The sequence below is a fragment of the Arvicola amphibius genome, chromosome X (assembly GCF_903992535.2).
Source record: "Arvicola amphibius chromosome X, mArvAmp1.2, whole genome shotgun sequence".
Taxonomy (NCBI): Eukaryota; Metazoa; Chordata; class Mammalia; order Rodentia; family Cricetidae; genus Arvicola; species Arvicola amphibius.
In genome coordinates this window covers 61,239,961-61,312,049 of record NC_052065.1, presented here as the reverse complement: position 1 = coordinate 61,312,049, position 72,089 = coordinate 61,239,961, and the positions used below count along the sequence as shown (strand labels likewise).

The window sequence follows — 72,089 nt, the reverse complement described above, 5'->3', positions numbered from 1 at the left end:
AGGGAATAGTCTAGTTCTCGACAAAGGCTCTTGTGGGATTGACTTTAATAGAAAATATTTTGCTTTGGTTGCAACTTTGAAGATATGGATCTTGCCAAATTGGATTTGGGCATTTCAGAAAGAGATGGTGAACACATAGGTCTTCCTCCTGTCTACACCTGGTTTTGGACAAGTCCGTATTCTCTCAATGAAGTTTTATATGAATGCAGGTTGGCGAGTAGCCAGGCAGAACGTATAGGCGGGACAACCAGACAGGAACTGGAGTTGGTGCAAGGAGAAGAGGAGATTTCTGGGAAGGAGAATGCTCATTCCTCCCCAGTCCTGTCCAGACACCAAAGAAGCAGGATGTGACCTTCCCTGCTGTAAAAGGAACTGAGCCATGAGGCTAACATAGATAGAATAATGGGTTAATATAAGTTATAAGAGCTAATACAAAGCCTGAGCTAATAGGCGAATCAGTTTATATCTAATGTAGACTCTCTGTGTGACTTTCTTTGGGACTTACCGGTTGTGGGAATTGGGCAGGACAGGAACCCCAACAAACAAGCCCTCATGTTACATACACCAAAAAGTTGGTTTGTAGAACATGAAATATGCATCCCTCTTTATTAAGTGTCACCACTAACATACTTCCTGAGATATGCAACTGACCTGTCTTAATTGTACAGAACAGCTTACTTGAACATCTAAGCATACTTAAATTGTAAGGACTCTTTTAAATCTACCAGTGTTTTAAAGGACTTTTGTAAATGTAAACCTACAGGAATTTGATCCAGGGTCACTAGCCTAATTAACCTCTGAGGGTAAAACCTAACACTACTGGTCTATAAAAAGTATGAGTAACATGACTCCTAAAGATATTCTGCTGTACTCATAGACCAGTGGCTTTTCATCAGAGAGGCTTCCTCAGGCAGCATGTGGGAACAGATGCAGAGACCCACAGCCAGACATTACATGGAGGGAGAGAGTCAACACGGGAGGTCTCCATCTTGTCCCTCCCCTCAGAGCTCAGAGAATCCCACTGAAGAGGAGTCAGAAGGAATGGATGGAGGATATCTGAAAGATGAGTTTCTCTGAATCGACTGAGTCCCTTGCATCTGAGCACGCAGAGAGACTGAAGCAGCAAGCACCAGGCCAACATGGGTCTGCACTGGGTCCTCTGGCATATATATTGTAGCTTATAGCTTAGGGTTGTTGCCTTTTCTTATATTCTAGCTCCACATTGTGTGCCAAAATGTATTTTTTAATCCTTTCTCTTTTTTCTTTTGGGTACGCACCATCCAGATCCCAAAAAAATAACACAGCTGGATGGTGTGGGAACTGCTTCTGTATATGTGTTGCCTCTATTGGTTAATGAATAAAGAATCTGCCCTGGCCTGTGATAGGGTAGAGCAGAGCTAGGCAGAGAAAAATAAACTGAATGCTGGGAGAAAGGCAGAGTCAGAGAGAACTCATGGAGCCGCCAGAGGGGAAAGACATGAGCTTCCTTCCTTCCTTCCTTCCTTCCTTCCTTCCTTCCTTCCTTCCTTACCTCCTTCCTTTCTTTCTTTCGTTTTGGGGGGTTTCAAGAAAGCGTTTCTCTATAACTTTAGAGCTTGTCTTGGAACTAGATCTTAGAGACCAGACTGGACTTGAAATCACAGAGATCTGACTACTTCTGCCTTCTGATGGATGGATTTAATGGCATGTACCACTACTGCACAGCTAGTCAGCTTTTCTTAAGGTATTCCATCTATCATTTGCCCCTTGGCTTTTTACCTTTCTCTATTTCTGCATATCTTTTCTTTCCTTCTTATTCCATGTCTGGCTGTGTGGCTGGGTGGTTGGCCCCTAGCATCTTCTCCTTATTATCTTGTTCCTTCTTCTTCCTCCCAAATGTCTCCTCCTCTTTATTCTCTCAGCCTGACAGCCTTGCCTATCCTGTCTCCTGCCTTGATATTCGCTGTTTAGTTCTTTATTAGACCATAAGGAGTTTTAGACAGGCAAAGTAACACAGCTTTACAGAATGAAGCAAATGTAACATAAAAGAATGCAACACATATTTGTGTCACTGAACAGTTGTTCCACAGCATAAATGAATGCAGCACTGTAGAAAGAAGCGGCAGGGCTGCGTCCCGCCACCCGGCCACCGGCTAGCTTTACACCCGAAATAATTACACGGAAACTGTATTCTTTTAATCACTGCCTGGCCCATTATCTGTACCCTCTTATTGGTTAATTCTCACATCTTCCTTTAACCCATATTTAGTAATCCGTGTAGCACCACGAGGTGTGGCTTACCAGGAGAGATCTTAACCTGCGTCCATCTCAGAGAGGAGAATCATGGCGACTCACTATGGTGACTGCCTGAAGCGTCTCCCCACTCCTGCTACCCAGCATTCTGTTCTGTCTACTCCGCCTACCTAATTTTCTGTTCTCTTAAAGGGCCAAGGCAGTTTTCTTTATTAATTAACCAATGAAAGTAACATAGACAGATAACTCTCCTCCATCACAGCACAATTAATAAGAACCAGAGACAGATATAGAGGGTCAACCTCAAGGTCAGAAATGCAAAATAGCCAGCCTCTCTACCTCAGTCTGAAATTGTGATCCTCCAGGAATCCTCAGAAGGAGACAGTGTCTAAGAGCTGTCTCCTCCCATCTTATATTCCTCTCTAGGGCTGGGATTAAAGGTGTGCACCACTACTTTCTGGTTTCTATGGCAAACTAGTGTGGCTACTGTTGTTAAAAGTGGGTGTAACCGCCCTGTCCTTTCCCAGCTTACACCCAGAATCCTCCCCCCCTCCCCCTTCCTCATCCTCCCGTCTTTGGGGCCACAAAATCCCATAGCTCAGCCTGTTTGGGCTCTGGGGACCCGGAATTGAGTGCACCCAGGCCTGTAGGAGGTCCCCTCCTTCAGTTGACTGCCTGGGGCAAGGTAGGCCTTTGTCTGAGAGCTGCTTGGCCTGCAAGGGGACCTGACAGTCGGCAGGAGGATCCATCATTCTTTGGGGTGAGTGAGGAGTGAGTGCCCGAACCGCGGCAGCTGCCCGGAGAGGGACCTCCGACTCTCCACAACTCCCCCTGCCACCAGCACACTTCCTGCTCTTCCTGCAGGGGTTATTCTCCCCGGATACCGCCTCTCTCTCCCTGTCCCTTCCCAGCTTGCACCCAGAATCCTCCCCCCCTCCCCCTTCCTCATCCTCCCGTCTTTGGGGCCACAAAATCCCACAGCTCAGCCTGTTTGGGCTCTGGGGACCCGGAATTGAGTGCACCCAGGCCTGTGGGAGGTCCCCTCCTTCAGTTGACTGCCTGGGGCAAGGTAGGCCTTTGTCTGAGAGCTGCTTGGCCTGCAAGGGGACCTGACAGTCGGCAGGAGGATCCATCATTCTTTGGGGAGGATCCACCATTCTTTGGGGACACCAAACACCTCCGCGCTCCTTTTGAAGGAAGAGATGGGCAGGCGCCAATGCAGGAGCTCCTCCAACAACATGAAAGGCAACATGACAAAACCACAATCCAGACATCCCGAAACAACAAGAATTGAACACCCTACCCCAGAAGATATAGAAGAAACCGACATTAAACAGTACTTTATGAAAATAATAGAGGACCTTAAACAGGAGGTAAAAAACTGCCATAAAGAAATGGAGATGACAAACAAAAAGGTAGACGAAATAAATAAATCTCTCAAAGATACCCAAGAAAAACAAGAAAAACAAGAAAAAGCAATCAAACAGGTAAGGGAAACAGTACAAGACCTGATAAATGAAATGGAGGTATTGAAGAAAACACAATCTGAGGGACGACTGGAAATGGAAACTCTGAGTAAACGAACAGAAACTTCAGAGACAAGTATTTCCAACCGAATACAAGAGATGGAAGAAAGAATCTCGGACTCTGAAGATACTATAGAGGAAATAAACTCACAGATTAAAGAACTAAACAAATCTAACAAATTCTTAACACAAAACATTCAGGAAATCTGGGACACCATGAAAAGACCAAACCTAAGAATAATTGGGGTAGAAGAAGGAGAAGAATTACAACTCAAAGGCCCAGAAAACATATTCAACAAAATTATAGAAGAAAACTTCCCCAACCTAAAGAAGGATGTTCCTATGAAGGTACAAGAAGCCTACAGAACACCAAATAGACTGGATCAAAAGAAAGCATCCCCACGCCATATAATAATCAAAACACAAAACATACAGAATAAAGAACAGATATTAAGAGCTGCAAAGGAAAAAGGTCAAGTAACATATAAAGGGAAACCTATCAGAATTACACCTGATTTCTCAATGGAAACCATGAAAGCCAGAAGAGCTTGGATAGATGTGCTACAGACACTTAGGGAACATGGATGCAAGCCTAGACTATTATACCCAGCAAAGCTTGCATTCACCATTGATGGAGAAAACAAGATATTCCAGGACAAAAACAGATTTAAACAATACGCAGCCACAAATCCAGCCTTGCAGAAAGTAATAGAAGGAAAATCACAAACCAAGGAGTCCAACAACGCCGACAATAACTCAGGCATCTAGCGACCCTTCACCAGCACAACTAGAAGAAGGGAAACACACAAACTCTACTACTAAAGATGACTGAAGTTAACAACCACTGGTCATTAATATCACTTAATATCAATGGACTCAATTCACCTATAAAAAGGCACAGGCTAAGAGACTGGATACGAAAACAGAATCCAACATTTTGCTGTTTACAAGAAACACACCTCAACCACAAAGACAGACATCTACTCAGAGTAAAGGGTTGGGAAAAGGTTTATCAAGCAAATGGCCCTAAGAAACAAGCGGGTGTGGCCATACTAATTTCCAACAAAGTTGACTTCAAACTAAAATCAATCAGAAGAGATGGAAAGGGACACTTTATACTCATAACAGGAAAAATCCATCAGAAGGAAGTCTCAATCCTGAATATCTATGCCCCTAATATAAAAGCTCCCACTTATGTAAAAGAAACACTTCTAGAACTCAAGGCAGCCATCGAACCACACACACTAATAGTTGGAGACTTCAACACTCCTCTCTCACCAATGGACAGGTCAATCAGACAGAAACCTAACAGAGAATTGAAAGACTTAATGGAGGTAATGAACCTAATGGACTTAACAGACATCTATAGAACATTCCACCCAAATAGGAAAGAATATACCTTCTTCTCTGCGGCTCATGGAATCTTTTCGAAAATTGACCATATACTTGGTAACAAAGCAAACTTCCACAGTTACAAAAAAATATTAGTAACCACCTGTGTCTTATCGGATCACCATGGATTAAAATTAGAATTCAACAACAATGCTACCCCCAGAAAACCCACAAACTCATGGAAACTGAACAGTCAACTACTGAACCACACCTGGGTCAAGGAAGAAATAAAGAAAGAAATTAAAGTCTTTCTTGAATTTAATGAAAACAAAGACACAACATACTCAAACCTATGGGACACAATGAAAGCAGTGCTAAGAGGAAAGTTCATAGCACTAGGTGCCCACTTAAAGAAAACGGAGAAAGCGCTCATTGGTGACTTAACAGCACACCTGAAAGCTCTGGAAAAAAAAAGAAGCAGACTCACCTAGGAGAAGTAGAAGACTGGAAATAATCAAATTGAGGGCAGAAATCAACAAAATAGAAACACAGAAAACAATCCAAAGAATCAATGAAATAGGAAGCTGGTTCTTGGAGAAAATCAACAAGATTGACAAACCCTTAGCCAAACTAATCAAACGGCAGAGGGAGAACACGCAAATTAACGAGATCAGAAATGAAAAGGGGGACATAACCACAGACACAGAGGAAATTCAGAAAATCATTAGATCTTACTACAAAAGCCTGTATGCCACAAAATTGGAAAATGTAAAAGAAATGGACAGTTTTTTAGATAAATACCATATACCAAAGTTAAACCAGGACCAGGTAAATGCTCTAAATCGTCCTGTTAGTCGCGAAGAATTAGAAACTGTTATCAGAAACCTCCCTACCAAAAAGAGCCCAGGACCAGATGGTTTCAATGCGGAATTCTACCAGAACTTCCAAGAAGACCTAATACCTATACTCCTTAAGGTATTTCATAATATAGAAACACAAGAGTCACTGCCAAATTCCTTCTATGAAGCTACAGTTACCCTGATACCTAAACCACACAAAGACTCAACCAAGAAAGAGAATTACAGGCCAATCTCACTCATGAACATTAACGCAAAAATTCTCAATAAAATACTGGCAAACCGAATCCAAGAACACATTAGAAAAATTATCCATTACGATCAAGTAGGCTTCATCCCAGAGATGCAGGGCTGGTTCAACATACGAAAATCTATTAATGTAATCCATCATATAAACAAACTGAAGGAAAAAAACCATATGGTCATCTCATTAGATGCTGAAAAAGCATTTGACAAAATTTAGCACCCTTTTATGATAAAGGTCTTGGAGAGATTAGGGATACAAGGGTCATTCCTAAATATAATAAAAGCTATTTACAGCAAGCCGACAGCTAACATCAAATTAAACGGAGAGAAACTCAAGGCTATCCCACTAAATTCAGGAACACGACAAGGCTGTCCACTCTCTCCTTATCTCTTCAATATAGTGCTTGAAGTTCTAGCAATAGCAATAAGACAACATAAGGGAATCAAGGGGATTCAATTTGGAAAGGAAGAAGTTAAACTTTCATTATTTGCAGATGATATGATAGTATACATAAGCGACCCCAAAAACTCCACCAAAGAACTCCTACAGCTGATAAACTCCTTCAGTAACGTGGCAGGATACAAGATCAACTCCAAAAAATCAGTCGCCCTCCTATACACAAAGGATAAGGAAGCAGAGAGGGAAATCAGAGAAGTATCACCTTTCACAATAGCCACAAATAGCATAAGATATCTGGGAGTATCGCTAACCAAGGAAGTGAAGGATTTATTTGACAAGAACTTTAAGTCTTTGAAGAAAGAAATTGAAGAGGATACCAGAAAATGGAAGGATCTCCCCTGCTCGTGGATTGGGAGGATCAACATAGTAAAAATGGCAATTCTACCAAAAGCAATCTATAGATTCAATGCAATCCCAATCAAGGTCCCATTAAAATTCTTCACAGAGATTGAGAGGACAATAATCAACTTTATATGGAAAAACAAGAAACCCAGGATAGCCAAAAAAATCTTATACAATAAAGGTTCTTCTGGAGGCATTACCATCCCTGACTTCAAACTCTATTACAAAGCTACAGTATTGAAAACGGCTTGGTATTGGCATAAGAACAGAGAAGTTGACCAATGGAATCGTATAGAAGACCCGGATCTTAAACCACAAACCTATGAACACCTGATTTTTGATAAAGGAGCCAAAAGTACACAATGGAAGAAAGAGGGCATCTTCAACAAATGGTGCTGGCATAACTGGATGTCAACCTGTAGAAGAATGAAAGTAGATCCATATCTATCACCATGCACAAAACTCAAGTCCAAATGGATTAAAGACCTCAATATTAATTTGAACACATTGAGCTTGATAGAGGAGAAAGTGGGAAGTACTCTACAACAAATGGGCACAGGGAACCATTTCCTATGCATAACCCCAGCTGCACAGACTTTAAGGGCAACATTGAATAAATGGGACCTCCTGAAGTTGAGCAGCTTCTGTAAAGCAAAGGACACTGTCACTAAGACACAAAGGCAGCCTACTGACTGGGAAAAGATCTTCACCAACCCTGCAACTGACAAAGGTCTGATCTCTAAAATATATAAGGAACTCAAGAGACTAGACGGTAAAAAGCCAATTAACCCAATTAAAAAATGGGGTGCTGAACTGAACAGAGAATTCTCAACAGAAGAAGTTCGAATGGCCAAAAGACACTTAAGGTCATGCTCAACCTCCCTAGCTATCAGGGAAATGCAAATCAAAACAACTTTGAGATATCATCTTACACCTGTCAGATTGGCTAAAATCCAAAACACCAATAATAACCTTTGCTGGAGAGGTTGTGGGGTAAGGGGCACACTCATCCATTGCTGGTGGGAATGCAAACTTGTGCAACCACTTTGGAAAGCAGTGTGGCGGTTTCTCAGGAAATTCGGGATCAACCTACCCCAGGACCCAGCAATTCCACTATTGGGAATCTACCCAAGAGATGCCCAATCATACAACAAAAGCATATGCTCATCTATGTTCATAGCAGCATTATTTGTAATAGCCAGATCCTGGAGACAGCCTAGATGCCCTTCAGTGGAAGAATGGATGAAGAAACTGTGGAATATATACATGCTAGAATACTACTCAGCGGTAAAAAACAATGACATCTTGAATTTTGCAGGCAAATGGATGGAAATAGAAAACACTATTCTGAGTGAGGTAACCCAGACCCATAAAGATGAATATGGGATGTACTCACTCATATTCGGTTTATAGCCATAATTAAAGGACATCGAGCCTATAAATTTGGGATCCTTGAGAAGATAATAAGAAGGTGAACTCCCAAAAAAAGATATAGTAATCCTCCTGGATATTGGAAGTAGACACGATCGCCAGGCAAAATTGGGAACTTGAGGGTTGGGCAAGACTGGGCCAAGGGAAGATGGGGAGAGAAAAGTGTGAAGGGGAGAGCGGGGGGGAGCTCGGAGGAATGGGGTGCTTGGGATATAGGAAGGGTGGATATGAGAGCAGGGAAGCATATATCTTAATTTAAGGAGCTACCTGAGGGTTGTCAAGAGACTTGACCCTAGGGGGTTCCCAGGTTTCCAGGGAGACGCCCCCAGTTAGTTCCTTGGGCAGCTGAGGAGAGGGAGCCTGAAAAGGCCAGTTCCTATAGCCATACTGATGGATTTCTTGCATATCACCATAGAACCTCCACCTGATGATAGACGAAGAAAATGACAGAGCCCCACCTTGGAGCACCGGACTGAGCTCCCAAGGTTCTGATGAGGAGCAGAAGGAGAGAGAACATGAGAAAGAAAGTCAGGACCGTGAGGGAACCTCCAGCTGGCGACAGATGGGGAAGGTGACTGAGCCCCACATTGGAGCACTGGACTGAGCTCCCAAGGTCCCGTTGAGGAGCAGAAGGAGCGAGAACATGAGGGAGAAAGTCAGGAACGAGAGGGGTGCGTTCACTCATGGAAACGGTGGGACAGAACTAATGGGAGATCACCAACTCCAGTTGGAATGGGACTGATGGATCATGCGACCAAACCCGGCTCTCTGACTGTGGCCAACAGCGGAGGCTGACTGAGAAGCAAAGGACAATGGCGCTGGGCTCTGATTGTTCTTCATGGACGGGCTCTGTGGGAGCCTTCTCAGCTTGGTCGATCACCTTCCTGGTCCTGGGGGGAGTTGGGAGGACCTTGGTCTTAGCATAGAGTGGGGAACCCTGATGGCTCCTTGGCCTTGAGAGGGAGGGAGGGGAGTTATGGGTGGAGGGGAGGGGAGGGAAGGGGGAGAAGGAGGGGAGGGAAGGGGGAGGAGGAGGGGAGGGAGGGGGGAGGAGGAGGGAAGGAGATGGAAATTTTTAAATATAAAAAAAAATAAACCATGAGAGAAAAAAAAAAAAAGAAAAGTGGGTGTAACCACTGCCTGTTCTGCAAGGCTGACCAGGGCAGCTGTTTTACACTCTGATCTACAAGCAACCCTTATTTATTAAAATACAAATGAAATATCACTTGAAACACATTTCATACATCATAATATAATGTTCTACACTTCTTTCTCCTTTTGTCTACATAAAGAAGATTTTTAACTTTGGCTTAGTCAACTATACACAATCGAAACTACAAAAAACTGAAATTCTAATTGTTTATTCTTTTAACTCCATCAAAGACTCCAGAAGGAATTAATATTACCTGACAACAGAGACATGTGCCTGGACAGGCATCCAAAGTTCCTCTGCAATGTTGGGGCATCCATCTTCAGCCACCGGTCTAGAGTGTCTGGCAGACTTTGCAGTGAAGCTGGAAATAGTAAGGCAAAGTTCATCAGTCGATTCCCTCTGTGTCCTGAACAAGGTCTGGCGGACTCTTCTGTGGAGAATGAACCCTGAAGGACAGTCCCACCTTAATTTAGCAGAGTTCAGCAGTCACTTTCCGGTGGGTCCTACATGTCTGCTTTATACAGCACACAGTCAAGCAGTTGAGGCAAAAGCATTGCGGCTAGCTTTGCCACAATGAAAACAAAGTACTGTTGAGTTTATTTGATGCCTATCATTTTCTCTAAAGATCTTGTACTGCCAGGAGCAGGTGTGTCTGATTGTCATGAAAAGCCCTAAGTTAGCAAAACATTTTAAAGCCATATTCTACAGGTCTTTGATGTGATTGAAGTCCATTTAGCTAGCTAAAAATATACGTATTTAACCTTGAAAACCTACCTAATGTGACTTGAAGTTTAATTGTTATACGTTAACAGCTAACCTCATTTCTTAATAATGCATTCCATTTTGAAGTGAGTGACATAATCACAATACCCCAAACAAGAGGATATATATATATGTATATATGTATGTATATATGTATATATGTCTATATATATCTATATATGTATATATATACACAGTGTAACAAAATTAAATTTGTGTCACTATATTAAAAATCCAGGGCAATAAATATATCTGATGTTACAAATTGTCTTTTCATCCTATAATATGACTATATTCCCCTAAATTATAACAAATATACACAACCCAGCAAACATCCAAAATGAACCCCCACACCCCTTCTCTTTCTTGGGAATGTGGGCATCATATTTTTTCTAGATTTCTTCCTGCTCTCTGTGAGCAAAGGCATTTTAAAGGGTCCTTGAGAAAATCTGAGATAATGGCCAAGTCCTAGGAAGACCATCTTTAACCTATCTTGATATATATCACCTGTCACATTTCAGGAGGTTTTCCTAATCAAGCCTTATCCATATCTTTCCTGAAGGAATCCATAGCCTCTCTTCTCCTGTGGGAACAAAACTCCAAAGCATTTTTGATTTCCATTTAACATTTATTAACTTCTTGTTAGGTTAAGATAGCTCTATAGTATCTAGGTAGTCTCAACCCTGCAATCCTGCTCACAATCCCGTGTCTCCTAGCACCTGTTTCTTGCCTATCAACAATCAAATATTCAAAATCAAGACAGTACTATACAGGATCCAGAATCCCCAAATTTATGTGACTTTGTCTTTCATATTAATTTTACTATCTCTAAAGACTTTATATTTTAACTACTTATTTCTTTCTGTGACTGTCTGTACCCATTTGCTTTTCTTTCTTATGCCTACACACATTGTAAAACACACTGGAACCCGTTTACAGGTTTTTCCTTCTGGATCTTGTTCACTGCATCCCCTTTGGACTTTATTTTTCCACATGAGCAAAAAACTGCCAAGCTGTGAGGCTAGAACATCTGCACAGCATTGGTGGCTTGCTCAGGCTACTTCTCAGGTCGGGAAAGTCAAGTGCAAAGCTCACAGCGTGGTCAGAGGTTTGTGAACAAGAACGGCATTATTCCATTCTAAGTATGGATGTTGGTAACTAAGTTGGCACAAGCAGCTTTTAGTTAGCTTGCTGCTTCTCTTTTTTGTTTACTGCTGCTGGCCAAAAGGCAGTGCCTCTTAGAGGAGCCATCCCTTTTCTTTCTTTCTTTCTTTCTTTCTTTCTTTCTTTCTTTCTTTCTTTCTTTCCTTCTTTCTTTCTTTTTTTTTTTTGGTCCTATTTTCTTAGGCCCTACATGGAAATTTGTCCAATGTTGGGCACCGAAAAATTGTTAGCTTTTCTTTTACTCTACTCCCACATTGGGCACCCAAATGTTGTTTGTTGTATTTTTTAGTCTTTGCTCTTTGTTCTTTTGGGGGACTGCCACCCAGATCCCAAATAAATCAGACAAAAAGAGGTGTATTATTACTTATAAAGTTATTTTTAAAATATGCTGTGTCTCATTTAGAGGTCGTTTATGTCTGAAACTGTCCTGTTGTGCATCTGTAATTCTTTTCTGACCAGGACCACTTCTTAAAATGCTAAGTGGTCTGGCTGGGACTAAGGTTGCTTTGCCTTTTGGCTCTGCCCAGTCTAACATGATAGAGAGGTCTGTTCACTGCCTCTGAGACTGTCGGGGGGGAGGGAGCCGTCCTCACTACCTCAACTCTGGCAACCAGTTGGCCCATGCTGCCACCATGTAACTTGGAACATGCTGCCCACATGAGTATGGTGTCTAGGTAGGGGAGGAGGTAAGGCTTGCTTTGGAAATGGAAATACCCTGTTCTGGAGAATACACAGGGCAATTCAGTGGCCATGGCAGTACAGTGGTGATTCAGCTCTCCACCCCCAGAAGCATGGAACAAAAAGACAAAGTGGGTGTCTGATTCTGGCCCCACAACTCGAAATGTAGCATGGAGAACAAGACTGGAACCCCAATGGCCATTGGTCCTGGCCTCAGAGGACCTGCAAACCACCGTGGCAGAGGCCACAGAAGTGCCAACAGGACCCAGGCCAAGTGAGTAACCCGCCTCCTCGTGAATATGTGTCTAGGCTGGGGAGAGAGTCAGGTTCACTCTGCACTCGGGGATACACAGCATGGGGGATACTCATGGGCATACAGGGGCCATGGAGCTCTACTGGGTTTTCTGCTTTCCACCCCAGAACCATGGAACCAAAACCCAAAGTGGGTGTCCGCTTCTGGCCCTCCAACTTATAATGTAACATAGGGAATGAGACTGGAGCCCCACTGGTCATTGAACCTGGCCTCAGAGGAGGTGCAAGCTGCCTAGGCAGAGGTACCAATTGTGGCACCAGACCCAGACCAGGCGAGTAACCCTCCTCCCCGTGAGTATGGTGTCTAGACTGAGGAGAGGGTCATGGTCCCTCTGCACATGGGGATACAGTGACGGGGGCATGGGGAGTGTATACATGGGCATACAGGTTCCATGGGAGTACAGATACATTTCTACTCTTCACCCCAGAACCATGGATCAAAGCAACCAAGTGAATGTCCACTTCTGGCACTCCAACGTGGAATATAACACGGGGAATGAGACTGGAGCCCCACTGGGAATTGAACCTGACCTCAGAGGACTTGCAAACCACCCTGGCAGAGGCCACGGTTGTGTCACCAGGACCCAAGCCAGGTGAGAATTCCGTCTCTCACACTCTCAAGTCTTTGAGTGTCTCAGGTGTGCTGCCTCCTTTTTGGTATCCTGTGTGAGTTGGGAGAGCAGTCAGGCCCCCTTTGTATAATACAAACAGGAGTCCTCCATACCCCTACTATAGGGAGCACATCGAGGCCCTGCCTGCTCTGGGTTCTGAGAAAAGGGTGCATGGTGCTCTGATAGAGAGAAGACAGATTCGACTACCAAGGACGACTAGGGCTGTAGCCGGCAAACCCTTCTGTCCAGGCAAGAAGTCCTCTGCCAAAGCAAGAGGTCACAGTGAGTGTAGTTGGCTGGGGAGGGAGTCTGGGTTTGATTGGAGGGAAGTGCAGCATGAGTAACTATGTAGCCAGCCCTGTCTGTCTGAGGACTGCTGTGTGACCCTGAGCCAGTGCACCCTGGACCTCAGTGCCCCAGGTAGAAGACATGGTATCAATGATAACAGCACGAGTTTACAGGAAGCAGAGATTTGGGGTGGGCTCTTTGAGCAGGTCCATTGTGAGGAGTTCTCAGAATGGGGGTGGGTATCTGTGGGAGAGGCTGGCAGGCAGCCAGCGGGGAGGAATTGGTGGTCTTTTACAGCTGACAATGAGAACACTGCATGCCAGCCTCAAGTCCTGCCCCTCACAAGCCCCCAGGAGGTAAGGAGAATCTGTTGCTAGAGTGGGCTGCTCCTGCCTTTCACTGTCAAGTCCCTTGCAGCTGTGTCTTAAAGTCAGGGCTTCCACCTCTACCACTTGGTCAGCACACAGCCTTGTGTGTGACCCTGGGAAAGGGCACTTCCCCTTGGGCCTCAGTCTCCTCAGTGCCAGTAGACCATGCTGAGATTGGAGGGGGGTTCTGCAGGCTCTTCAGAGCCCTGACATTCTGGCTTCCTGTCCTCAGCCTAAAATTTGCCCAGCCCTCTTTTTCCTGGCTGGCCTGGAACCCAATCCCTGTGGACCCTGTCTATGCAGGGGAGCTCCCAAGGGCCTCCGTTCCTCTGCTGGTCCCCAGCATTTTCACCTACACCCTACATGACAACGACCTTGTGCCAGCAATTGAGTGCTTTGCCTTCCGTGGTGCTCCATGAGGCTTTTGGCTTGTTCATCCTGTGAGGCATCCTGTGGTGCCTGCTGTGTCTCCTGTCTGTGTGTGCCCAGCCCCAGGATTGCTGCAGTAGGAGAAGCAGGAAGGGGATGATTGTGGGAAGGAGAAGGCTGCGTGTGTGTCAGACCGTGGGGGCAAGGACAGGGTCCTCTCCTGATTTGACAGCTCCTACTCCAGAGACTTGGTACAAGTGGCTTTATTTTCCAAGCATCCATTTCCTAGTGGGCATTTTGTCAAAAGCATCCTACACCTCTCGCACTGAAGAAAGCACCAGCACAAGGCATGCCAAGCAGTGGGCCTTCAACACGTGGGCACTGTTTCTCTATATGGCTACAGATGGGTGAGACAGAAGGTCCTGGTGAAAACTAGGGTCATGGTGGCAAGAGACACAGAGGCCCAGGGGAAAGTCCAGAGGCCAGCAAGTAAGCCTCCTGGAAGTGCTGTGGGCTTCGTCATCGGTGATGGCTGGGCAAAATTCTGGCAAGAACCAGTCCCTGAATATAGGAGGCCACCATATCTCTGCAGGGACTTTGTAGATTATGATGCAAAAACTGGTGGATCCCTGATGTCTTCCTCAATGTGTATCTCGGAGAGAATTAAAAAGGGCTTGTGACAATTAATGTCTCAGGGAAAACTTGTCAGACGGGGTGTGTAAAGGAAAACAGGCTGTGCAGGACAAAGGACATGCCCAAGCCATGGGGTCTAAGGTATCCACAGTACTTTAGACTCCTACCTTCTGGGACTGCAGAAACCTTGTCAATCTCAATGGATCGGTGCTGCCCACCCATCCAAGTGTTTAATCCCCTCACCTCTTATTTCCAGATGCACGGATCTGACACCCCTGCCGTGTTCCTCCATGAAATATCATCCACAGAGACACAGGTCCCTGCAGAGAAGTTTGGGCTCCAGAATGTTGGGCAGGAGGAGCTAAGTGGATGTGTCGAGGAGACAGCCTTGCAGCTGGGAGCAGCTGGGAAGTGAAAGGGCATTTGTACTTCTGAGAAGAGGTGGTAAATGCCCATCTCTTGTTCTCCTCACACCTGTTTCTTTACAGGGCCCCGTTGCCTCTGACCAGGCCTTGGTTTCTGCCACCTTCGAGTGTGAGGAGATACTGGAGGTTGCCGCAGCCCTGAGGACTCTGAAGAACTCTTCTTGGACCTGGCACCAGATCCACAGCTAACCAGGTAGCTGGCTTCTTAATCAGGACCATGATGTGGAGATGGGTGGGAGATGGGAGGCTCTGTGGCAAGTTGGTCATAGCTGGGCACATGCTGGTTAGTTGGTAGTTTGAATGACTTGGGGCTTGTTACCCCAGACTTCTGGAACAGACTTTAGAGAGGGCACTTGAGGCTTGCTCAGAGAATGCTCAGCTCCTCTAGGTTTGTGCTCAGCAGCAAACGGCTGGTGTCATGATGTCAAGAGAGAAAAGGAGATGGAGGCTCTTGAGGGTTGCAGGCACTTGCCCCAGGGCAGGCCTCATGTTACCTGGAAGAAATAGCATGAGCCAGGATCCTGTGTCCTCACCCAGGCCCCATGTTCCCACTGTGCTGCACACCAGTGGTCTGTAGAAGACATACATGGAAGGAGATATAGTCTCTGGTCTCCAGGGGAATCTCAGTCCAGATGGGCAGCCTGGGATTCTCCTCAAGGTGTATTTTGCCACCAAATCTCAAATGGCCCACCCAGAGGGCAAGGGCCTCATAAGCTGAGAAGCCCATTAAACATCTAATGTCTCTGGAAACCAAGGTTGGACACTGTCGAGCACAGAGGCAAATGGGGCCTAAGGAGTGTAGGAGGAAGCCACCCTGGACAGACCTGTTGGAATGGAAGGGTCAGGATGAAGCTAGAAAAGTGGCTGGCTGATCACAGGACCCTGGCAAGGGTGGGAGAGGAATCCTTGGCGAGGGCTTCTTGAAGCTTCCTGTCTGGAAACCCCTTTCTTTCTTTCTTCTTTTTTTAAAGATTTATTTATTTATTATGTATACAATGTTCTGCCTGCACATATGTTTGCCGGCCAGAAGAGGGCACTAGATCTCATTACAGATGGTTGTGAACCACCATGTGGTTGCTGGGAATTGAACTCAGAACCTCTGGAAGAACAGCCAATGCTCTTAACCTCTGAGCTATGTCTCCAGCCCCATGGAAACCCCTTTCCAACTGCAGAAATGTTTACAGGACCCACGTATATAGGCACTAAGGGTAGACATACAAACCAAACATTCACAGACAATAAATTATAAAGAAATTTAATTCTATAATAATCCTTGGTGTACATGTAATTTCCCATTTATTAAAGATAAATGTGAACGCCAAGGAAGTGGACATTCTTGTTTAATTTTGCTCAAAGAGTTAAATCTTAACTCATAATTGTGGGGCACAAAGTATTTTCCACATTTTTAAGATTAGATTGGTAATTTTAATTTATAATTGTCACTGCTGAGGAAGCTGCTTCACAAAGATATGGAGTGAAAAAATGGCAGAAGTATGTTTAGGGCCTCTTCTCAAGTGTCAGGAGTAGCGCCTTAATCCCAAGCTAAAACTCATCTGAGAGTTTTTCACAGGCTTCAAGTCAGCACCTCAAACAGCAGTTTTAAAGTCAAGCATCCTAAAACATGGTGAGGAAACACAGAAGGAAAATATTTAGAGGCTTTTGTTTGCCTCATTTAAACCACCATGTTTCCGTTAGAGCCCTCAAACAGGTCTCAAAGCAACCTTGAAACAGGAAGAGAAAGAAGGACACCCCAGGCCATCCTCTGACTCTCCCATACCAGGGCTTACTAATAAACATCAGTGTGTGTTCCCCTCCTCTCTGTCTCTGTCTCTTTTACTCTCCCTCTCTCTGTCTTACACACACCCACCCCCCCACACACGTACACACACACTCACACACACACATGCCTGAGCATGCACATCTAGGCCAGGGGGACTGGGTAATGAAAATCCAAAGAGCGTTCCTGACATCAGGAAGGTTATATTTAGAGACCATGGGCTTGACTGGAGTAGGTTGGTGGCCTGTGATGGAGGAGTTAGGGAATGTGAGGCTGGAGGTGGGGAATCCAGGCAGGAATATGTCTGTCCACTTGTGTCAGTGACAAATCTTCAGTTGTGGTAGACAAAAAAGAAAGGGGTGCGAGTCAGGAAAGGGATTCGGGGATTTGTGATCCTTAGGTGGTCCTCATCCCATCATTTCTCCCTTCAGATCTTACATGAGTTGGAGCAGTGAAGCTTCCCAGCCCATCCTTGTGACTGGGATCCAAGGCAGGCGACCTCTTGCTTCCTACTGGGAATCTGGACTCCACTTCCCTCTTGATCTTAAGGGCCCAGAGTTAAGGGGGTGCGGGTTTGTTCAAGAACTGAGTAGTTGGTAAATTACACGATTCCTGTCTGAAATGCTTAAATGTGCTTTATAAGTCTTCGGGCATTTCATAAGCTTTCAGACTCTTTTCATAATGTAGATCCTTGGCTTACATAGTATGTTTTTGTACCTCCATCCATTGTTCCTTTGGAGGCTAGCACTATTTGAGTTATGTCCTGTAGGTAACATGATAATACAGCCTGTCCATTGTTGAGGTTCTGCGTGAGTTTGTATGCCAGTGTTTGCATTTGTTTTGTGATGGTGTATGTGCCTGGGCACTCCTGTACTTAATATCTGCATTGTGGACACACGAGATGTTTCAGTTTGTGTCTAGGCCTGTGTATGTGAATAAATAATTAAACATTGGTGAGAAGCACTACTCAGGTCTTCACTGTAACTGGCTGTACCTTCCCCAATGATCTCTCTTCTGGGACTCTGACCCTACCACATGTTTGTAGCCTTAGCCACTCTGCATACCTGTCAATGTCTTCAAAACATGTACCACACCAAATAGAGACTCTTTCACCTTACCAAGCAGGGCTGTAGCATGCAGTTTTGCCTTGGCGCCCTCTGGATTGTTTGGGTTAAGGCTTCAACCCAGCCCCTGGCATCCATATATCCAAAGAGTCTGGCATGTTTAGGCAAACGTTTCATTCCCAATTCCCTCCCTTGTGAGTTGTCTCAGTCCCGACTCCACCCCCAAAAAAGCCTGCCAAATGGTAAACCCTCCTCAGAGATGCTCAAAACCACTCCCACATGGTATTGAAACAGCAATCCAGAGAACAAATTGTGGTTTTCTGGTTTTCTTTCCCCTAACTACCTGGGAGCCTTGGTATCCATTAAACATGGGATTTTTCTAATTCGGATTTTTTTTTGGTGTGATTTGGATTATTGTATTGTTGGTGAGATTTATTGGGCTGCAAAAACATTACATTTGGAGCTCCCACCGATGGTGTTGCTTTTCTCACTGGCCCAGGGTCACATGTTGTGTAAACACCCTCCCCTCCGCACCTGCCAGTCTAAGGTTGGCTTTGTCTGGGTACATTCTGAATTCCAAGTCAATGCCTTTAGAGGCCCAGAGAGTCATACAATTCTGGCTGTCCTACAAATATGCAGCCTTCCAGGGTCCCAATGAGACCAGGATAAGGCCCTGCCTTATCTTTTCTTTCTGGGGCTTCTTTATCAAGAGTCATCCTGTTAAGGAATTTCTTACACCCATCTGTTTTTTGTTCCCCAAAGTATATCATGGTGGATTCATTGTGCTAAACTTAGAGTCTCAAGTCTAGGGATGTACTAGAAATGGCCTACAATTTGATGCCTGATCTCCAAATGCCCTTGGGCTGCTTTGTACAAAATCTTTTTCAGTTGGGGATATCTGTCCCTTAATGCCTAAAATATATTTTGGTGACACAAAACAAACAAGCCACCCATAAGCCCAAGATTTCTGGATGCTATGTTCCTGCTCTCCCTCTCCAACCTCACTCCTGCTTTTCTAGTTTTTTTGCTGTTGGTCTCATGCTGGCATTCTCTCTACAAGGATATGTTCCCCCTCTCCTTCCACTCTAAAACATCAGCAGAGATCCCACCTACAGTAGGACCACAGACTCAGACATGACCCCAGTGACTGTCATGATCTTTAGCCTGCTATGGCCTTGGTTGCAGTTCAGGCCACACACCTTAGTTTGGCCCCTGGCAGCCGCATGGACCATGGAAATCAACATGGTCAGGCTGCAGTGCAGACCATAGATATCTGAGTGGCCTTCAGAGGTAACAAGAGCTATGGACATCAACACAGGTCTGAGTCGCAACAGGGCATCAGGCAAAGACATGTCCCTGAGCAACAGCCCAGATATCCTCATGGCCTCAGATGGCAGCCCAGACAAAGGACATGCATATGGCCTTTCATGTTAACTCTGGCCAGGGACATAATAGGTTTTTTGCACCCCAATAATAAGTTTCTTTACCAGTGCAGTAGGCCAGATGAATCTGAATTGAGAAACTAAAAGACCACGTTTCTTTTGACCAAACAACTCTCTCGTGAGATCTGCAGGCCCTCAGAGATCAAGGCAGGAGAAATCACATGGTCAAAACGAAGCATGACACTTATTTACCGTGCAGTTAAGGGGTGATGATGTATCTACCACAAGCTGAGTTTGTGCCCAGTTATAATGCATTAGGAAGGGATTGAACAGCTGGCAACTTCAGGGGAAGAGTCACTGAATTCTACAAGAATGTGGAACTGGCTTTTGATGGCTTTTTTGTTGTAAATTCTCTGAAAGGGCAGGGTTTGGAGAGGGAGAAATGAGACATTCTGTGTTCAGGAGGAGCTGAGGTGATGCGGGAATCCCCTCTGTGTGCTGTGATTACCATTAATGAATAAAGAGACAGCCTCGGACCTATAGCATGGCAGACTGTAGGTTGGCAGGGAAAGCTAGGGTGTATGCTGAGAGGAAGAAAGGTCAAGTCAGAGAGACAACATGGAACCGCCAAAGTGAGACATGTCAAAACATTGCCTGTAAGCAACTGCCATTTGGCGATATGCTGATTAATAGAAATGGGCTAAATTAAGATATAAGAGTTAGCCATGACCCCCTCTCCCAACCATGCTAGATTATTGACTGACTTGATGGTCTACAGCTTATGTGCTATAAGTTCAAAAGTAAGTGATTCTGTGATAAGCAGAAGACACTGTTAGTCCTTGTTTTCCCTGACTTTGAGTCTCATACTATCCTTGCCTTCTCTTTACAAAGTTCCCTGAATCTTGGTGGAGTAGGGGTGGCATAGAGCAGAGTGGAGAGGTGTAGAGGGAAAGGGGATCATATGATACAGATATCTCATTTACGGCTGGACACTCTACAGTCAATGTTTTCTGCATTTTGTCCAATTATGAACTGTTTAGTTTATTTCATTCCATTAAACAAAAAAACACCTCTAGATTATCTTCCTTTAAAAGGTGGATATGGGAACAAGGAATTATATATCTTAGTTAAGGGAGCCATTCTAGGGTTGGCAGAGACTTGACTCTAGAGGGGTTCCCAGGTGTCCAGGAAGACGCCCCCAGCTAGTTCCTTGGGCAGCTGAGGAGAGGGTGCCAGAAATGTCCAGATCCTATTGCCATACTCATGAATATCTTGCATATCACCATAGAACCTTCACCTGGCATTGGATGGAGAAAATGACAGAGCCCCACATAGGAGCACCAGACTGAGCTCTCAAGGTCCTGATGAGCAAAAGGAGGGAGATCATGAGGAAGAAAGCCAGGACCGTGAGGAGTGCTTTTACCCATTGAGATGGTGGGACAGATCTAACGGGAGACCACCAAGTCCAGTCAGAGTGGGACTGGGACTGATGGAACAGGGGACCAAACCGGACTCTCTGAATGTGGCTGACGGTGGAGGAGGACTGAGAAACCAAGGACAATGGCAATGAACATGAACTCTACAGCATGGACGGGCTCACTGTGAGCCTTGTTAGTTTGGTTGCTCACCTTCCTGGACTTAGGGGGAGCTGGGAGGACCTTGGACTGAACATGGTGAAGGGAACCCTGATGGCTCTTTGTCTTTGGAGAGGGGTGGAGTAGGGGTGTGGGTGGAGGGGAGGGGAGGGAGGGGGGAGGAGAAGGAGAGGAGATGGAAATCTTGAATAAAAAATGAGAAAAAAAAGAGTTAGCCAATAAGAAGTTAGAGCTATTGTCCAAGCAGTGTCTTAATATATTTTCTGTGTGATTATTTTGGTTTTGGGCAGGCTGGATGAACAACCAGCCTCCTTGCAACAAATTGGTACCCATGTATCTAACTAAACCCAGGTAAATCCTGAGAGGGCTCAAAAAAATTCTTGAAAAAAACCCTAGAGTTTAACACACCTTCCATCTGTTTGCTGGCAGCTTGCTGCAGCTCCTTTGAGAGAGATCTTCCTGTTTCTCCTGAAGCAGGAAAAAAGCCGCAGTCATTTAAAAATGTTCTTTCTGGGCTATGCTGTCAGTATAAATTCTTGCTGTTTTGGGATACAAAGCATTTCAATGGGGTTTGTGAGCAGCATCCTGCAACTTGCTTGATGCCAACATGGACCAGCTTTGTGCCTGGAACTGGCACTGTGTGCAAGGCTCAGAGGTGCAAGGGGCTCCTCCATGTTGGATTATGCTGAGCGAGTGGCAGTACCACATATATCATAGTAATGGCACAGTTTAATTTTAAAAAGTGCTCATAGACATTAAAGAATTACAGATATTCAAAAAAGACAAATTCAGATGAGTCATAGTGTTGGATAAATGTATGTAGGCTTGGAAGAGAAAAGAAAAAGAGCATAGAGAGTCATAAAATAAAGTTAATGTATTTAAAAAGGGTAAAGTCTTTAAAGAGACAGACTACACATAGTCAAACATACATTATAAGGAGTAAAGAAAAATAAGCCATGTAAAAATGGAAAATTAAAAGAGAGTCAGGATTATGTAAATGATTGTGTTACCTTTAAATTTTTTTGACTGTGAATGAGGTAAGTACAGAAAGATATTTCATTGTATGGGCTACTTAGCTAAACCAGCATGGTTATTTTAAAAATATCATGACTTCCAAACTTGAGTCTAAGTATATGTTGTTTTAGAAATGAGGTACTTCTTTTGCTTTTACAGAAAATGAGAACCTGTGGATTGCTTCTAGATCAATGGGGTTTGATGGATAACTTCTCCTTGAAAGGTTGCCCTGAACACCCTCAAAAAACTACTTTGCCCAAGTACTGACTGAGTTGAATCTAGCACACAGGATACACCATTAAATACCTGATTAACAGTGCCCCCAATCAGCAGGAAACAAAATAGAAAATACTATGCCCATATTTCCAAATATTGTCTATAAATGTTTATTTGCATTAAAGGGGATATGCTATAGAGATGGATTCTTTGCATTGGGATGGATCTTGGTTTATTGATACATATTTAAGGTCAAGCTTGTTATAAGTTATATCTTCTCTTGTTTAAGGTTTTGTATTTGTATATTTCATTTAAAAATATAATGTTTAATTAAGAAATATAGGTTAATAGATAGCAATCTACAATAGTCAAGCTTGTAGTCGTTACTTAGAATTTTTAAATGTAGAGATATATTTCAGTGAGATAGTTATTCTTCAAATCTTTCAGAGTCCTTCAGAATATGGCATTTAAAGTGTTTTAAGGACATAGGACTTTCCATGGCAGTGACACACTCCTTGTCTTCTTCAAGAGGAAGATGGGCATTGAAGAGGCTCTTTATGGAGTTTGTGAGATGAACTGGACATGCAGGATCCACAGAGAAATGACTGCTGAAACTCGCCTAATTGAGAGAAGATCATTCAGGGTTGCTGCTTCATGAGCGTCTGCTAGACATTCTGAATGATAAAGAAGACCAGGTAGTGTTTGTAAATGCCTATAAGATGTTGAGAAAAGTTGGTATTGACCAATAATGCTGCTAAGTATGGTACTGACCTGATGTTATTAGGAAAATTTGGTATTGACCAATAATTCTGAGAAGTGTGGTATTCACCTAATGATATTTGTAATGCTGAAGAAAGTTTGACATTGCCCATAACTGTTGGGATTTATAGCATATGTTAAAGATTTTTAGCTTTTGATAGAATGTAAAAGATTTAAGAGGTTCTCATGTTAAAGGAGTCTCCTATGGTGGGATTGATTTATATGAATGAGTGATTACAGTCTGTGTGAAATTTCACTAATGCATGTACTCACAAGCAGAGCAGAAGCAGTAAGTATCCTCATATCTGTAGTGCTGTGGGAAGAAAGAAGAGGATGGCAGGGGAATTGGGAAAAAATAGGAAAACAAACAGGAATGGAAAGGGTGGGCAGAAGACAGGTTTCCAGGGGGAAAGAGAGAAACACTTGCTCTCTGCATCAGCATCGTGGCCTCATTCTGCTTTTGATAAGGTTCTCCAACGACCCAGAATTGCTTACAAATGTATCCAATCTGATCTTCCCCCTTTCCGGAGAACAATTGCTTTTGTGCTATGTGCTGGGAAGATCCTTGGCCTGCAGCTAATTGAAAGCATCACAGACCCAGAAAGCAAATGAAAGTCCTTGTACGGAAAGGGTAGGTGTAGAGGGAACTGTAAGTGCCAAGGCCCCTAGGGAGACAAGAATTGGAAGATCTCTGTGTCCATTGAAGGCAAACTAGAGACCCTTGTGTAGAATCCCAAGGATGGATTGATGGTGTGTGGAGTGAGAGGTAAAGTCTCTTATAGAATCCTTTCATTTGTAAATGCGTGATGGACAGAGAGAGGCCTCCACAAGCTGGTTAGGAATGTATCCAGCTGTGTAGATGTTGGGCTTTCTTAATGAACCATCTCTAGGTCATGACAGAAAGGCTAAATCAATGCACACCTGAGGGGCTGCCCAAGTGGCAGTGCACAGATCATATCGTCTGTGGCCTGGGGGAGTCTGAAGGAGCCATATAATCATGACATTGATAGTACTTAATCCATTCACCAGGTGGCCTCAGAAAAGGGCAGAGTTCCTAGGTGATATGGAAATCACAAGAAGCAGAATTATGCTGTCAGGTCCCCGAGACAGGAAGTCGAGGAGAACAGTGAGATTTCAGGGGGGAATGAAAGGGAGGATATGGGGGAGGTAAGGGGCTTAGAGGATGAGGAAGGGCATGTCTGGTTTCCTGTCCAAGCCATAGGTCCTCAGTCTGTATTCTGATAAGGCTCCCTTTCTCTTCCTCAGAGCAGAATTGCTGAGAGATGTATCCTGTTTGATCGGCTTCCGTTCAAGGAGAACAAAGGCTCTTGTGCTACCTCCTGGAGTTATCATTACCTACAGTTACTTTTTATGCACCACGGGCTTCCTGATTCAGTAGGAGATCACCTGAGAGGTGGACAGTGGGTACCAGGTCACCGACCTTATCAATGGAGCCTACTATTTTCTTAGTGCCAAGAAGATCCCACATCCATCCTTAGATAGTTGAGTTGTGTGGACTTCAACCAGTCTTGCAAGGTGGTGTCATTCAAGTTCATGGAAGAACTGACCCAGTCCAGGGCATCACATAAACTGTTCAAAGTCACAGAGATGACTCATACCAAACCTGGGACTTGACCCTGAGTCTGACTGAGAGGTGTGCACATCCTGTGTCCTCTGAGCCACATGAAACTCTCCCAGTCTGACTCAGGCCCTCTGTCACTTGCCCACAGTCCCAGCCCTCAGGTAGTCCTGTTATCTTCAGCATTGGTGACTGACATGTAGTATACCTCACCAAATATACCAGCATTATAGAATAGTTATTCTCCCAGAGTTTCTTGGATCAGGGATTCTGCATGACTTGTCTAGGTCCTCCACTTTTCTCCCTTTCTGACACCTACTTGTAATCAAGGTGTCAGATGTTCAAGGATTGTGATCTCATAGGTTGACTGAAGGTGAGCCAGGGGTTGACAGGATCCAGTTCCTAATGGCTGCAACATGAGGGCCTTAGCCTGTTTCTGTCTGTTAGATGTATGACTGTACCAACACATTGTAAGCTGTTCATCTCCACAGGGACATGTGCAGTTAGTACTGGAGGGAGGAAGTTTGCATGTTAGGGGAGGCTTAGTCTTGTGACAGCCTGCCTTTTGGCAGCAATGACTTACTACTATAGTTTCCAAATGCTGTTGGCTACAAGCATGGCATTGGGTTAGGCCCATTGCATTAGGACACAAGTGCCTGGAAGGAGGTTGTCACTGAGGGCTGTGCTAGAAGTGTGCTTACCACAAATTTCTGCACTGTTTGGAATATGCAGTAATGAAACGTGGTAGGGGGACCTGTTCAAAGAAGGAGGAAGGGATTAAATGTATATTTGAGAACACTGAATGCATTCCTAATACTTAGGGGACAATTTCAGGGAAAGCAGCAGCATTTAGAGCAACACAAAATTAGGTAACCAGTGAGGTTCCCATGTTATTTTCTGTGTTTCTTTCTGAGGAGTTGAGGTGTTGCCCTGAAATGTATTCTAAAAATGGAAACCACAAGACCAAGTGGAGGTCCCATGGCCACTGCACACTTCATTATACAGCCTAGTGCATCATTGTGAGGGCCTTGTTGAACTAAAGGCAATCCCATCAGCCCAACACATTCATTTAGTATGATTCCCAGTACCCAGTGCACCAGAATCGCTAATCAGAACCTTCGCCAAGATCTAACCAGTTTTTGTGCCAGTAGTGTGGATGCTGCGGATTTTCTCATCACTCGGGCACAGAAGGAGCTCACGCTGTGTTGTAATTTTACTGAATTCTCTTCCAAAGCAGATATAGACAGGGTGACACATTGTGACATAAACAACCAGATGTGATGAATGATGGAACTCTGTTGGGTGATGTCATTGTTCTCAGAATATGAGTTACCACTCCCCTCTAAACCCTAAATATGGTTTCTAGGACATTGTGGCTCCTTTTGACCCAGTTACACAGCCTTCAGCCCACAGCCCTCTTGTTCAGCACTAGAAATACTCAGTCGCTGACATAGATGACTATTCTAGATAAAATATTTGATATTTGGTTTCCTTTACGTCTCAGAGTCACTTACTGTCACCTTCACCAAATTACACAAACCATATACTGAGGAGATGATAGGAGGACCAAAAATATTATAAAGCCAAATCACAGAAGTTATTAAAATATTATAAAGCTTAAAAGTTGGGCAACTTGGAAAGTAAGGACTGGAGGAGCAGACAGAACTTGGTCATCATCTGGGAGTCATGTCTGTGGCACTATTGACCTTTGAGATTCTGTTTGTGTCTGTTGGGAAGGAGAAAAGAGGGACAGTTGGTTCTTGAGAACCTTGAGAAATTGACACATGGGCTATGGTTCTCTTGGGACATAAGTGGAGATAGTTAGGCTTGTTGCTATGAGAGAGGCAGAGACTATGGACACATATATCTATAATCCTAGGACTCAGAAGGTGGTGGTGGAGGTTCAGAATCTCAAGGACATGATAGTGATGTCTTTGGCTGCATGGGCTCAAGGCCTTGTCTTGAAACAAGATAAGGAGAGGAAAGGAATTCCTCTGAAAAGGGAGACTACAATGGTTAATAGAAAATCCAGTGTTTTAAGCAGCATCAATCCTCTTCAGGAGAGCCATCAAAGCCTGCTCTGACATTTGCTGCCTTTCACCAAGTGCTGATTGGGAGGTTTATGTGGGTACAGTGGGTCCAGGGCTGTATTCATGATCCCTGGGAATCAGTGACTTCAAAATATCCTACTGATATGGGCCATCACAGCCAGCCCATATCTATATGCATTTCATAGAGCAGTGCCATCCAGAGACCTGGGTCACTAGTCTTTTGTGGGCAGTGGTCAATCACACTGGAGGGAAAAGAGACTCCACATGTTTTTGAGTTTGCTTATCATGGGGAAGAAAGGGCAATCTAGCTACCTTCACTGTCAAGCTAGGACCCCACCCTTTCCCCTGCAGGGAAGGTCTCCAGACAGCCACAGTTTTCCTCATACAGGAAGGTCCTTTCTCAGCCACAGCAGGTAGAGACATTCAGATTTTTCCAGAAGTGTGCTGTGCATTTGGTGTAGGAAAGGAGTTAGTGTCACAGGAATGCAATCCCCTTAATCCTGTTGTGTTTATGAAGGCTGAGATCTGGTCCTTTCTGTGAATTCCATCCCTGTGTCCCTGTCCCAGTTTCCCACCACCCTTTCTGCAGATAAGTACATGATGGCCAAGCACTTGATACATTTCCCTCACTCCTTTGAACCTTGGGATGCCTCACTGACTTGTATATCTGTTTCTAGTCCTGTCCTCCCTTCTCCCCCAAGTCCATTCTAATCAAGCATACTACAACAAGGCCAATGGTGAAATCACTTATTGAAAGCAGTTTTCCCTACCATTTAGAGTCCTCTAACAATGATTATCTAAGGCTTAAGACTTGGCAGAAGGGTGAGTTTCTGTTTGTTAACATCACATTTACCAAAAGAAAAATACAGTCACTTGTCAGTCACATCTTTCTAGTTTCCAGCTCCATCCACATGTTGACTATTTTAGCAAACAAATAGGGAGACTCTTCCTGTATCTTAAATGGCCCATAAGCTCTCTGAGACAAAAGCCCAAGGCCCACCAAGGATCTCTAATCAGACTCGAGGTTTCTCTTCCATGATTGGTGCCAGCCAAGAGGCTCCAGATGGAAGCAAAGAGGTAGGAAGTGTATCACGTGACCCTGAAGCCTGGAGCTGAAAATCTTTTTCTCTTTGATGTACTCAACATGCTGTCACACCTTTTCTTTAGTAACTGGTGTTTATTGGTTGTACATAGAACTGAGTTTTATGCTGAGAGTGTCATTTAAGTATAGGAGGAAGCTTGCCTCCACAACCCCTACTCATCCTTCTATTCTCCTCCAACTTATGGCAGGCACCTCAATTTCTACTAAACTGTTTCACTGATTCCTTGATGTCATTTAGACATATATGATTTTATGTGTATATATACATATATACATATGTATATATACATATAAAGCTTAGGATTCTCAAGTGTGAGAAAACCTGCAAGATTTATCTGTCTGACTTACTTAACTTAAAATGCTATACACCAAATGCAGAAGAATAAGGCTAGATCCCCACTTCTCTGTGGAGAAATCCATAGCAAGTGAATGACTAGGTTTACTGTAAGACTTGAAACCCTGATAAAGGGAGATAGCATCACAGACAAGGATTTTCTGAAAAGACCTGTGATTGTTTAGCAAATGAGGCCAGCAGCAAAGGGAGCAGTTAATCCACTGAAGAGACATCATGAAGAATGGGGGAAAATCTTCACTAACCACACCTGGTAGAAGAGAACTACCTAGCTGTTGAGGCTTGAAAAGGGGCAGCATGCCTGAGGATGTCTCCATGGTTCTGATCTTTTTTTTAAAGATTTATTTATTTATTATGTATACAATATTCCTTCCATGTATGCTTTAATGCCAGGGATCCAGATCTCACTCTAAATGGCTGTGAGCCACTATGTGGTTGCTGGGAATTGAACTCAGGACCTCTGGAAGAGAAGCCAGTGCTCTTAACCTCTGAGCCACCTCTCCAGCCCCATGGTCCTGATCTTGAGGATGCTCTGGCCTAGCATGTAGCAGAGCTGGAGAAAAGCTTGCTAGAACATGCTTGGCCTTGAGACCATGACATTTCAGATCCAGAACAATGATGTCTGTCAGAAGCAGCTCTTTCTCTTGCTGTAACTCTTGTGAAGAGTGCCTCCCTCTCTAACCCAGGCTGGCCTTGAACTCAGAATCCTTCTGTCTCAGCCTCCCTATGCTGAGGATAGAGGCATGCACCAACACAATCAATGTAATGTATGGTTCTGATCTGCAGTAGGAGGAGAAAGAATTTGAAGGTGCACCATGTGCAAACATTTCAAAATAGAGGTATCCTTGCTAGCTGCTGTTTCCAAGAGCATCTGAACTAGTACCTGCCTACAGTGTATGTTACCAGCTGGAATTCTTACAGTTTGTAGTGTTTCTCAGTTTACAGCAGGATACAGGCAGCTGATTTCTATTCTGTTTCCATTCTGACTCGTGACATGGTATGCTTACTCCTTTTGAGATGGCCATTTCATTTCTATATCTGCCATTCTCAAATCGTTGGCGTTCTCCTCCATTGTAGCTTATTCCTTTTGTTCATTTGTTTGTTCATTTCTTCACTTTTGCCATCAGAGTTCTCAGTGTGCTCCCATGTGTTTCTTCTGCATGGTTGAAATGAAGACTGTGTTGCTCTCAGGCTCATTTTTCTGTTTGCTATCTATTTCTTCAAATTCTTTGGATGATTTCCTATTCACTGGCATAGTGGCAGTTTCTTTCATGCTCATAATAACCTCATGAGGCTGACAAGATTTATCTGGATGTTCTGCTGGAAATAAAGCATCCATGAGGCTTCAGGGATTTCCCCTCCAGAATCTAACAGGTATCTCAATGTGTGTATGCCGGCCCTAATGCTATACAAGTACCTGGGGCCATGACAGACTGTTCCCCATCAGTACTTCTGCTCCACACCTACTTGCTCTCTGGTGTAGACAGAAGAAATCACACAGAATTATAGATTGACATAAACTGGTGTTTGGGCACATACCTGCCACGTTGTTACGGAAGAATGAATCTGGAGTTTTCTAAGTTTGAAGACAGCATGGGATACATAGTGAGTTTAAGATCTTAGTCACTTCTCTATTGTTGTGAGGAGACATCATAACCAAAGCAACTTATGAGAGAAAGAAACATTTTGTTTGGTGTTTGTTTTCAGTTTCATAGGTAAAGTCCTCAGCATCATGGCAGGGATCCTGGTCACAGGCAGGTAGACATGGTTCTGAGCAGATAACACGCAGGCGGCCATGGTGCTGGAGCAGTAGCTGCAAACTTACATGTTGAGACAACAACCAGAATGGTGAGAGAGCCAGAGCTGGCCCTATGGTGTGGTGTGGACTTTTGAAACCTCCAAGCCCACTCCTAGGGACACAGCTACTCCACCAAGGCCATATCTCCTCAACCATCGCAAACGGTCCCACCAACTGAAACCAAATATTCAAACAGATGAGCCTGCCGGGCGGTGGTGGCACACGCCTTTAATCCCAGCACTCGGGAGGCAGAGGCAGGCGGATCTCTGTGAATTCGAGACCAGCCTGGTCTACAAGAGCTAGTTCCAGGACAGGCTCTAAAGCTGCAAAGAAACCCTGTCTCGAAAAACAAAAACAAAAACAAACAAACAAACAGATGAGCCTGTGGAGGTCATAGGCATTCACAACATCACAGCTACAGTGCTGGGTATAGTGAGAATGTATCTAAAATACACTCTTGAATTTCCTGAGAAACCGCCACACTGCTTTCCAAAGTGGTTGCACAAGTTTACATTCCCACCAGCAATGGATGAGTGTACCCCTTACTCCACAACCTCTCCAGCAAAGGCTATCATTGGTGTTTTTTATTTTAGCCAATCTGACAGGTGTAAGATGGTATCTCAACGTTGTTTTGATTTGCTTTTCCCTGGTTGCTAAGGAAGTTGAGCATGCCCTTAAGTGTCTTTTGGCCATTCGAACTTCTTCTGTTGGGAATTCTCTGTTCAGTTCAGTGCCCCATTTTGTAATTGGGTTAATTAGCATTTTAAAGTCTATTCTCTTGAGTTCTTTATATATTTTGGAGATCAGACCTTTGTCTGTTGCGGGGTTGGTGAAGATCTTTTCCCAGTCAGTAGGCTGCCTTTTTGTCTTAGTGACAGTGTCCTTTGCTTTACAGAAGCTGCTCAGCTTCAGGAGGTCCCATTTATTCAATGTTGCCCTTAATGTCTGTGCTGCTGGTGCTATACGTAGGAAGCAGTCTCCTGTGCCCAAATGTTGTAGGGTACTTCCCACTTTCTCCTCTAACAGGTTGAGTGTGTCCAGATTGATATTGAGGTCCTTAATCCATTTGGACTTGGGTTTTGTGCATGGTGATAGATATGGATCTACTTTCATTCTTCTACAGGTTGACATCCAGTTATGCCAGCACCATTTGTTGAAGGGCCAGATTTGCCACTGACTGTGACTGTTATTTAGACCGTTACTTCGCTGCCTCTCAAGGCCTGTTTCACTAAATAAAGTTTTCAGTGCAGCAGCAAGTGTTGATGGCTGGAGAATCGTGTGAGTTTAGCTGAGGTGAAAAGGCTGTGCTATCCCCAAGGCAACCATTTAGCCAGCACACATTCCTCCTCTCTGCCCTCTAGGTTCTGTGAATTATATCAGGACTTCATGTAGGCATAAAGGAGCAATAAATATCCTAAAATATAAGAAAGACACAGAACTCAATAGCAAAGGAAACCTACAGATATCTCTGTTTGAAAATTGACTGAGGACCTGTGTAGACATTGTTGAAGGGAGATGTACAAATGGCCAACAGATAGGGACAAAGGTGCTTGGCAATAATCATCAGGAGAATGGGAATCAAATTTGCAGTGAGAGATCATCTCACCTTTTGTGCTGGGCTTAGCATCAGAGATGGGAATTAGAGCCAACAAGGAGCAGAGTTACCCCTCGTACAAGATTGTTAAAGTGTGAATTGGTACAGCAGCTATTGAAAACACCGTGCATATGTCTCCAGACATTAACGTTAGGACTACTATGCATTTTAGCTATACCTGTACTGGGGGTATATCCCAAAGCCCTAAAGTCAGTGTTCCAAAAATAAATGAATTCCCACGCTGACTGAGGCATGACCTACAGGACCCGTCCTAGGGACATAACCTAAATGTCTGTTAGTGGATAAATACATCAAGTATGTAGCTGGATCTGGGGGCAAAACCTGCAATTACAGGTACTTGGAAGGCTGTGGCAGAAGGATAATAAGTTGATGACTTGCCTGGGCTACAGAATGAGCTAAAGTACAAATGTTGTGCAAATTAGTGAGATACAGTTGCATTTCCTTCAGTTTTAAAATGGACTGGGAATTTAGCCAATTGAGAGAGTATTTAGTTGCCAAGTGCAAAGACTACATTCAATCCACAGGCTCTGTAAAAACTACTCATCCTCTCTATGCACACAGACGTATTAACACACGAAATAAAACATTGTTTGAACAGAGACAGAAATCTTGGCAGGCCCAAGGGTTGACTGTTGTTTACAACAACATGGGTACAGGGAGAAAAAAGAAAAAAACCCACAAATAATCTGTTAGCTGCTTTCCAAAGAGAACGAAAGTATACAATAGTGGTTGCCAGTGACCTGGGGGGGGGGGGAATAGAGATCACAATGCAAGGGTAGAGGTGGAAACGACAGCCAAACGGCACAAACTTATTTTTATTTTAAGTATATAACATATACTATACCTTGGTATCCTGCTTTGAAGTATGTATAGATTTAGGTTGTAAATGTGATCTCTAAGTTCATGATAAATAGTCTGGGCTAGCTCTATGGAAATATGAATGGTGAAAGATCTTAAATGCTTTCTCCACAGAAGAATAATGGTGGCTCTGGAGGGTAATTGATGGGATTTAGCTTGATGGTGGTAGTCATGTCACAATGGTTCACATAGTTGGAAACCTTACTTGCATATAATTTTTATTTTGAGATTTTTTATTTTTGAGAATGCTGGGGGGGGGGCAAACATCGACACAGCTGTGAGAACCCAGGGCTCAAACTCCACAAGTGCTGAGCCCTAAGAAGTGGCAACACTTGCACTGCCCATGCCCTAGTTCACAGGCTAGGAGAAGAGAGTGTTCTTGGAGAGAGTACAGAGAGTCCCTTGTGACTAGGGGTGGGCAGTGGCAAGTATCTTCTCCTGGGAAGTCGGGACTCTGTAGTTGTGTAGAGTGGGAGGCAGGACACAGGGCCACCAAAGCGTAGAACTGTGTGTTTCAACCTTCCTTATGTTGTAATACCTTAGCACAGTTCCTCATCTGGTGGTGATCCCAACCATAAAATTATTTTCTAGTTCATAACTCCAAGTTTGCTGCTGTTATGGATCATAATGTAAATATGTGGTATGTAGAATATTTGCTATGCAACCTCAAAGGAGTCGAGATGTACAGGTTGAGGATTGCTGAACTAAAAGAACCATGATAGGTGATTGTGGCAAGAGCTGAGATCAGCAGCAGAGGTACATCATTTAGAAAACAAAATGTAGTGCTGCATACCCCAGTGAACCCTGTGTCGGCAGTGGGCAGCTAGTTCTATGGCCATGGTTAGAGTCAGCTTGGGAGGTGTTGGACAGGACGGGTCTGTGTCTGGTAGGAGGGGCCGATGTGAAGGCTTCTTCTGCATCTGTCCAGCTGCCTTTATTCCACCTCTGCTTCTGCCCGAGAAAACCATAAAGGCTTGGTAGCAAGCAGCCTTTTCTATGGCCTCTGGTTCAGTTCCTGCCTAGAGTTTCTGTTTGTCTTCAATCAATTCTAGTACCCTAAAACAATGGTTGAAACAGGCCCCTTCTCCCAAACTTTTTTTAAGTGTATGGGGTTAATGGAAACCAATATCACAGGACCAAAATCAGTAGACAGAGGACTTTGTGGGGAGAGATGATGCTCAGCCCATCACACCTGCCACAGAAAGATCACTTCTAAGTCGTTAATCACACTGGGAGTAGCTACTTGGTGATGGTTAGTCAGCACCTTTGATGGGACTGGATTTGGAATAAACTGGGAGACACATCTCCGGCCATGTCTAAGAGGATGTTTCCAGAAATGTTTATCTGTGGAGAGAAGGACTTCTCATGAGTGTGGACTGCATCGTTACATGGACAAGGTTCCAGGGTTGAATAAAAATGAAAAAGCAATTGCCAGTGTCCCCTCCTGCATGCATTCTGTTTTTCCCAGTTGTGGAGTCTCGGCTGCCTGCTCCTGCCACTTTGAACACTGCCACATTCCCCTTCAGCCTGGATTATACCCTTTTAATATGTGAGCTCAAGTATACTTTTTTCTGTGAGCTATTTTTGAAAGCAACGAAAAACATAACTAATACAAATGCCAACTATTCTCTATCTGTGGGTCCCACCCTGACTGTCGTACAGAAGTGGAGAAGAGGGGCTTGAGACTTGAAATTCTGTTGTCTCCCTGTACAGTTTCTGGTCTCTGAGAAGCCCCTCCTTCTCTCATCAAGGAAGGACTCACCCTTCTCAGCAAGGAATGACAATGGTCTCTCACAGCTGGTCCTGTCAAGCATTTTTTCACTCCATTAGTTTGAAGCATACAGGAGACTGTCATTTGAAAGGGGAGGGGTATTTGTGTTTTTCTGTGTCCTATTTATGTCCTCCTGTAGCGAAAATGCATTTTATAAGTCAGTAAAACTGCCTAAGGGTAAAGATGAGTTATATTTCATCCTCACTTGCAGCCTTGCCCTGGGATAAATGTTTCAGTACCTTTCAGGGTCTCCCTAGGAAGACAAGAAACCCTCATAACGTGGAGAGTGACCTTGTGTAGTAGAGACAAACAAGGCTGTTTTTTGGCCCCTGTCTTGTTCTGAGGAGCTGTGGGTGCTTGGGTAGTGTTTGTGAGCACAATGTCTAAAGCCCTTTTAAAGGCTCCACAGATTCTTTGTGTATGCGTCCCTCCCCCATAATCTCTGCTCAAGACCTCTCAGCTATGAAGTCTACAGAGACTACAAGGGGAGAGGCCTGCAAGACACCCCTCCTGGATATATGGAAGTATGTGGGTCAGAGCTGCCAGCTGTGAAAAAGAAACAGTTGTGAGTGAGACTGCTTTGCAACAAAGATGGGAGCAAGTATCTTTGCCTCAGAGGGGAATGTGATGTCCTTGGAGAACTCAGAAATACACTTGCTTTCCCCTCCAAGATATCCCACCCCCATCACCAAGACATCATCCCCAGCACATCTTAAGTTAATGTCAGTACTAACTATGAATAAAACATCACAAAGCCAAAACATTGGAAAGCATGCAGGCCTTTATTTCAACCGCACTGAACAAGATTCTCAGGAAGGCAAGGGCCTGGGCAGCAGAAGGCCATGGCCCCGAGTCTCAGACTCCAGTGGATTCAGCCTATTTTTGTTTTGTGTCCTCTCCTGAGAAGGAATCAGATAGACAAGTGAACCCTCAGACGCCCTATGGGAATGGAGGGGGCTGGTGTGCTCTGTAGGGGAGAGGGAGGGAGTGATTGCAGCTTGAGTGGTGAGAGGCAGGCTGGCTCAGAGCCCTCACCTGAAGGACTTGGACACACATGCCAGGGCTCTCTGGAACTGACCCTTCCAGGGCCTTCTCGGAGGAGCAGCCTTCCTGGTTCCTCTTGGGCCATTGGATGAATTCTCCATATTGTGAGCAAAGACAGTACCTTCCTGGAAGTATTATTGTGGGTTTCTCACAGTCTGAAGAAGAGAGTTGAGACCTCATGTTTGCGGTCCCCCATGACTGCTGTCAGTTACCCCATGTGGGTACTGTGATATGTATCTGCACTACTGATTGAGGTGATGAGGATGGAGAAGTTGGGAGCCCTGGCCTGACCAAACCCCAATACCCCTAGAGGATGTTCCAGAGCACGTGAATGTGAAACTCACCTGCCCAGGAGGTGGGAAGAAGGGAAAGAATATCATCTTCCTAGAGAGTGACACCCCACTCAGGACATTTATCCACAGTTCTGCTGAGGTCCCCACTGTGCTGGCTGTGGAACTGAGACCTGTCCCCTGCATAGCCCTAATCCCTGCCCCTCCATGGCACCAAGCCCTATTGCTCCTGCCCATGGTCCCTCCCTGCTTCAATTCAGTACATTGTGCTCAACCAGTAGATACATTTCTGCTGCATGGCCTGAGTCCTACATCCCTCCCCCAGAACATTCTGTTCTTTCCTCTGCATTTCACCTTCACTCTGGCCAGCTCAGCAGCCTGAATGAAGTTCTGCACGCTGAACTGAAAATGCAGAGGTCTTCGGGTACACGGTGAGTTCCCCGTTTGTGGGGTCTCCATGGACAAAAGTGCTCACGAGCGCTGTCTGTGGTCCTCCCGTTTACTTAGGACAGTGAGGTTTCTCATAGAGCTCCCTAGGTGCATGGTCCAAACTGTTCATAAAATTTCAGAAAAATTTTTGGTCCTGGCACTCTGAGGCCAGAAAGCCTGGACCCTACTTCTTCTCTCTGAGACGTTTGCTCTGTGCAGGTTACCCGCATATCTGAGCGTTGCTTTCTGGTGAATGATGGAATGTATTTGGGGACCTGGAGAGTGTGTACAATGTGCAGGACAGTCGTCAGGTCGTAGGGTTTAAAGTTTAGCAGTTTACTCTTAGAATCGTGATTCAGTTTGGGTTATGTCTTGCAATCTGTTTGAGCCATCGATCTTTGTTTGCTTTTTCCCCCTTCAGGGCATCCATTTTTCTGTGCCATTCCCTAATAGAATTACCGTGGAGCCTTTGTAGTGCTGACTGTGGCCTGCCTCTGATCTCACTGGTGTGTGTGTCCTGTCCTAAGGTGACTCCGTGCTGTGGTGCTTACCTCCGTGTTGGAGCATGATAGTGAAATTCTGGGGTTCAGGCATTCTCCATCTTTATCCTCTTCCAAATGTCGTTGGCCCTTTTTTGTTGTAAGCACTGCTATAGAACTTTGAGTGATAACTTTTCCTTTTCTTGATGATTACAGAGATTGGAAATCTTTTGAGTGCTGTGAACAGTGAGCATAGCATACTTTATTTTACTTTCTCTTAGTAAAATTTTAATAGTTTTCTCTAAATAAATGTTCCCGTGCTTATGTCAATATTCTTAATAGATATTTTGTTTATTTTAATGTTCTTGTAGATATCGTAGGTTTTAAAGTTTAGCAGTTTACTCTTTGAATCGTGATTCAGTTTGGGTTATGTCTTGCAATCTGTTTGAGCCATCGATTTTGTTTGCTTTTTCCCCCTTCAGGGCATCCATTTTTCTGTGCCATTCCCTAATACAATTACTGTCTCCAAATTTTGGGTCTCCAAATTGTAGAAACAATGTCCTTAATTATTTCTAATATATTGAATTTTAGGGAGATTTTACATACTAAATTTTCTATTCAAATACTTTGTACAGAATTTCTAACATTTAGAGATGATTTTTATCTGAAATATGTAGTGATGTGGCAAGCAGGCCTGCTTTTTGTCCTTTTCGGCTCCTGCACTGCTAGCTTAGCCCCGGAAATAATAACAAAGAAACCATATTCATTTAAACACTGCCTGGCCCAATAGTTCAAGCCTCTTATTGGCTAATTCTCACATCTTGATTAACCCATTTCTAATAAATCTGTGTAATACCATCTGGTGATGGCTTACTGAGAAGATTCTAACCTGTCTATCTTGGGTCAGAGCTTCATGGCGTCTGCCTGACTCTGCTTTCTTCCCAGCATCCTGCTCTGTCTACTTTGAATACCTAATTTTCTTTCCTAACAAAGCCGAAGCAGTTTCTTTATTTAACCAATGAAATCAACACAAAGCAGAAGACACCCCTGCATCAGGAATATTGAGTATTTCTATTATCAAATATGTCACTTTTATTTTTTTTTCTCACTTTTTTATGAAAGATTTCCATCTCCTCCCCTCCCCCTCCCCCTTCCCTCCCCTCCCTTCCATCCATACCCCCACTCCACCCCTCTCCAAAGACAAAGAGCCATCAGGGTTCCCTTCACTATGTTAAGTCCAAGGTCCTCCCAGCTCCCCCTAAGTCCAGGAAGGTGAGCAACCAAACTAACAAGGCTCACAGTGAGCCCATCCATGCTGTAGTGTTCAAGCTCATCGCCGTTCTCCTTAGTTTCTCAGTCCTCCTCCACCGTCAGCCACATTCAGAGAGTCTGGTTTGGTCTTCTGTTTCATCAGTCCCATTCCAACTGGACTTGGTGGTCTCCCGTTAGATCTGTCCCACCTTCTCAATGGGTAAACGCACTCCTCAAGGTCCTGACTTCCTTGCTCATGATCTCCCTCCTTTTGCTCATCAGGACCTTGAGAGCTCAGTCTGGTGCTCCTATGTGGGACTCTGTCATTTCTCCATCCAATGCCAGGTGAAGGTTCTATGGTGATATGCAAGATATTCATGAGTATGGCAATAGGATCTGGACATTTCTGGCACCCTCTCCTCAGCTGCCCAAGGAACTAGCTGGGGGCGTCTTCCTGGACACCTGGGAACCCCTCTAGAGTCAAGTCTCTGCCAACCCTAGAATGGCTCCCTTAACTAAGATATATAATTCCTTGTTCCCATATCCACCTTTTAAAGGAAGATAATCCAGAGGTGTTTTTTTGTTTAATGGAATGAAATAAACTAAACAGTTCATAGTTGGACAAAATGCAGAAAACATTGACTGTAGAGTGTCCAGCCGTAAATGAGATATCTGTATCATATGATCCCCTTTCCCTCTACACCTCTCCACTCTGCTCTATGCCACCCCTACTCCACCAAGATTCAGGGAACTTTGTAAAGAGAAGGCAAGGATAGTATGAGACTCAAAGTCAGGGAAAACAAGGACTAACAGTGTCTTCTGCTTATCACAGAATCACTTACTTTTGAACTTATAGCACATAAGCTGTAGACCATCAAGTCAGTCAATAATCTAGCATGGTTGGGAGAGGGGGTCATGAGTCTGCATACCTCCTTTAAAAGTCATGGACAGTTGGTAGATTTGGGGATTAGGGAGAATTGACTTTCTCTTAAAGTGTGGCCTTAGTCAGTCATGCTCCTGTGGTTGCCCCACACACAGGATCACAAATTTGTCTCAGTGGATTATATAAGAAAAACAAAGAGGACACAGAGATTGGAGGGGTGGAAAGGTAGATGGTGAACGTAGGAATAGTTAAGGGAGGAATGGGGTCTGAATATTTTAAAAACTCATTGTATTGATGTCTCACAAGATTGATAAAAAATATCATACAATAAAGAGGACATGGCTGGGATGGGTCTGAGAGGAACTGGGGGAGGAGTCAGGTAGAATATTATCAAAATACATTGCTTGCATATATAAAATTCTCAAAGAATTAATAAAATATACTAAAATATATAACCAAATGGCATTCTTTTACTTCCTCCCTTTCAATCTGTATGCCTTTTTATTTATTTTGAGTTCTTTTGTTGTTGTTGTTTCTATGTGGCAGCTATGGCTTAAAGTTTAATGAATGCATATGGTTTAATTTGTATAGAGAGACATTAGAGCTCATTTTTGACTTTTTGGATGGAATATTCTGTCTTTTCAATATCACATGTTTTTTCATACATACAATCTAATTATGTATACTTATATATAGACATACATACATCAAAGCCGAAGAGACAACATCTAGGGAAAGAAAAGAAACTAAAGTGTGGTGGAAACAAGAGAGTAATGAAGGAAAATAAAGATGAATATATTTTTATCATGTATAGAATCTTCATTCACTTGTATGTGTATACATGTATGTGTGTGTGTGTGTGTGTGTGTGTGTGTGCGGGTGCATGTATATAACATGAAAGTAAAGAGGAACTTTTTGGGGGTAAGAAGAGGACTGGGTGGAAGATGAGCACTTAAGTGCAATGGAGGGATATATGAGTAAAGCACTGTGCTAACCATGTGAAAATGTCATGAATCATCCACATTTTGAATGCTAAATAAAAATTATAAGATAATAATACTATCAAAGTTAATGAAAAAGAATTATTTACCTTTTCACCAATAAGTATATTTCTTGCAATGAATTTTTTTGGTAGATGCATTTTATTGGATTGAGGATATGTACTTGTGCTCCTACAATGTCAACTTTTTAATCTGATATTTATCATGAGTTGGCTTTTATGTTATTAAATATCTTTTCTGTTACACATCTTGGTAACTGCTGTCCTTTTATTTTATCCCACTAATACAGTAAAATTCATTGGTGGGTCTTTTTGAGACAAGGTCTCACTCTAGGCCAAGCTATCCTGGAATTCATTGTGTAGCCTAGGCTGACCTCAAATCTGTTGGAATCCCGTTGTGTGAACCTTCTGAATGCTGGGATGTATTCATATGCCACTAGACCAAGCTTTAGTATTGGTATTTAAATGAAAGTTGTCTTGCATTTCTAGGGTAAGCTATGTTTGATGTTGGGTGTTTTTCATACATCCTTGAAATAAAACTGCTAAAAGTTCATGAGAGAGGTTTGCATCTATGTTCATGAGGAATACTGGTCAGTAATACTACCTATGGCATCTTTTATTCATAGAAGTAATGTTGAACACATTAAATAAATAGGGAAGTTCTTTCTTTTACTTTCTAAAAAAGCTCTTGTCAGATTGCTTTGGCATTTTGTTCATTGAACACAATTAAATAAATACCAGTGATGATTGAGGCATGTGTTGAGTCAATGAATAAAGTATGGCATTTCAGTGAGGCAAGTCACAGGGACTGGGGAAACTTGATAGATTCAACTTAGTCCCAACACAGCAGTAGATTGCTTGTCCAAATAAGGGGATAAAAGCATTGTTGCCTCTTCAAGTCATAGGACTGCCAAAATCATGCCTTCTTTCCTATGTATAGTGTCTGGGAGACCTCTTCTATATGTAACTAATGTTAGGTCTACAAATCCCCCTGTTTTAGGGAACTACACAAGGCCTTGTCTGTTGTGAGTGCCTTCAAGAAGAGACAGGTAAAGAGACGCCTAGTTCTGAGACAGAGAAGGATGATGATGGCGGCTGCCCCTAATGCACACATGCATGTCAAGAATTTGACTATGGAAGAAGGAGTTTGCAGTAAGTGTCTTTCACTAGATAGGGTCCCTGTACTTGGGGAGGAAGCATGAGTATTTTTGTCACCAGTCCCATCACTGACTTGCCGTGTAACCTTCAGCAAGAACTCTCTGATGTGTTAAAAAAAATCATTGTCAGGTGCCAAAGTGTTTACAGGAAGGAATGATTTGGCAAGGCATTAGGGAGCAGAAAAGATCAGTAATGACATGAGACTTTAGTATAGGTGTGGGGTATTATAGAAGGGGGATGGTAGGGGAGGAAGTCTCAACCCAAATGTGATCATTATTTTATAGCTGGAAAGGACACTATGCATCAGCTCCAGGTCAAGGTTGATGCAGCAACCCAGGAGGTAAGAAGAGTCTGTGGCCCAAGGGGAATTTTCCCATCAGCCATTGCCCAGACCCTTTCTACTATATCCCGAAGACAGTTTCCATTTCTAACCCTATGACTACTCGTTTTGTGGCACTGGAAAAATCACTTCTGTCTGGACCTCAGTGTTCTCAAATCAGAGTAAAAGGTAAGATTGGATGGTCTTCAAGGTTCCCACAGCTTGGAATTCTGTGTTCTTATTTTCATCCAAAACGATTCTCATTCTTTATCTTTCCATGAACAACTGGGTGTCTGATCCTTATCTTTGGTCTCTGCCTCTTCAGGAGAACTCTGGGGGGCCTGTGCTGCCGAGTCAGCCCCCAGAACTAACATCTATGCCATATACTCCAGAGACCACAGGGCAACAACTGGTGGTTTCCCTTTCAGGGGAGCTCCATGGGCTCTCTACCATGCCGAGCATGTAAGTAAGACAAGGACATGTACTGTGTTTTCGGATTTCCAGCCTTGTGTTTAGTGCCATGGGTGATAGCAGCAGGAGGACGACAATAGGAAGAAGGAGGTAAATGAGTAGGGGAAGGAGAAATCAGCAAGGTCAGAACACTTTCAGCTTTGGCACTTTCTATCCAAGAGGATCTGCACAAGTAGTTTTCCAAGTTCCCATTTCCAAGCAAGCATGCTGGTAGACACAGTCTATATCTATACCATTGAAAAGAGAACTAACACCAGGTCTACCACAGAGTAGGTCTTCAAAGTGTTGAGAATGTTATTACTTTTTGACAGATAGAGAAGGAAGGTCCTGGTGAAATCTGGAAGTTTGTAAGGAGATTTTACAGGGCCTTAGGTGTCTGTCCAAAGGACAGTGAACCTGAATTATCTTTCATGGCCAGAGGAACTGGGTAAAGTGGAGGCAAAATGCAGCCACTGAAAAGGGATGGTACTGACATTGCTTTTAGCTGCTTTCAGACTAAAACATAGACACTATGATTCATCATCATCATCATTTTTACTCTAGCTCTGGGAGGAAAAGCCAGTATAAACTATTGTCTCAGGGATGCAGCTAAATGGGATGCTGAAAATGAGTAGGCCAATAGAAATAGCTTGCCCAAAGCACAAGATTAAATATCTATGCAATCATTTGGATTCCCAAATCACAGTACTGCAGATTCCTGCTACTCTGTCTACTGGTAGGATATTTCTATGAGAACTTTTCTTTGGGGTGTGTGTGGTTGAGATACGATTTCTCAGTAGCTTTTGGAACCTGTCATAGAACTAGCTCTTGCAGACTAGGCTGGCCTTGAACTCACCGAGATCCACCTGCCTCTGCCTCCCAAGTCCTGGGATTAAAGGTGTGTGCCACCACTACCAGGCTTCATCAGAACTTTTAATACCTTGGCCCTTCCTCTTCTTACAGGTGCCCAAGCCTGATGATTCAGCCCTGTGCCACTATTGACCCTATGCTACTGCACTCACAGGTCCTGGCAAAGACACGGGATTCAGAACAATGGGAAGAAATAAGTTTAGAAGATGTGAACACAAGTAGACTGGGCAGAGTGGGGGGCATCTGGGAAGCAGGTACTAGAGGGTTACTAATCATAGAAGAGGACACACATTTTCCTAGTCTTCATTTTCTCACCCTTTCTTCTGCAGGGCCCCAGTGCCTCCAACCAGGCTTCAGTTTCTGCTACCTTGGAGTGGCAGGAGATGCTGGAGGCTGCTGAAGCTCTGATGGCTCTGAAAAATTCTTCACAGACACGTCACCAGCCCTATGGTGTACCAGGTATATGGGGATATTTGGCAGAGAGGAAGCTGTGAGATGAGCTATTGGTAGTTATCTAGAAACCAAGAGTTGGTGTTTTTAACTACCTTGGAGCCAAGCACTCGAGTTCCTAAGGCTGACTTGAGCAATGGTGCCTAGGGGTTACTCAGTGAATCTTCAGGTCACTAAATGTTTTGCTCTATAAAAATTGCCCAGTGCCCTGACATCAAGAAACAGGTAGACTGAGGTTTCTGAGATAGCAAAATCTTACTTCAGGGGAGGCAGTATATCAAGTGGAAGGAATAGAGCTGGGTATAATGGTTCCCAATGCATGGTTGTGTCTCAGTCCACTGTAGACTGAGAAGAACAGAGGATAAGGGTCTGGCATGGAACAAGATCATGATGGACACTTGAAGGCATTTTTCATGTAGATATAGAGCTTGAAAAACCTTAACAGGTTGAATTTTGCCAGTGAATTTCAGTGGTCAACCCGAACAGGAAGGGCTTCCTGAGATCAGAGGGGTATTACATGGTTGGGTGGGCTGAGGTGGAGTCTGGGCACTACGGAGACAAAGACACAAATGGATATTGGCTTGTGGGTGGGAAGCCATTCTGGGTGGACATGCTGGAACAAAAGGCAATTAATGAAACTAGAGAGATTGTCACTGAGGTCTACCAGAGTGGGTGATGTAGGCTAGGCCAGCAAATCTGTGGGTTGAGGAGATAGAGAATTTCATCAGTGAGGATCATATCTAGAAATCCCAGGTTTGACCATAAGGGATTACTGGCTGTACCTAAGGGATGTTAGAGCAAATACCAGAGATAAGGAGGTCTGACGGGGATTGGTATATTCCTGGTCTCTCTGACAAATCTGAGATTGTGAGACACAGCAAAGGTGAAGAGAGAGCTCAGGAGAGTATCATGTATGTGATCTGACTCTGGTCTTTGTTTTTCTGTCTTCAGGTCCTGCTGGAGAGAGGGGACTGCAGCTGACCAGCCCCACAATGCCACCTCGGCCTGCTAGCTCTGGTTCACTGCCTTCTGGACATCTGTATTGCATGTCCCTCTTGACCTAAGAACCCAAACTGTGAGGCCTTGCTAGAGCAGTGCCTGTTTGATTCCTGTTTCTGAACTTGCAAAATTGCTCCTGCCCAAAGTGCTTAATGTGTTTTTTAAGCATTCAGATATTTTACAAGCTTTCAGATCCTTTTTATGATGTAGGGCAATTACTTGACTTTCCTATATTCTTTATCCCCATCCTTTATTTCTTTGGAAGCTGGGGGCTTTTTATGTGTCTTATAGAATGCTTTGTGCAATCTAATATAATCAATCAATCTATCAGTGGGGTTCTGAGTGGTATCAAATGCCAGTGTTTTCCTTTGTGTGCAACTGCACACTTATCTGTGTACTACTGTACTTACATATGTATGTGGAAACATGAGGATTTTTCACATTGCATCTAGATTTGTGTGTTACCAAAAATAAATAATTTTATGAGGCACTAAGAAGTATGGGTTGTTTGTTAAGCGGCGTATGACAAATATCAAGGGAGACTACATAAATTGTTATCTAGAAATTTATTCAATTGAAGCATCAAGCAAGAGGTTTAAAAGAGCAAATATCAGTTACAATGTCTTTCAGAATTGCACAGCCCCTTTATTTGCTACCAAAGTCACCATTGTGTAGTATTCAGTAATCTTCTTCATCCCTGGATGAGGTTCTGTGTTCTCTAATAATGTTCTAACTCATTACAGAAATGGAGATCCTATCAGACAGACAGAAATTTCAACCAGACTTTGTTGGATGCACTCTTTCCTTCCAAAGCTTTCCTCATTCCATCACAAATGATAGTTGATGACATCTATTTATACTATTTCTTTTTTCCTGATGCTATGCTAATCAGAATTCTGATCTTTTCCATATGATGATGGAATCAGTTAGGATATGGAGCAAGACTGAAGGACATCTCACTTTCCTTCTACTCTCTTTAGCAATTACATGGATAAATGATCCCTAAGTCCATTCATTCCCAATGACAGATGTTTAAGGTCAAGTATTCTTGAAGGAGTACATGAAGAAGAGCCAAGGTCCTGCTATACAGGGACATCCTCACCATGAGTTGGTTCCATAGCTGAGTTATTCTTTGTGGATTTGTAGATACCACTAGGCAATGTTTCCCATTCTGAATGCACAGAGGTTATGTATGGTGAGTGTAATACTTATATGATGTGTAAACCATTATCAGTATTTAACTTTTTAGTTGAAAACTATTTAAGGTTTCTATTCAGAGCCAGGCAGCAGTGGTGTATGTCTTTAATCCCAGAACTTGAGAGGCAAAGGTAGGCAGATCTCTCTGAGTTCAAAACCAGCTTGGTCTACAAGAGCTAGTTCCAGGACAGGCTCCAAACTACTGAGAAACTCTGTCTCAAAAAACCAAAAAATAAAAAAGATTTCTATTCAGATATAGTGTGAAGAAGACATCCAGTTATACAGATACCATGAGTGAAACATTTTCCAAAGTAAGTGGCATTCATATTATGATAGTCAAGAATACACGGACTCCAAGACCCATGAGAAGTGTCATTTGAGAAGTCACAGTGCATAGACCATGATTAAAACAAGAAAGAATTCTAGCTCTGGTTGTAGGAAAATTCTCAAGTATGTCTCTTTATGCCCCTATCTCTACTATACAAAAGGTAGAAAAACCAGGAGAAATCTGGAACACATAGCCCCTAAGTTAGTAGTGAGAATGACCTGGTAGACTGGCCTATGAATTCAGTGTTCTGGGTTCTACAGCAGTTATATGGCAAACCATTTTCCATCTTGCCTGATTTGAAAGGCTGAAGGAAATTGATTGGCCATTGGAAGCCCCTTACAACAGGCCAGAAACATTTAAGAGCTGCAGGTCTAAATGCAGATATCATGTGAACAAGATACTAGGAAAGATTATACAAGTGACTTAGCCTCTGGCCCATTGGCAACAGTCTTCCTATATGCTAAGTCAGGGTGCAGTCTTGGAAAAGTGTTTTCTTTAAAACCTTCAAATCCAAACAAAACATTAAAAGGCATATATATTAATGGATAAGGATGGGGCAAAAACAAATTAAAATTCCAAAAGTTGTACTGAAAGAAATTCAGGACCAGGAGAGACAACAAAAAGAACAGAAAAAAATCACCCTAACAATGTTTCATGAGTTAAAAGCTAACACAGATAAATAGTCAAAACAATGTATAAAATAACAACAAAAATGAAGACAGAAGTCAACATTTTTATTTTTATTAGATCTGTTTATTTTATTATTTTTTTATTTTATGTATGAGTGTTTTGTCTGAATATTTGCATATGTTTCACATCTGTGTTTACTACCTGTGGAGCTTCACAAGATGGTATCGGATTCCCTGGAACTTCAGGTAACTGTAAAGATGTTTGTGAACCACCAAGTAGGTTCTGGGAGTCAAATGCAGGTCCTCTGCAAGAACAGGTGTCTTCTTTCCAGGCCCTGCAGTTTCTGATTTTAAACCATTGTATAAAGTTACAATTATCAAAGTGTCTGGTATTGGGCATACAAAAACGACAAACAGTCCAGGAGAAAACCATAGTGCCCAGAAATAAATTCCTACTCATATGGTTAAATGACCTTTGACAGTAAGCCCACTGGATGAAGGACAGTACAGCCTCAATATGACACATTGGAAAACCACGTGGAAAATGTGGTTGGTACATTACATCATCTAAAAGTTATCTGAAAAGAATTAAGGCACAAGAAGAAAAAAAAGTTGTTGAATTTAAATTGGTCTGCCTTTTCTCAGAACAAGATGAAAATGAAATATTCCTGTTGTTTTCATATCATCTTTGATTATTGTTTAGGAAATAATTTAATTTGTGTTCAATTATGATTGAAATAAACTAATTTAAAATCATTTCAGATTTTCATAACACTTAATAATACAGTGGCTCTCCAAATTTGTATAGCATTTGTATTACTTTTGAAGTGATGTTCACGCATAAGGATGTATGATTATTGAGCACCTTGCCTGCAAATAGAACAATTTGAGTGATTAGTTTAATACCTGTGTAAAGCAAGCAAAAGAAAACAATATGAGATATATAGCACCAATATATGTGGGTTAAGATCGATACCAATAAGATCTCCATAAAGATATTTGACTTTTTTATTCAGTTTACACTTTTCTATCTCTTTTATTCAGTTTACTTTAAAATATCTCTTAATTGTTACAAAGGATGTTGACTTCATTGTAAAAATGAAGAAAGAAAGGCCATGAATTTGAAAGAGACCAAGAAATGGTATATAGAAAGGTTTGGAGGGAGAAAAGGAAAGGGGAAATAATGTAATATATTATAATCTGTGATGGTTTGAATGAGAATGACGCCCATAAGTTTATATGTTTGATTGTCTGGGTCTCAGTTGGTAGACTGTTTAGGAAAGATTAGCAAATAGGTATGACCTCATTGGAGAAGGTGTGTCACTGAGGGTGAAGGATTGGCTTAGATGTTTTAAAAGCCTGTGCCAGACCCAGTTTTATTTTCTCTTCCAGCAATTTACAGTTCAGATGTAAGTTCTCAGCTACTGCTCCAGAGCCATATTTGCCTGCCTGATGACAGAGTCTCCACTGTAATGATTACAGACTAACATAACCCTCTAAATCTATAAGTAAGTCTCCAATTAAGTGTATCTTCTATAAGTTGTCTTGGTCATAGTATTTTGTCATGCTGATAAAACAGTAACTAAGACATAACCACCAAACAGAAGCAATTTTTCAAACCATAAAAACCTGAAGGAGGCTCCTGCTCCTTTTGACGCAGGTGGGGCACAAACGGATGGCTGGGTTTCCTGAGGGGAACCTGTGCTCTTTGAACTGCTGCAGGATGGCAGACATACACAGGGAGGGATTGCCAAGGAGGAGAAGAAATGTGAGCTCATGTGCCACTGGTGAAATGTGGAGAAGCATCTAGAAGGTTGGCCAGAGGCTATGGAAGAAGGCATGGTTTTTCTGGACTGCAGAGGGAGCATGCTCTCCTGAGATAAACAGCCTGCTGAGGAACTAGCTCCTGGATTGAACATGGTATAACATTTGGCCCTGTGACAAAAAATTAAAAAAAAGATTTGTTTCAGTTGCAGAAGAATGTAGGGGAAAAGGAGGTTGGAAGAATTTAAATGTAAGATTTCCAATATTCTACAGGACGATAATATTTATTATTGCTATCATTATTGTCCTTACTTTGGTTATTATTGGAGACAAGTTCTCCTGGTGTTATGAGTTGTCATCAAACTCACCATCCTCCTGCCTCAGCTTCCTGTGTAGTGGGATTTCAGGTAGGAGTCAGCTAAGTTGGCTTAGGAAGAACATGATTTCATGAGGAGCAAGTGTTCAGTCACTTCCAAGGGGATCAAAGGAATTATTAAGATTAAAGTGGGGCTTGAGGATGAACCATGATCCAGGAAGAAGGGAATATATGGTATCCCTTGAGCTAATGACTATGTCCATTCACTTCCATGCTGGTGGTCAGAAGTCAAGTTAAAGTCCGGACTTTAGGGAGACAATTAAATCAGGGATGCCAGTTGTCTTTGGCAGGGTACAGGACAAAGCAACAGAACAGAGAGTTGTGATTGCTGATGAAGATGTAAGAGCACGTTCCTATGCTTCAAAGTGAGTGTGTGTGTGTGTTACTGTGTGTGACAGTATGTCTCTGTGTGAGTGCATCAGTGTGTTTGCATGTGTGTGTGCATGTGTGTGTACATGTGTGTGTGTCAGTATGTGTGCATATGTGTGTCTGAGTATGTGTCTGTGTATGTGTGTATGTGTGTGAGTACATGAGTGTGTATGTGTGTGTTACTGTCTGTCTGTGTGTGTGTCTGTATGTGTCTCTCTGTGTGTGCATGTGTATGTATTTGTGTGGGTCTCTCTATGTGTGTGTGTGACTGTCTTAGGGGCCGTGAGTGGTGATGAGCAGGGAAAGTCATGATTAGGCTTCCATGGGGCTTGAGCAAACAGGTTGTTAGGAGAAGGTGAAGTGTGAGAAAGACTTGTATGATGGAGAGTCCGAGTAACCAGGTAAAGTGAAGGGTAAGACAAAAACCATGGTAAAAAGAAGGGAGGGAAAAATGGTCCCAGTCATGAGAAGGATGCAGGACAGGAAGAGTCTAGGAACTTGAAACAGAGTTATCTGGTGGTAGGGTAAGTGCACTGGTGGGTAGGAATTCCGGCAGCCATTTTGGTGACCTGCCCTAATTCTAGAGCCAAGGAACATGGAACTTGACGAATGTTCTGCTTTCTACTGGACTCGTGACCAACTTCACGCTCAACCAGATCACCAAAGAGGGGATAAAACTTGGTCCCAGAGGACCTGTAGTTTTCTCTGTCCATGCCTTGCCATAGGATCAGAAGAAACTGGGGGTGTAACAGGTTTCTGTCTCTTTCAGATATGCAAGTACACGGTCTCAGGAGTGTACTACCTCTAGGGGAGAGGTCAGGCCTCCTCCTGTATGTGTGACTAACTTGACTCTTTCAATCCCCTACTTCAGGGACTCTAGTGGAGCCTTGTCTGCCGTGAGTTCTGTGAAGAACATAGAATACATAGAGAAAGTGGAATCTCTCTTGAGACCTGAGGAAGACTATGGCTACTAAGCGCAACTCTCACGTGAATGTTAAGCAGCGTCTCGCCAAACCAGGAACCATGGGTGAGTGTCTCTGGCCATGGAGGGGGTCTCAGGTGGCAGCAGAAATCCTAAATGCTTCTGTCACCAGCCATGCCACAGAATTGCCACTCGACCTTGTACAAACCCTCCTTCCCCAGACTTTAGCATGTTCAGGTATACTATCTGTGCCAAGTATCACGTTTTTACAGAAAGGACAGACATTGTGGGTGGGATATTAAAATGACTGGTGGTGACCCAAGTCCTCAGATTGGGGAGGGGTGGAGTTAGGTACTTTAAGAGAACATGGTGGGAAGGGAGGCTCAGTCAAGCTCTGCATGGTCTTTTCCAGATGTGCAGCAGGGTATTGTTCAGCAGCCTGAAGCCCTGCCTCACACAGTTATGCAGCAGGTAAGGAAAGTAATTTGCTACAGGGAGAGGCTCCATGCCAGAAGTCCTGTCCAGACCATTTCGAGTGTGTCCTAAACTCTGAGATTCCAGGACCTGTCCTCGGTGCACTGCAACCTTGGGAAAATATCTTCTCTTAGGGTCTCAGTGTCCTCCAGTAGAGGAATAATCAAAAAGGTGAATGTGTATGGCTGGTTGCCAAGGTTTTCAGAGCCCTGCTGTTCTCCATGGTCATCACCAAGGTCTTGAGAGCCCTGCTGTTCTCCATGGTCATCACCAAGGTCTTGAGAGCCCTGCTGTTCTCCATGGTCATCACCAAGGTCTTGAGAGCTGTGCCATTGTCCATGGCTGTCACCATTTTACTACATTTCTATCCCTTGAGTCTTGGTGATCAGACCTGATCTTCCACAAGGGTGTCTTTCTTTGCAGGACATCTCCCAGGTGCCTTTGCTGCCACACTGGCCCACAGTAATTGTACCTCTGAACTATGTTCCAGTGAATTTGAATCCTCAAATGACAATTACTTTTTCATGGAATCCCTGCCAGCCGGTGACTATACCTTGCGTGTGAGTACAACAGAGACGGTGGAGGTCGCTGTGGCTAATGGTACTATCTCCAAACTCGAGCTTGCTGCTGCAGGGGTAGGAGCAGCAAGAAGGAGGAACAGGAGAGGAAGGAAAACATGGAGCAAGAGTAGATGAAAGAAAGGAAGGAGGAAGGGAGGGAGGGAGGTATAAAGGGAAGTAAGTGAGGGAGGGAGGAAGGGAATGAAAGAAGGAAAGGAAGGAAGAAAAGAAGGAAGGAAGAAAAAAAGAAGGAAGTAACCAAGGATGATAAGAAGGAAGGAAGAAGGTAGGGACCAAAATATCTAGGGGAATGACAGAGCTACATTTTAGCCTAACTCTCAAGACAGGATCATCCCAAATTTAGTAATTCCTGAAAAACATGCTACGGAAAGCATTCTTCTAAGTCACTTGGAAAATATTCTACAGAGGAGCATTAAAGAGGACAAACATATTGCATATAGGAGGCAGTAGCCTACAAAATGCTGATACTATCCATCCACACTAAAATGAATGGACACGGGAGAAGGTTCTGCTGAAATCTGGAGGCCTAGTTGGAAGTGCCAAAGAGGCCCAGGGAAATGTCCCTGGCCTGCAGAGAATGTGTCTGCCAGATGAGCTTGGCTTATCCTTCATGACCAGTGGGGAGTGGGCAAAGTGGAGGAAAGACCTAGTCTCTGCAGAGGACCATACTCACATCTTTCCTGGTGCTGTGCAGAGCAGAACAGCTGTTGGTCATCTTCAGTGTACCCGGGAAGGAGAGGGTTGACAAAAAGTAGTGTCTCGAGGAGGATCTATGGAAGGAGGTTGGAGGGAAAACAGGTCAAGTAGGGGAGGGTCCATCCGAGGCCCAGTGGACTAGTGTCATTTGTCCTAGGGTCCACACTCATTCACAATCCCCCAGCCTGATCTCGCAGAGCCCTCCATATGTGTTTATGGTAGTTGTCATCCAGAGTGTTTAACCTCCTGGCTTCTCCTCTGCGTGTTCTCAGAACCTCTAACATGATTGTGGAACCCTGCAAATGCACTATCCCACTTGTAGTGCCATCACACGTCATGGTAAATGAGTGGGGTCGAGGTCCTTCGAAGGGATGGGCTTTGTGGGTGAGAGGAAGGGAAGCTCACAGAGATGGGTGTTTGGTGGAAAGGAATGGAGGCTGCAGGGCCCACTGTGGTCACGGAGGTGTCTTGTCAGAATTCACTCTCTCGTATCTCTTGCATTGCATCTGTGTCCAGGGCCCTGACAATGCCGACCAGACCAATGATGTCATCTCCACCCAGACCAATGATGCTGCCAGCCAAGGTCTTGAAGTCAACACCCAACTGCCAGAAGTTTCCAACCACAGTGCACTCTCTGCTGAGGGGGATAGGCAGAAAGTACTGGATGCTACAGAAGCACTCCTGATTCTTAACTCCCCTCATCCCTGGCAGGAGACTTCCAGCAGGTAGCTGGCTCCTTGAACGAGGAACAGGGGCTGGACAGGGTGTGGAAAATGGAGGTCTCCTGACAAGATGCTGGTAGCTAGAGTGGGTTAATTCATCAACTTGGAGGCCAGAGCCTTGAGCTCTTGAGCTCTTCAGTCTTCCTGTTCTGTCTACTCCACCCACCTAAGGGCTGGCCTATTAAATGGGCCAAGGCAGTTTCTTTATTAACGAATGAAATCAATACAAACAGAATACTCTCCCACATCATTTCCCCTTTTTCTGTTTAAACAACAAAAAAGGCTTTAACTTTAACATAGCAATATTACATATAACAAAACAGTTATTAAGTAAGAATTACAGTTACAGTATTTATATCTACTTTATCTTTTATTATAACTAATGAAAACTGTAACTATCTATCTGTTCTTCAACTCCATCAAAGACTCCAGAAGGACACAATATTATCTAAGTAAATGAGAAGTAAGCAACTTCCAAAACTCTACAAATGACAGAGACAACTCACTGCCTGGACAGTCACCCAAAGTTCCTCTGTTTCATTGGGGCATCCATCTTCAGCCTACAGGCCCATAGTATCCAGGAGACATTTCCATGAAGCAGGAAATTTCAAAGGCTGTTCAGTCAGTATCTGCTGTGTCCTGCAGAATGTCTCTCAGACTCTTTCATGAATCAGGAACCCCAAAAGGTCATTAGGCAAGTTCAGCAGTCCTCTCTGTGAGGGTACTCTCTGTACAGTTTATGCAATAGTCCAGGCAAGAGCAGTTTCTTGCCCAAATGGCTATCAGCTATCAAACTCCATAAGGACCCTCTTCGATGCCCATCTTTCTCTTGAATTAGCTCGGTGCTGCCAGGAGTAGACATGTCTCATTGTCATGAAAAACCCTAAGTTATTAAAACATTTAAATGCCATATTCTGTAGTCTTTGAAAGATATTAGGAATGCCTATCTAACTGAAAAATATCTCTATATATCTAGAAAATCTAACTAACATGACTACAAACTTGACTATTAATGATGATTATTCATTAACAACCTATATTTCCTAATTATACATTACATTTTTAGATGAACTACATATATCTCTATATATCTAGAAAATGTAGCTAACATGACTATAAGCTTGACTATTATCAATGATCATTCACTAACAACCTATATTTCATAATTACACATTACATTTTTAAATAAACTACACAATCACAATACCTTAATCAATATCAGAAATACATACACATATAACAAAATTGACCTTAAAATCCATATCAGTGCAAATTATTCATATCTATATCACATCCCCCTTTAAATGTAAAGGAACATTTATAAACAATATTTGGGAATATGGGCGCAGTTATTTCTCTCCAAACTGCTTCCTGCTGAATGGGGGTGCTGTTAATCAGATCTTTCATGGTGTAACCTGTGTGCCAGGTTCATCTCAGTCATCAGTTGGGTGAAGTAATTTTCTGAAGGTGTTCACAGCAACCTTTCAGGAGGGCGTGGTTTATCTTACCATATTGGGATAGAAGCAATCCACAGGGTCTCATTTTCTGTAAAAACAAAAGAAGAATCTCTTTTCCAAAGTATCATATCCTTAGATCCAAATTCTGAAGTCAAGGTATTTTCAAAATATCTATCTTGGATTAGTTCAGCAGCATTTATAAACAAATATCTTTTAGCATCTGTTGCTTCTTCCTCAGCATTCAAACAATTCAAAGAGAGCATAATAGCATACACTATCAAGATTCTCTGTGTATTTTCCATCTTTGTGCGGCTTTGTTTTAACCTCTATTTCTTTTATTTTTACTTTTACTTTTTGAGACAGGTTCTCTGTATATCTCTGTCCTGGAATAACTCTGTAAACCAGGCTGTCCTTGAACTCACAGAGATCTACTTGCCTCTGTCTCAGAAGCGCTGGGATTAAAGGTGTGCTCTACAAAACCTTGAACTCACAGAGAACTGTCTGTCTCTGCCTCCCAGGCATTTGGGATTAAAGGTGTGTCCTGCCACACCTTGAAGTCACAGAGGTCAATCTACCTCTGCCCCTTGAAGTCTCACAGGTCAATCTATCTTTGCCTCCCAAGTGTTGGGATTAAAGGTGTGTACCACCACACCCAACTATTTTCTTTCTTCCTTTTTGACTTTAAGAACTTTAACTCTTAGCCTGCTTATATTTTTAACACACTCTAAATCATTTAGAAGTTTTCTTCGTCTTTGAATCTCTCTTTACTGTATATCTCTTTTTCTGACCACATGAGCCTTTAAATTACTAAGCAATATGGAGAGCCATGGCTTTGACAGAGAGAGAGAGAGAGAGAGAGAGAGAGAGAGAGAGAGAGCTCATTCCTTAGCTTTCCAGCCTCATGGGAGAGGTATCAGCTGTAGCCATTTTTATTGCCACAACTCTATGGTGTTTCAAGGTCCCTGCCAGCAAGCAAGCTGCAACATTCTGCTCACAGACCACACTCAGTCAGACTGCCTGCCTGAAAGAGTCAGAGTTTGCTCTGGCAGGATGGCCCAGAAAGCCAGCATTTTAAAACAGCACAGCTTTTTCCTTGTTATAGCTGAAAACCGAAAAGCATGCAGTCAGCTTTTCAACACTGTTTAAGTGTTTCATGGCAGGACCTCTTAAAAGAGCTGCAGGGTTTTGCAGCTAAAGCTGAGTCAGGAAGCCTCTCTTAGATGAGAGTATTTGCTTGACTCTAGCAAGCAGAGCAGACCCGAGAAATTGCTGCCACCAAGAAGCCATGCTTTACTCTATTCTTTCCCAAGCTTTCTCAAGCTTTCTGTGGATTCAGTTATCCACGTGGGTGCCATTCTGTAGTGGGGAGCAGCAGGCTGTGTTCCTGCCTGGCTCCAGGCCACCTGGCTAGCTTATGCCCCGAAATAATAACACACAAATTGTATTCTTTTAAACACTGCTTGGCCCATTAGCTCTAGCCTCTTACTGGCTAACTCTCACATCTTGATTAACCCATATTTAGTAATCTGTGTAGCACCTTACCGGGAAGATTCTAGCCTATGTCCATCTTGGGTCGGAGCTTCATCGCATCTGACTCACTTCTCTTCTTCCCAGCATTCTGTTCTGTCTACTCCACCCACCTAAGGGCTGGCCTATCAAATGGGCCAAGGCAGTTTCTTTATTAACTAATGAAATCAACACAAACAGAAGACCCTCTCATATCAAATATGTAAAGAAGACTAATTTTCTGGCTAGGACGGAAGTACTTGACATTGAGGAAGTGGGCATCTGGAGGCTCATTCTTTCAGGAAAGGAAGGCTGCCTGTTAGATAGTGAAAAACATTTCCTAAGAGAAAATGACAATGCTCCAGCAGTCCAGGGAGAGCTATTTCTACTTAATAATACTTTTTCCCCCGAGACAGAGTTAGAGGACAATCTTGAGTTATAACAAGACTTTGAAGCACATTTTGAGACAAGCCTATTTGGGACTGAAGTTGGTGAACCAATAAAACATCTCAAGATCTAGCTTCTCAGTGAGCTTAAACAGCATGTAACAATTCATCAATGTTATCTACATGCAAATGATATAACTCTCTATGCAAATAAATCTAAAGATGCAAATATTTATTTATATAAAGATATTTATATATAAATATATCTAAATATAAAGATATATATCTTTAGATATATTTATATGTGCATATAAGTATATTCATATATAATATAAATATATGTATATATGTAAATATATAACACACATATATAAATGTATCACTATTTATTCTGTAAACTGATCAATTTATATATGAAATGTATTCTATACCTGAAAAATATCTATCCTGAATACCTCAGGAAGGATCTACATGGCTTTAATTAATCTCCTTGAGGGCCCCTAAGTATAGGGTGAACACATCTCCAAAGGAGGTAAGGTGAGATATAGAGACTTAGGTGGACTAAGGTAGGCAGGGGGTAAGCTTAGGTAGAAATTATGAGTATGTTGGGATAAGATCCTTGACCTTTAAAGAAGAAAAGTTCAATCATCATGCACATGACAGTTAGCTTACCATGGTCTAATTAACACACCTTGGCTAATGCAGGGTTCCCTGTTTGATAAAACATAAGAATTGACCATTTTTCTTTACTTTTTTTTTATTTTTGAGGATTGATTATCAATTCGGTACTCTTACTGTTTGTCGATTGAACTCAGTCTTAGAAGAAACAATCAAGCTAGAACCCACATTGCATTCCTGAACTTGTTCTGCTTTTCTCCAAATTTTCTTTTTTTTTAACAGAAATATTCCTTACTCCACAGCAGTCATACTCTGTCGTGTGTGAGACATCTTTCTTCAGGAGAAACCATATTTGTCATTCCCACCACCGGTTCCATCCACATAATCCTGCCACTCTTCATTCATAACATCTGCAGCTACTTCTCTGGCCATTTACTTCTTATAGAAAATATGAATCTTGTGTACATTATATTAGTGAGCTTCTGGCAGACTGTGGCTGGAAAGGAGGCATTCAGCTTCATCTTGACATAGGCAATTCCTTAAGAGGTGCCAGAAAAAAAAAGAGTAACTATCCTTTCCTTTTGTAAGGTACATCTAGTTGGAAGACAGTACTATAATAGATACTTCCCTGGAGGACCATTTCTCATTACCACCCAGGGAGTAGTGAAGTCACCCACTGGCCCCATTAGAAAAGACTCAAACTCTTTCTCCTAAGGTTTTGGGCATCTAGTTCTATGCAAAATTTGTAGAGGATCCATGGGGTGATCTCAAAGGGATCTTGTAATTGATATGTACCATCTGCAGCTAGTAGGAGGAAGGAGAAATGGGGATGGTCCTTCCCTACCAGCATTCGCTGCTGGAAGGAGTGATGCCAGTGTTTAAAGAGGGACAGTTAGTACAGTAGTTTACCCCAAGGTGATTCCAGACTGAGTAGGTGAACTCACATTCCCACCCACAGCTTGGCTCCTAACATATTCGTCTCTTGGCCATTTTGACCGGGCAAGCTGAAATCTCAGAGTAGTTTTAATTTGCATTTCTCTCATAGCTAAGGATGTTGAAAATTTGATCTGTTTCTCAGCCTATTGTGTTATCTCTCTTGATACTTCTCTGTTGCTTTACAGTTCATTTTAATTGGGCTATTTGCTTTTTTATGTTCATGTATTTAGTTCCTTGTGTTTTCTAGATACTAACTTTCTATCGGATGTATAATTAGTAAAGGTCTTTTTTCCTTCCTATGTATGGTGCTGCTTTACACAAATGGTGTTACAGGAGCTTTTCAGCTTCATAGGGTTCTATTTATTAACTGTTGGTCTTAATGCCTGTGCTATTGATACCCTATTCAGAAACTTAGTTACTGTGCTAATGAGTTCAAATCTATTTCCTAATTTCTCTTCTATCAGAATTAGGGTAATTTATTTTTATTTCAATCATTTATTGCTTTTTTTCACCCTTGAGAGAATTGCAGGTGGAATTCAGGCATCCCCTACCTATCAAACAATGGTTCTTAAAGACAATCCCATTCCTAGCCTAAGCCAAGTGTTTTTGGAAGCACTTCAAGGGTGATATGTGTCCTTCCTCAAGGTGAATCTGTGTAGAGGATAAACATTTTTTCAATAACTGATGGATTACCAAAAGACAATGTCTGAGAATTTCCTTGTAGCTGGGTTTTACACATCATTATTCATCATAACCTATTACATGCAGTAGCTGATTCATGCATTACTGACCACACATGGAAGGAACTCCCTTCCTTGATCAACTTTCTTATGATTCTCAGATGACTTCCAGGGTCAAAATTATGGAAACCCTCCAACCCTTCTCAACTATGTAAAAGTGGCCCTCTGCCAAGCATATCTATGTACTTAGATTGGATAATGACCAGGGTATTTACATGGAAAAGGTTTGGGTTCAGCAGGCAGGTAAGTAGAGAAGGGATTGCATTCTGTGTGATTCCCCTGCAGAGGATGGAATGCATCAGAGAATACAGAAGCCATGGTAGAACATGCTGTATGTAGCAGGTGTGGAAGGACAGACTTAAAATCATATAGGTATAAACAGTACTGGAAGCCCATTAGAGACCCAGCCCCCACAAAGAGCCCAGGTGGGCATAGGTGGCAAATAGTGCTGGGACACTAGGGGAGAGGCATCTGGTATTGCCAGGGTATGCATGTTGTTGCTTGTGACCAAACACATTGGACCACTGGTTGGGATCCCCATGAACTGACCCAGTCAGTTCATTGGCGTGAATGGGTAGGTGTTGGTGAGAAGTCCGAACAGGCTAGCTTCCATGGAGTTCATTTTCCAGTTGGTTCCTTGAACTGCATTCAGTTGAGAGTGAGTGTGGAAAAACAATAGCTAGTCTGGTGAGGGTTGATTTTTAAACAGTTCATTTACCTGCCATGTTTCTGACTTTGTCACTTGTCCATGGTCTCTATCACTGAGAGAAAATAAGATGAAGGCAACATGGGGGTTTCTTTTGGCAATGGTAGGGTTGTAGTGGGAAGGGGCAGAATAAGACAAGGGTCTTGGTAATTTGTATGGATACAACTGGGGTTGCTGAAATGTGTCTAAGTAACCAGATCTCTACTTGAATGGCATCAGAGTACCTTCACTTCAGTGTGTGCCAGATCACAGTTATGTATAACTATGTGGCTATTGATGCAAATGAAAATTAAAAGTCTTGAAAGGAGTTGGTATTCTTTGGGAAAAAGAAAATATGTAATCTAAAGGTCCGTGGTAATCTCTTGATGCCAGAATACAGAGATATTGACAGATATAAAAATTATAATGGTTGCTTGGCAATCCAATCCAGGTGGCCAGGATCCCATTCCCATGATTAAGCATTCAGATTGGAGCTTGGATGTCATGTTTCTTCTTAGATTTTTTTTTCATGCTTATGTATCATTTCAGATGATTGTGGTTGGGAATACTCCAAGGCAAGCAATGGCCCAAGCTATGTAAGATCCTGTTTGCAGATTGGATGCAAACCCACAGTGAAAGAACCTGTTTGTACATTGTGTATTTTGTGGAGAGATTCCCAGAGTGTTTCAGTGTTGCTATCCTCTCCCCTGGGCTCTGGGATTTGGTCTGAGAAGCTCCAGTCATCAAAGGCACACACACTTCCGTGAGTTTTCCCTGTGTCCACATCTGTGCTTCCCTCTGTCAGGTGTGAAGCATGTTCTGGGGCTAAGCTCTGATTGAGGATGGCTATTATTTCTCTAGTGACAGCTGCTCTACTTCTCATATGACCTGTTATCTCTAGAATCTTGGTTGTAGCTCTGCAGATTTTGTACAACCTTGGTAGGCATGGCCACCTGTGCTTTACTTTCAGACCTAGACTCATGGCGATACAGAATTCTGGTTCTTTGTCATTGCCCAAGTCAGAATTTAGCTACTGCTCAGACCCTAGACCCAGTGTCCATAGTTTGGTTTTAATAGTTTTAAATTGACAGATTTCCAAAGTTAGGTTTATAGATACATATCAGACCAGAAGTGGACAAGTCACTTCTTAAGGAGTTTGACAGAAACTGGTTTGGGTGCTTTACTCTACAGAGGGACCAGAGAATGTACATGGGCCAAAGGTAGCTTAGCATTCTTGATGCAATACTGCCCTGAAGCATATTGTATTGCTGATGTACCCAGTAATTCTCTTTGTTTATTTTTTGGCTAAAATTGAATGGGTGGATACTCATCCCTTAAGAACAGGGCATGGAAATCCAGAAGACTTAGGAAGCTTTGAAGGCAACTAGATTCCAGATGTGGCAACCTGGTCCAGTGCAAAGTGCAAACTCTTGAGGCAGTCAAGGCTCCAGAGTTCATGGCCTGGAAAATACAGGAAAGATATGCTCACAGGGCTTTTGTCAGCTATATCTAGCAAGGATGGCAGGGACTCACTGACTAGGAGTCTATATCTGGGGCTCAGTGATATAGAGAACATACATGGGCATCCTTCCTCTCCTCCTAGAAAAATGCAAGTGTGTGTGCAAGTGCCCAGGATCCCTAGCTGTTTTCTGTACTCCCCACCCACACCTATATACCCCATTACCTGGAACAGAATATACTCTGTATATTCTGGCCTCTGCCCATAGCATTGGTAGCAAGCAGACAAAAACTTCTCTATCTGTCCTTACTTCTATAGGTTCTATAGTTTCATGTTCCCAGCCCAATCTCTGGGTGATGGGAAGCACTGCAAGGATTGAACACAGCTAGTCCATCTTGGGAGTATGTAGTTAGTTGGTGCATAGCAATAAGGAACAGAAGGAAGTAGTCTTCCTCAGGGTGAATCTGAATAGAAGTAGTGATAGACATTTGTGAATGGAAGGGCACCCAAAGGAGACAAAGCAGGAGTGTGCTAAGTGGTTGGGTTTCACCGTCTGTACTTTGCTAGCAAACCCTCTACCTGGAGTAGCTGATCCATGCATTTCAGGTGGTACTGGAAGACAAATTGTAGGCAGATTTTTCTGTTCCTCCTGACCGCTCTCAAATTATGACATGGAAACTTATTAATTAAGAAATCTTGGCCAGGGGCTGGAGAGTTGGCTCAGCAGTTAAGAGCATTGCCTGCTCTTCCAAAAGTCCTGAGTTCAATTCCCAGCAACCACATGGTGGCTCACAACCATCTGTAATGAGGTCTGGTGCCCTCTTCTGGACTGCAGGCATCTACATAGACAGAATATTGTATACATAATAAATAAATAAATATTTAAAAAAAGAAATCTTGGCCATAGCTTACACTTGTTACTAGCTGGCTCTTACAACTTAAATTAACCCATTTTATTAACCTAGTTTTCATCTGTGGATTTATTTATTTATTTATTTATTTTTATTTATTTTTTTTTTTTTGGTTTTTCGAGACAGGGTTTCACTGTAGTTTTAGAGCCTGTCCTGGAACTAGCTCTTGTAGACCAGGCTGGCCTCGAACTCACAGAGATCCGCCTGCCTCTGCCTCCCAAGTGCTGGGATTAAAGGCGTGCGCCACCACCGCCCGGCTCGTCTGTGGATTTATTATCTTTACTCTACACTGCCCATGCTGCTTCTTCTCCATCTGGCTCGTGGTTCTGACTCTGTCTTCTTCCTAGTGTTCTCTCTTCCCTGAAAATACTGCATAACTATTTGCTGTTCAGCTTTTTATTAAACCAAAGAGACACACATTAACTGTGTACAAAAAGTTTACTGTGTTATGACTCTAACACAGTAAAACTATATATAACAATAGCAATTATCAAGTAAGAATTACATTCACAATGTCCAGTACATTTGTATTTGTCATATTTGGAGAGAATACTCCATTATCTAATCTATATGTGTCCAAATCTCTGTACTTAATTTACCTTCTGTCATAACTAAGGAAAACTGCAACTATAACTACCTAGTCTTAAATTCCATTGAAGACCCAAGAAGAATATAAAGAATTACTTGAATAAACAAGAAGTACAGAGCAAACAACTTCCAAAAATATAGAATGACAGAAACAGCTGAATGTTTGAGCAGACACTAGAGGTTTCTCAGCAACATTGGGGGCACCCAATATTCTGCCTACAGACCTAGAATATCTGGCAGACATTTTTTATGAAGCAGAAATTTTAAAGGACTGTTGTACCTAGTCTTGGCAACATTCACCAGTCACTTTCTGGGTGTCTTGTAGAATGCTTGGCAGACTTTTCTATGAAATGGAAATTTTAAAGGACTGTTACACATATTTCGACAAAATTTAGCATCCATTTTTTGTGCGTCCTGCAGAATGTCTGGCAGACCCTTTCTCTGAAGCAGGAAGTTTGAAGGACTGTCTCACCTTATCTTACACAAAGAAAGTTAGCTGTTAGGAAGGAAGTTTTCAGCTCAGGATTCTCTGTGTCCTGAATCTGAAATGCATGGATTCTTCCTCAATAGCGTCTTATCTTTCACTTCTCAGGGTATACAGCAGAGTTGGGGGGGGGGATAACCAAGGGTAATGACAATAACATGTGGAATAGTTTCTTGGAAACACCTAACCAGGAACTCAAAAGGGGTTTTCTGAAGACTGGCTTTGGTATATTTGTTACATGGGCCTTGACTCTGGAGTGAGTAATGCCAGCCCAGCTGAGAAAATTTTCATTTAAATTATGTATGTATATTTATACACAGACTTTTGTCTATTATAGATTTTTATTTTTGCTATATATTTAATATTCTTTTAGACAATGTTATTTTTATTTTACCTTCATCTCTCCAGTATTTATCTCCTTTGCCCTTTGTAATCACAGACCCCCTTTCCCCATTTACAAGATTGCAACATATGTATCCTATTAGTTACCTCTCTATTGCTCCCTGCCTCCAGCAATAGTTCATTCTGTTTTCTTGATTTCTGAAGTTACTCGAGCATATGTATTCACATATGAACACTTGGAGTTAGGAGCCTCAAATGAGGGAGAACATGTGAAATTTTACTGTTTTGGTCTGGATACCTATTTACCTGCAACCTTGTGATTTTATTTATTTTTACAGCTGAATTGTTTTCAATAGTGTATATGGTACCACATTTTTATTATCTGTTAGTTGAAAGACATTTAATTTTTTCCCCTTCAATTTCCTAGCTATTATGAACAGGTAGCCACATACATGACTGATCCATGGAGTAACCATGGAGTAGGATATTGAGTACTTTTTGTATATGTTAAGGAGTGGTAGAACTGGGTCATGTGGTAAATTTATCTTTAGTCTTTGGAAAACTCTCCACATTGACTTTTAACATGGCTCAACCAGATAAAAGAAAAAAAAAACTCACGCCAACAGTGTATGAACATTTCCCCCCCCCCCAAACTTCCAGCATTTTTTCAGTTATTCCCTAGATCTTTGTTATTCTGACTGGATTAAAATGACATCTCAAATTACTTTTGGTTTGAATTTCTCTAATTACTTGTGGAAATGAATTTTTAAACATATTTATTACTTTGCTTTTATTTACTTCTCTTTTGAGAACTTCAGGTCACAGTTCCATATTTTTGGGTGGGGAATGGCTTATTTGTTTCTTCAATTCTTTGTTCTCTTCATTACTTTATATATTCTGGATATTAATCCTGTGTCAGCTGTATAGCTGGCAAAGAGTCCCTCCAATTAAATGGACTTCCTCTTTACCCACTGATTGTTTCTTTAGCTGTAAAATAACTTTTTACTTTTTTCTTTTTATTAATTTTATGAAAGCAACTAATTTTATAAAATGTATTTAATGTTTGTCCCCAACTCTAATCCCTCCTAGATTCTTCTCACCTCCTTAACACATTCATCTTTATGTTTTTTTCTATCTTCTTCTCTCCACATCTCTCTTTCAAAAAAAAAAGAAAAGAAAAAACTGACAAAAGAAAATCAGGAAAATGAAACTAGAAAACCAGCTAAAATTTTTAAAAAGACCCAAACACAGCAAATGAAACAATTATTATCTGCATTAGATATCAGCCTTTTATTTGTATAAAGTCCCACTTCTCAATTGTTGGTTTTAATTCTTCTACCAATGGAGTACTATTTAGAAATTGTTTTTCTACTCCTATTTAATGTAGTGTAGTGCCTATGCTTTCTTAATCATATTCAGAATTTCAGGTTTCATATTTATGTCTTTGGTCTATTTTGTTTTAGTTTTGTGCAGTGTGATAGATACATATTGAATTTTATTATTCTGCATCTGAACATTCAGTTTTCCCAGCAATATGTTGAAGAAATTTTCATTGAATTGGTATTTATCTTTGCTTCCTTGTTGAATATTAGATAGGTGGAGTTATGCCTTATGATAATTGAGTCTTCCATATTGTTCCATTGGTTTACATATCTGATTTGTGTCAGGACCATATTCTCTTTTTTACTATGTAATATATTACTCTGTAATATACCTTAAGATCTGCAGTGGTAAGCAGCACTGGTTTCTCTGCTTAGGATTGCACTCACTGGCTATCTCAGATCTTTTGTGGTTGCCTATGGATTTTAGAGTAGATTTTTCTAAATCTGTAAAGAATGAAATGGGGAGTTTCGAAAGGGGTTGTACTGAATCTGAATCTGTACATCTTGGGGTGTGTGTGTGTGTGTGTGTGTGTGTGTGAGAGAGAGAGAGAGAGAGAGAGAGAGAGAGAGAGAGAGAGAGAGAACAGTGCACTCAGTGTTGGTAAAGAGGATTTAGTATAATTTAGAGCATTCAAGATAGTTGCAAGTTCAGAGGTAACACTGCCAGGCAGGAACTAACAGCTATAGCTAGCAGACAGACAAGCTTAATAACAGACAAGCCCAGAGTCTGACATGGACCCAGCAGCGGTCGATGTACTAGTAACTAGTAACAGGGTATGATCATCTTCCTGGTTGAATTAGGGTGACCTGTAAGAGTATGTAGGCACCCCATTTGGCTAGGCCCTTGATAGCTTTAAAAAAAACAGTGAATCTTATGACAATTATCTTACACTTTGTCTAGTTACTTTCCTGGCCTAAAAAAATCACACAGACAAGGAATTTTTATAATGCTTCCTCATTTGGAAACTCCTCACATGCTCAGCGAAAGGTTTCTGTACCCTGATATTAAATCTCTCCGCTGATGCAGCCAATCAAATCAAGTCAAATTAAGAATTAAAAGTCAAGGTTTAATGAGTAAAACACTCCCAGATGGTCTCCTGGCCCCCTGAGAGAAGATGGGGACAAGGAAGTGGAAAACCATGTGGCCTTGAGCATCTCTGGGACTTTCTGGGACTGTGCAGGGTTTGGAGCGACCCCCACGTCCAAGGCAGACAATCTCCAGTCTTCTCATGGCTAGCCCTTCTCATAGGGCCGATATTAGCTATCTATTTTTCTCTCAGTAAACTGCCTTCTCAGCTCCCTCAAGGAAGAGATGTCTGAGGTCTCCAGGATGGCAGCTAATTGAATGCTTCTTCACCCATATCTCCTATGGTTTTCTTCTGGTTCTTTCTCCCCATCTCCTCTCTGGGGGTGGGGAGACCATCCAGGAGTGTTTCACTTATTAAAACTGTTCGTTTAATCCTTAATTCAGCTTGGTTTGATTGATTGTGTCATCAGAGAGATTCAATATCAAGGTACAGAAACCGTTTCAACTTTCCCTAATTCCTCTTTTCTTCAATTTCTCTATTTGTGCATTTCTGAAAAATTAAGCTCCTTTCTCTTTTGCATAATCCCAGGGCAGTCTGCCACTTAATTTTCATTAGTTTGAGACAGTGGATTTGAACTCACTCTCTCAGACTGACCTTTGGTGACCACTTAGGAGTTCTTTGGTAGAGTTTTGGGAGTCACTTACGTGCACTATCATATCATCTGCAAATAATGAAAGTTTGACTTCTTCCTTTCCAATATGAATCCCCTTGATCTCATTATGTTTTCTTATTGCTATTGCAAAAACTTCAAGAACTATGTTGAAGAGATATGGAGAGAGTGGACAGCCTTGTCTTGTTCCTGATTTTAGTGAAATGACTTTGAGTTTATCTCCATTTAATTTGATGTTAGCTGTTGGCTTGCTGTATATTGCTTTTATTATATTTAGGTATGATCCTTGTATCCCTAATCTCTCCAAGACCTTTATCATAAAGGGGTGTTGAATTTTGTCAAATGCTTTTTCAGCATCTAATGAAGTGATCACATTGTAGTGATGAGCTGCAGGCAGGCCTGCTATTCGTCCCGCCGGGCTCTCGGCTGCCTGACTAGCTTATGCCCCAAAATAACAACATACAAATTGTATTCTTTTACACACTGCCTGACCCACTAGTTTCAGCCTCTTATTATCTAATTCTCACATCTTGACTAACCCATATCTAATATCTATGTAACACTACGAGTGGTGTCTTACCAGGAAAGACAGAACTGAAACAGAAAGAACTGAACAGAGAATTCTCAACAGAAGAAGTTTGAATGGCCAATCGACACTTAAAGGCATGCTCAACCTCCTTAGCAATCAGGGAAATGCAAATCAAAACAACTTTGAGATACCATCTTACACCTGTCAGATTGGCTAAAATCAAAAACACCAATGACAGCCTTTGCTGGAGAGGTTGTGGAGTAAGGGGTACACTCATCCATTGCTGGTGGGAATGCATACTTGTGCAACTTTGGAAATCAGTGTAGTGGTTTCTAAGGAAATTCAGGATCAACGTACTCCAGGATCCAGCAATACCACTCTTGGGAAAATACCTAAGAGATGCCCCATCATTTTACAAAAGCATTTGTTCAACTATGTTCATAGCAGCATTATTTGTAATAGCCAGAACCTGGAAACAACCTAAATGCCCCTCAATGGAAGAATGGATAAAGAAAGTGTAGAATATGTATGCATTAGAGTACTACTCAGTGGTAAAAAACAATGACATCTTGAATTTTGCATGCAAATGGATGGAAACAGAAAACACTATCCTGAGTGAGGTAACCCAGACCCAAAAAGATGAATATGGTATGTACTCACTCATAAGTGGATTCTAGCCATAAATAAAGGACATTGAGCCTATAATTTGTGATCCTAGAGAAGCTAAATAAGAAGGTGAACCCAATGAAAAACATGTAGTTATCCTCCTGGATATTGGAAGTAGACAAGATTGCCGGGCAAAAATTAGGAACTTGTGGGTGGGAGTGGGGTGGGGGTAAGGGGAGATGGGGAGAGAAAAGTGTGAAGGGGAAGATGGGGAGAGCTTGGGGGAATGGGATGGTTGGGATGGAGGAAGAGTGGATATGGGAGCAAGGAAGTAGATATCTTAATTAAGGGAGGCATTTTAGGGTTGGCAAGCGTCTAGTCTCTAGAGATGTTCCCAGGTATACATTGAGATGTCCCCAGCTAGATCCTTGGGCAGCTGAGGAGAGGGAGCCTGAAATGGCCCTATCCTATAGCCACTCTGATGAATATCGTGCATATCACCATAGAAACTTCATCTGGTGATGGATGGAGATAGAGAAAGAGACCCACATTGAAGCACTGGACTGAGCTCCTAAGGTCCAAATGAGGAGTAGAAGGAGGGAGAACATGAGCAAGGAAGTCAGGACCATTAGGGGTACGCCCACCCACTGAGACAGTGGGGCTGATCTACTGGGAGCTCACAGAGGCCAGCCAGAATGGGACTGATGGAGCATGTGATCAAACCTGACTCTCTGAACATGGCAGCCAATGAGGGCATACTGAAAAGCCTAGGAACGGCACTGGGTTTTGATCCTACTGCATGTACTGGCTTTATGGGAGCCTAGTCTGTTTGGATGCTCACCTTCCTAGACCTGGATGGAAGTGGGAGGACCTTGGACTTCCCACAGGGTAGGGAACCCTTACTGCTCTTTGGACTGGAGAGGGAGGGGAAGGGGAATGGGGGAAGGGCAGGGAAATGGGAGGAGGGGAGGAGGTGGAAATTTTTACTAAGAAAAGAAGAGGAAAAGATAAAAATAGAAATTACAAATAATAAATGGCAGGCAAGGCAAAGAAAGGCATTGACTATTGTAAGAAAAATGTCAAGTCACATATATAGGCAGGCAAATTAGAATAACACCTGATTAGCCAACAGAAACCTTTAAAGGCAGAAGGGAATGGAAAGAGTAACCCAAGGTATGAAAGACCAAAACTTTTAACACAGATTATAAAACCTAGCCAACATATTTATTAGGATTGAAGGACAAATAAAACTATCCTTGATAAATGCACTAAAAATATATGAATATTAAGCCAAATCTACAGAGGATATATGAAAGAATAATTAATATGTAAAGAAGGACAAACATACAAAAATGACATAAAAATAATCAAAAGAGATTTAAACCTAAGACAACATCAAAAAATCAGTTAAATGACCAGAAATCATGGTCATCTTCAATATTCATGGTCTAGCAGGAAGGATTAAAAACAGGGTGTATTTTTTTTAGTCTTCAAGAAACACATCATTGTCAAAGACAAGCAATACCTTAGGGTAAGCAGATGATAAAAGAATCCAATAAAATGAAATTATGGAGTACTCAAGAATCATTTCAGTAATATTGTAATAATATATAAAGAATGTAATTTCATACTCATTAACTGGAAATTTTATAAAAGAATATTTTAATTATAATTAAATATACATGAAAGACAAACACACCAAATTTCATAAAGCAAATACTATTATGTGAAAAGCCAAAGATTATTGCTAATACAGTGAAAGTCGTTAACTTTATTACCATGCTCTCACCTGTAAATAGTTCATTGAAAACTATAAATAGAGAAACAGTGTTAAATTATACAATAAATCAAATGACCTTGCAGATATTAATAGAATATTTCATCCAAACACAGAATAATACAAATATTTCTCACCTAATTATGGAACTTTCTTTAAAATTGAGGATGTATTAGTATACAAGATAAATCTCAACAAATTAAGAAAACTTATATATCATTCTACCTGACCATAATAGAATAAAGCTAGTTATCAATAGTAATGTAAAGGACAGAATATACCATAAAAGCATGGAGATTAAACAACACAAAATTGAATTCTGTATGTATCACTGGAAAATAAAAAAAAAACCAAAAATTCCTAGATTTGAATGATAATGAAGACACAACATACCAAAATCTATTTTGAAATGGTCAAGGCAATTCAAAGAAGAAAGATAATAGTCTAAATGCACAAATGAAAAATTCAAGAATATCAGGTAAAAAAAGTTAAGATATTCGATAAGGCCTTGGAAATACAAGAACAACTGAACCAAACTCTAAAATGGTAGATGGGAAGAAACGAGGAGCTCAGGTCAGAAATTTAGTGATATTGAAACAAAATAACATGAAAATTTATTGTAAAGAAGAGCTGAGGTTTTATTTTACTTTTTTGGAAACATAGGACAATTGACAAGCCTTATGCAGAAGTATTCAAAAATAACAAAGGAATTTCATATTAATAACAATAAGAATAAAAAGACAATAGCTTCTATAAGATATAGCATGGTAAGTGAAATCCTCAGCCCTCATCAAGGAAACTTCCCTTTGTAATTGTTTGTGACATAATGGAAAAACACAACCAATAAAAATTTAGAGTTGTGAAGCCCAGTCCCAATGGATTTATCCACCCCAAAAGACAAAAATTGACAAAACAATGATAAATAAAAAACACTCTGCACCTAAAGCTCAAGAAACATTGCAGAAGAGTGAAGGAAAGATCGTTAAGAACCAGATTATCAGGGAGTTTGCTGTGAGATAGTGTCTCCTTTTATGCTAGAAGATATACACTTAAAAGCTCACCAACATGGTTAGATAAGCATGAGTTGAACAAAACAGCAGTAGACATTTTAAAGTAGATGGGAAAAAGTCCATGTGGCCTCAACCCTACACAAAGAACTTCAGGCAGATAAGAAAAGAATGTAAAGAAAAAGTCTTCCCAGAACAAAGCACACCAATTGGTTATCCAATACTGTCGGAGGAGGCTGTTTACTCTATCCCAGCTACCCAGACCTGAAATAATTACACAGAAACTGTATTAATTAAATCACTGCTTGGCCACTAGCTTAATTGTCTTTCTAGCTAGCTTTTATATCTTAAATTAACCCATTTCTATTAATCTGTGCATCATCACGAGGTTGTGGCATACTGTCAAGATTCTGACATCTGTTTCCTGTGGTGTCTACATGGCGTCTCCCTGACTCTGCCAACTCTCTCTCTCTCTTTCTCTCTCTCTCTCTCTCTCTCTCTCTCTCTCTCTCTCTCTCTCTCTCTCTCTCTCTTTCCACATATATATATATATACATACATACATACATATATTTCAGTCTTCCTATATTCCGCCCTGCAATATGCCAAAGCAGCTTTATTTATTAACCAATAAAAGCAAAACTTACGTAGAAAGTCCTTCTGTCTATGTGTTGCTTTTATTGGTTAATGAATAAATGTTTTGACCAGTGGCTTAGCATAATAGAACTAGGCAGGAAAACTAAACTGAATGCTGGAAGAAAGAAGGCAGAGTCAGTGGGAAGGCACGTAGGTGCACCTGAGACAGACTCCTGAACTGTGGTAAGCCACACCTTGTGGTGATATACAGATTAATGGAGATGGGTTAATTTAAGATATGAGTTAGCCAGAAATACACTAAGCTATTGGCCAAACATTACTGCAAATATATGGTTTTTGTGTGATTATTTCATAGCTGAGCAGCTGGGAACAAACAAGCAGCTTCCTACAACACAACACAACACATATACAGAAGATCTTCTCATACCATTATACCAAATGGTTAGCCCTGGAAAACATACACACAATTAACATTATACAGACTGAGCAGGTAATATTTGTATACTTAGGAATATATATATATATATATATATATATACGTATATATATTTATATACGTATATATATATATATATATTTACATATATGTATGTAAGAACAATGAAAAGTTGGGGCCATGAATTTGAAAGAAAGCAAGAAGGAGGGGTATATGTGACTTGAGTTCCTACTGTGACTTTCCTTCATTATGTACTGTAAGCTCTAAGATCAAACATAGCTATTTTTCACCAAGTTGCTTTTGGTCAATGTTTTATCACAGTGAGAGCTAGCAAGCACAAGGAGTTATCAGGAATGAGGTACCTGCATCAAGTGACTCAAGAATGAAAGAGGAAGGAATTGGGATATTTGGGAGAAGAACTATGGGTAAGGACAGAAGACAAAGTTCTTGGTCATGCATCTTGTGGAAAGCACTTAAACACACAAATTACTCTCAGTTGTAGGTGTGAGCTGTCCCTCTATGGTAGAGTGTGGGTCCTGCCACATTGGGCTGGGGATTGGTAGGCAACCCTTATCACATCCTATTTCCATTCCCTGGGGATTCCATTAACCTTGCTGCAGACCCAGTTTTCCTACATGCTGTGGGCCTTCTGAGTCCTCTCTTCCAACTTATCTCATTCCTTTCTTTGCTAGAAAAATCGATTTTTTAGGCTTTCTAAATTAATGGAGTATGGATTTAAAAAAAATTCCCTTATAATATTCAGAATTTCTTCAGGGTCAGTTGTAGTGTTTCCCTGTTCATTTCTGACTGCTAATTTTGATCCCCTCTTTTGGTTAGTTGGTCAAAGGATCTTTTTGTTTTGTTCATCTTTTCAAAGACCCAGACCTTAAGTTTTATTTTTATTTCTGCCTTGAACCATTCATCATTTAGTAAGTGATTGTTTAATCTCCATGAGTTTGCATACATACCAGATAATTTTTTGCTATCATTTATTGCACCATGTTCACATATATACATGGAGTGATTTCAATCTCTTATTTTCATAAGTTAACAGTAATTATTTATTTTTATCGAATATGTTCTTTTCACACAACATATTCTGATAACAGTATCACCTCACTCATCTCATCCCAAAACCACCTCTACTTCTCCATCTAACACCATGTCTTCTTTTTCTTCCTCTCTCTTTAGAAAACAAACCAGGAAACTAAGCAGGCTACGAAAGAGGAAAAAACAAAAAGTATAAAGAAGCGCGCACACACACACACACACAAACACACACATACACACACACATACACACATTGTAAAATCTCAAAGTCAGAAAACATAATATACAACCAATAGTTCAGTAAGGTAAAAAATGTCCAAAAACATTATAAAGCAAAGTTTTAAAAAAAACTACCCTTGAGTTAATTTGTATTGAATATTTACTGCTGGGCATGGGACCTGCCCTTAAGTGTGAATTATATACCTGGTAAGGCTCCATTGGAGAAAACTCATCTCTCCTTTTCAAGTAATTGTCAATTGAATATACCTTGTAGGTTAGGAATAGGAACTCATGTCCACTTCTACTCTCAGTGCACGGATATGGCTTGGACCTGTGCATGCCCTGTTCATGCTGCCACAGTCTCTGTAAAGTGATATGTACTAGACAGAGTAGCTATATTAATTTCCTATGGGTACTGTTGTAGTTTAAATGAGATGGTTTCACATAGGATCATGTGTGTGAACACTTGGTCCATGAATGATGATGCTCTTTTGGGGCGTTGTGGAAACATTAGGATGTACAGACTTGTTGGAGAAAGTACCACATTCACTATAGGAGGTCTTTGAGAGTTCATAGCCTTGTCCAACTCTAGTTTGGTTTCTCAAGGATGGAGATATGAGGTCTTGGTGTGGGAGGTCCTTCTGTAGTGTGTTGTTTTTCATTCGATGATGAGTAAAGAACCGCTTTGAGCCTATGGCAGGAAAGAACAAAAGCAGGTGGGGAAAACTAAGCTGAATGCTGGAAGGAAGAAGGGCAGAGTCAGAGAGAAGCCATGGAGCCACCAGAGATAGATGCTGTGAACTTTACCCACTAAGCCACAGCCATGTGGTGATATACAGGTTAATAGAAATGGGTTAAATTAATATAAGAGTTA

General features: G+C 42.2%; 1 protein-coding gene across 1 annotated transcript; it reads left to right on the top strand.

Moving 5' to 3' along the window:
* Positions 1–35,864: 35,864 nt before the first annotated feature.
* LOC119805482 (doublesex- and mab-3-related transcription factor C1-like) lies at positions 35,865–43,809 on the top strand. Its single transcript, XM_038317449.1, has 7 exons — positions 35,865–35,887; positions 40,499–40,650; positions 40,941–40,996; positions 41,301–41,437; positions 42,389–42,455; positions 42,625–42,754; positions 43,697–43,809. The coding sequence occupies exons 1-7, from the start codon at positions 35,865–35,867 to the stop codon at positions 43,807–43,809; spliced, it is 678 nt and encodes a 225-aa protein (XP_038173377.1).
* Positions 43,810–72,089: the final 28,280 nt, after the last annotated feature.

Excerpts from the sequence above, each read along its gene's own strand:
- LOC119805482 (XM_038317449.1), top strand. The coding sequence starts at position 35,865 with ATGCAGAGGTCTTCGGGTACACG. Across the intron at positions 40,997-41,300 it reads TTGATGCAGCAACCCAGGAG|GAGAACTCTGGGGGGCCTGT; the intron begins GTAAGAAGAGTC and ends CTGCCTCTTCAG. Across the intron at positions 42,755-43,696 it reads CCAGCCCTATGGTGTACCAG|GTCCTGCTGGAGAGAGGGGA; the intron begins GTATATGGGGAT and ends TTCTGTCTTCAG.